The sequence below is a fragment of the Euphorbia lathyris genome, chromosome 7 (genome assembly GCF_963576675.1).
Source record: "Euphorbia lathyris chromosome 7, ddEupLath1.1, whole genome shotgun sequence".
Taxonomy (NCBI): domain Eukaryota; kingdom Viridiplantae; phylum Streptophyta; class Magnoliopsida; order Malpighiales; family Euphorbiaceae; genus Euphorbia; species Euphorbia lathyris.
The window spans coordinates 63,748,732-63,810,860 of record NC_088916.1 but is presented as its reverse complement, the minus strand read 5'-3'; the positions used below and the strand labels follow the sequence as shown (position 1 = coordinate 63,810,860).

The 62,129-nt window shown below is 34.3% G+C and overlaps 3 protein-coding genes and 1 non-coding gene across 19 annotated transcripts; 2 read left to right on the top strand and 2 right to left on the bottom strand.

Moving 5' to 3' along the window:
- Positions 1-3,001: 3,001 nt before the first annotated feature.
- LOC136235819 (uncharacterized) lies at positions 3,002-3,998 on the top strand. The gene is made up of 2 exons (XM_066025865.1): positions 3,002-3,136; positions 3,334-3,998. Exon 2 carries the CDS (start codon positions 3,358-3,360, stop codon positions 3,853-3,855), a length of 498 nt encoding a protein of 165 aa, XP_065881937.1. The 5' UTR covers positions 3,002-3,136; positions 3,334-3,357; the 3' UTR covers positions 3,856-3,998.
- A 1,268-nt stretch (positions 3,999-5,266) lies between these two features.
- Positions 5,267-19,695, bottom strand: LOC136235436 (transportin-1-like). 2 transcript variants are annotated; one of them, XM_066025107.1, is made up of 30 exons: positions 19,562-19,695; positions 19,180-19,480; positions 18,359-18,646; positions 18,089-18,178; positions 17,857-17,934; positions 17,686-17,766; positions 17,229-17,279; positions 16,658-16,743; positions 15,699-15,765; positions 15,560-15,616; positions 15,436-15,465; positions 15,261-15,320; positions 15,014-15,127; positions 14,526-14,639; positions 14,029-14,127; positions 13,787-13,912; positions 13,631-13,705; positions 13,373-13,444; positions 13,139-13,249; positions 12,726-12,809; positions 11,793-11,900; positions 11,179-11,280; positions 11,002-11,064; positions 10,839-10,913; positions 8,336-8,407; positions 8,125-8,249; positions 6,911-6,962; positions 6,763-6,831; positions 6,627-6,686; positions 5,267-5,942 (listed from the first exon to the last, which is right to left on the bottom strand). In XM_066025107.1, the coding sequence occupies exons 2-30, from the start codon at positions 19,354-19,356 to the stop codon at positions 5,859-5,861; spliced, it is 2,670 nt and encodes an 889-aa protein (XP_065881179.1). In that variant the 5' UTR covers positions 19,357-19,480; positions 19,562-19,695; the 3' UTR covers positions 5,267-5,858. The 2 variants fall into 2 exon arrangements, with proteins under 2 accessions (XP_065881179.1, XP_065881178.1); XM_066025106.1 differs by having other exon boundaries at positions 19,180-19,652.
- A 19,503-nt stretch (positions 19,696-39,198) lies between these two features.
- LOC136201200 (protein TIC110, chloroplastic-like) lies at positions 39,199-42,807 on the top strand. Of its 15 annotated transcripts, none has more exons than XR_010673727.1 (8): positions 39,199-39,516; positions 39,630-39,711; positions 39,846-39,903; positions 40,501-40,634; positions 40,780-40,848; positions 40,961-41,064; positions 42,372-42,442; positions 42,518-42,807. XR_010673727.1 is itself a non-coding variant. In XM_065991805.1 (8 exons), exons 4-7 carry the CDS (start codon positions 40,542-40,544, stop codon positions 42,399-42,401), a joined length of 282 nt encoding a protein of 93 aa, XP_065847877.1. In that variant the 5' UTR covers positions 39,203-39,516; positions 39,630-39,711; positions 39,846-39,903; positions 40,501-40,541; the 3' UTR covers positions 42,402-42,442; positions 42,518-42,807. The 15 variants fall into 15 exon arrangements, 7 of the variants coding, with proteins under 7 accessions (XP_065847877.1, XP_065847878.1, XP_065847874.1 ...); XM_065991805.1 differs by having other exon boundaries at positions 39,203-39,516; positions 40,975-41,064; XM_065991802.1 differs by having other exon boundaries at positions 39,204-39,516; positions 40,511-40,634; positions 40,975-41,064.
- Positions 42,808-56,012: 13,205 nt separating this feature from the next.
- On the bottom strand, positions 56,013-56,119 carry LOC136201729 (small nucleolar RNA R71). Its single transcript, XR_010674071.1, has one exon. It is a non-coding gene; the product is annotated as a small nucleolar RNA R71 (small nucleolar RNA).
- Positions 56,120-62,129: the final 6,010 nt, after the last annotated feature.

Below are 62,129 nucleotides of genomic sequence, written 5' to 3'. Positions count from 1 at the left end.
GAAAACTTAATTGATAATTTTTGTTTAGTTTAGAAACCTAATGGATGATTTTGATAATTTAAGATCCTAATTGATTTTAAGCGCTGTGGGAGGCAAATGCATGTTATGACTCTTGAAAACAACTGATGCAAATGCATGGATATATTATAATTTCCTTTTGTAAAGATGAAAACTCACAACTTTTATGCACATGCTTGGTCACTTTTTCATGATTGTATTTTTAATGGGAGGACAAGAGTTGTCCAATCAATAAGGATCAAGGTGCTAGATTTAGATAGTCATTGTTACTACTTCGTATAAAGAATCTATCCTCCATATTTGGTACTAGTAATTATTAAAACTAACTAATCAAAGGTTCAAAGATTACCTTCACGGTAAGTTTGGGTCAAATGTTCCAGAATTGTATGCCTGGAATCCGAATCGGAGTTGATCAATGGTGAATGTGAAATATAAAGTCCGAGTGAGTCAACGTGGGTGGATCCCTGCACGCTAACGAGATTCAAAAGGGGCTTATCGCAGTTCGGTGTCCCGCTTAGTTCCTTAGGCTTCCGGACAGATTCCTAAAGAGACTGTAATTTCGTTTTAGATCATTAATCCATTTAATTGGAGGTGAGGTCTCATCCTGATGTGAGTATAGATTTGCAATCGAAGTAACGTAAACGGTTTTATCTAATAAAGATAGAAGCCTGACTGAGTTTTGTGATGTAAAAATTCAAAGAAGGTTCTAAAAATCTCTAACTAGGGATCTTTAAAAACAGAGTGAAATATTGTATGCGGAGTGTTTTTCATAGTTATGTATCTGTTAGACAAGGGACACCCAGTTTCGGCATCGGAGGGGTAGGGCGGAACCACACTGGTGTAATGATCCTAGCATTTGCTCAAGTCCAACAGGGCAGTGTGGCTCCACGTCTAGCCGAAGTCCTCGGATTGCAGCAGGCCTTGCTGTGAATCCAGGAGATGGGGTGGGCAGGAGTGACTTTTGAAATGGATGTCAGTGAAATTGTTTCTGCTTGTAGTTTGGATGATAGTGATATCTTAGAGTTAGCAACGATTATTCAATCGTATCGCTCGATGATCACTAGCCTAGTAGATGTTTCAATTATAAGGTCAGCTAACAAAGTGGCTCACATGTTAGCAAGTGAGGCCTTGTCCTTGACCAGGTTTATGGTTTGGTAGTCAGAACCCGTTTTTCTAAGTTCTGTTTTGTCAACTGATGTATTATAATAGATGAAGTACCAAAATAGACTTTATAATTTTTGGTGAAGTACCAATCTAGGCTCCATGTACAAACACGTATAAGGTTTAGTGTTTAAAAAATGGTACCAATTTAGCTATTGATATTACTTATGTCAATTGTACGTGGAGAGAGAAATCAGAACTTAAGGTAATAATAGCAATGACGTGTCCAATCCGTTCTCGATGCCTAAATTGATTCTTTTTTTTTTTATTTATATTGATGTTATTTTATACGTAGAGTTAAAATTGATACTCTCCAAAACACTTAGACTATTTTGATATCAGTAGTAATTTCTCAATTAGTTTATGCTTAAAAAAAAAAAACGTAGTGTAGCAACATTTCGCACATTAGAGCATCTCTAATAGGGGGTGCCCAAAAGAGTGCCAGTATGTGGCATCAGGTTTGGCAACTTTTAAAGGGTGTCCACTATTGGAGTGATTGTGGGTGCCAAGGAAAGTTGCCAATTTTGGGCAACCTCTTAGCAACCTTGTTTATTATTTTTTAATATGAAATAGGTGGTCCTTCTCCTAGAAATAATAAAATCTGTAGCTTTTTATTTTAATATTTTTAATAAAATAACAATTTATAGGATTATAATGGCAACTTTTCAAGCAACCTCTATTGGAGCATTTTTTTAAATAAAGGTTATCAAAAGTGACGTGGATGAAAGAGATAATAAAATATTATATTTTGAAATTATGTGTCAAGTTTTGGCACTCTTGAACCTCCTAAAAAAACAAGTACAGAGTTAGGCCCTGTTCTTTATTACTTAATTTCATTAACAATCAGTTCAGTTCAGTTCAGTAGTAATCAGTTCAGTTCAGTTCAGTATTCAGTATTCAGTTTCAGTATTCAATAATTTATCATTATTTATTATAATTATTATATATTATTATTATTTATATATAATTTATTATTATTATCATTATTTATTTATAATTTCAGCAATTTATTATAATTATTATAATTTATTATATATTAATTTATCTATTTTCATTATAATTATATTTATATATAATTTATGCTTTGTCATTATATATATTATCATTATTTATTATAATTATAATTATTTGGTGTAACTTATTTGCAAATTTTACGAAAAGTAAATAAATATTATATTAATACGTTTACATTACAATGCTCTAAAAAATTAACTGGCTCAACTACCTTAATATCTCAAATAGTGCAATTTTATCCCTAATATTAGAAGCCAATAGCAATTTTACCCTTAACATTGATAAATTGAGTCAAGATTTTGTATTCATATGAAAATTCATATTTAGACGTTAGGAGTAAAATATTCATATTTAGACGTTAGGAGTAAAATAATCCCGGACCCAAAACGTTAAAGGTATTTTTGTACCTTAATACTTAATTGTAATAAAAAGTTAAGAGTGTGTATTCATATAAAAATTTATATTTAATTTCATAGGCTTTAAATTATATATAAATTTGTGTTTGTATGTAATTTATATTTTTAATTTAAATTAGACTCATTTTTTATTTAATGTCATAGGATTTTATCGAGCCTAGATTTTATTTGATATTTAATTTAGTTTAATCTTTAATAATATGTTTATTTATTATTGATATTATTTTTTTGGTAGAAATATTATTATTATTATTATTATTATTATAAGCTTATTAATGTCCAATATTATCATTAAATTATTTTAAAGTCTAATATCATCATTATTGTTACGTTGGTATCATTCAGTTAAATTCAGTAGCATTCAGTTAAATTCAGTTCAGTGTTCAGTATCATTCAGTTCTGTAGCATTCAGTTCAGTTCAGTTTTTTCCAGTAACAAAGAACAGAGCCTTACTCTCCTTTGCTTTTCGTAATCACGTCGGCGAACTAATTCCGATTGAGAGTTGCAGCTCCTATTCAAAATTGCAGGTAATTTCCCTTTTTCTAGGTTTTTTTTTCCTCGTTCCAACTGCTCTTCATTATTCAATTTCTCTGCAAATTCCCTTGATTTTTCAATTCCCATCGGCCACCAAATCTCTTCCTGCAGTTTTCCCCAATTTCCCTTGCATATTTCCTCAGCTTCTCCATTCTTCGTCTCATTTGGAAAATTTGTTACACGCTAGCAGGGGAAGTAAGAGAAGGTGGGGAGGATGCGCACCAATCTGCAGAAATGGCGAAATTTATCAAATTCTCTAAATCTTTTACCAGATTCCTCAAATCTTATCATCCGTAAGGAACTTGCTTGCAATCAGCGGCTGCTACACAATGGGCCAGACACCTTTGAGGAATTGCTGGACCGACACGTGGTGAAGAAGGTGAAATCGCTTGACGATGACGAGGAAGAATTACTGAATCGGCAGCGCTTGACCAGCACCCGTCGAGAGGCATTGCATCTGTACCGAGATATACTTCGGGCGACCCGATTCTTCATGTGGCCTGATTCACGGGGCATATTGTGGAGAGATGTGTTGAGGGAAAACGCGAGGAAGGAATTCGAGGAAGCACGGTTTGAGAAAGATCCGGAGATCGTTACTCGATTGCTAATTGGTGGGAGAGATGCTGTAGATTCTGCTCTTGAAAAACTAGTCGAGAAGCAGAGGCAGCAGATTGAGAAGGAACGTGGTGGCGGTGGAGGAGATCGCCGTTGAATCGGTTTTTCACATCTAACTTCGTGCCCTAATAATTAGGGATTTCAAAAAGATTACTAGCAGAATTTTCTTTATGTGAAGAAAAAAATACGAATTACAGTTAACAGGTTCCATTATAAATTTATATTTATCTGGGTGCCTAATTTTTGTGCATATCTTTAGCATTCATAATCATTTCTAAACATTTGTTGTTATCTTTTTGCTTTTTTTCTTAAGGTTAAATTGCATTAGGCTATCCTCAAATATTAAACTAGAGATAATTTTCGACTGTCCATTTGCATATGCTCTCAGAAGTAAGAAACTGGGAGATAACGAGGTTGAGGTATTTTTTGTACTGTGATTTTTGTGTAATCTTTACAAATTCATATTTTGTATTCTGTTAAGTTTCAGCTTCAAAAGAGAAATTGTAATAGGAAAGGGCTGGGGCAGACACAGAGGTGGCCCGGCCACGCTTTCCGCCGCTGAAACAATGGTTTCAGATCCCGGCCGTTGGAACTTTCCCCACTATCGATGATTTCCTTCTATTTCCGACAAATTAAAGTTCAAAATGGTTAATTAACTTCTTGAGTTTGCATTTAATCACGAAATCCAACATGATCAACATATGACAGACGATAAATTATCCTAAGTTTGTTCCAAACGACTCAATTTTACTTTTGTAGTTCAAATCTAACTTAATTTCGAGAAGTTTTATGGGGTATGTAAAAACTGGTTCTAGACCACTCAAACGTTAACATGTATACATGCTGGAAAAAAATTGCACAAGTTCGATGATTAGGCACGCATGAACCAATTCTATATTCGCCATTCACTTCCACTCGAAAAGCGATTGGTTTTGACTGGGATTTGTGGCTGTGATTTGCCAGTGTTTTGGTGTTCTGTACTTTTGTAAGTTTTGGATGCTGAGGTTCATTGCAGAAAGTGCTAAAAGTCATTGCAATTTTGCCCACAGCTTTTGATTTCACTTTTAACTCTACTAGCATAATAGCTTTCCCCTTGATTGAATCAAAATCACCAATGAAAGCCTCAAAAATAGAGAAGTCCAAAATTACAACCACATTTCTCATAAAATTACTATTTTCGAATTTCCAAATAACCATTTTAAAGTTTTTTCTCTTTAAATAATCATTTTCTCTCTTCGTAATAAAAAACAACTAAATGACCTTAAAACAAAAAAAGTTCAAAAATTAAATTCTCTGAAATATCATTTCCATTGGCTCTACAATGAAAGGTTATATACTGCTGAAATGGTCATTATTATCCAGAATAAAAAAGTTATTATGTTAGTAAAATGTAAATTTGAGACGGCCATAATGTCAAGTTTTAAAGTTCTTAAGGACGAAGTTGAGAAGCCATGGATGTAAATTTACCCAAATAACTATAAAAAGCAATGCAATCTTATGCTGCCGAACAAAGTACTGAAATTCATGGCAATTTTGTGCAGATTTTTTCCCTCAAAATGGGATAACTGCTGATGCTCAGCATTCAGCCATACAACGCAACCTAAGCTGTAAACTGTAAGCTTACCCCAGCCAGGGGTTATCTCTGCCTATGTATTTTTCTGTTGTTGTTTGTTAACATATCTCCTTAGATGGCTAAAAAGAATCACAAACGCCAATTCCCTACTTCGTTTTCCCAGAATTTGACAAATTAATAAAACAAAGAGTGAAATCTGTCTGGGAAAAAAAGAATGACCAAATCGGCAGTGATGAGACTCAAAACCTCCTCATCACCACCACAATAGCTTACAGATATTTAAAAAGAAAAAAATTGAAAAATTGCAACTTCCCCCAATTTGCATTCTGCTCCCAATGTGAAAGAGGAATGGTATCTCAAGCATCAATATGATCACTGATTTCTTCCTTGAACATTTTTCTGTAACAGTTAGTTCATTTGGGACTGAGAGAGTATGAACCAAAACTTAGCTCAGGACCCACACACCATGATGAAGATTCATCTGATAGCGTTGAGTTCAACGAACACCTCCATTCTGTTGTCCAATGTTAAACCAGGTATCTCAACAATTTATCCTTAACTTGAGGCTCCAATGATGATAGGCATTGTTCCCAACCTCCATCCCTCAACAACTGTCAAAATGGAAATGGTTAACATTGTTTAGAATCACATTTCCCATGGAACCACTGTTTTCGATTTCCCGAATCACCATTTTCAGAGTTTTTTTCTCATAACCAAACAACACCTAAATAACCTCAAAATTAAAGTTGCTTAGAATATGATATTTATCATCCCTACAATGGAGGATTACCTAGCTATTGGAGTGGTCATCTCGATCAATGGTAAAAATGGGTCATTATATTTGTAAAGTTCAGGTGCTTGAATGTTGGATTTTGAATTTCGGGAGCCATAAAGAAAGGAAGGGCAGGCAAAGCTGAGGGGTCATGGATGTAATTTACCCCTAGAAATAGGTATTTGACCATAATTTACGGTGATGTGGACAATGTAGCCAAAATTGTCCAAGTCATCCCTTCATTAATTTTTTAAATGGTTTCTCTATGATTTGAACTTTAATGTTACAAGAATATAAAGTTCTAAGGACTTCTATGTCAGGAAATGAAGTTTCAGGGGCATAATGTTAGTAGCATAGTTTAGGGGCCATGGATGTATTTTACCCCACAAAAACAAAATATTGTAGTGATGATGCTATTGTAGAAGCAAGTGAATTTATTTGATTTTTACTGCAAGCACAATTCAAGCTATAGGAAAAATATAGGAGGCTTCATTCAAGGAGAGAGAGAGAGAGATAAATCTACCTGTTTATATGCAAGTAACACCTGGCAAACTTCATTGCGTAGATCTTCATTCCTTATAACCTGATAAAAGAATGTGCGTCCATCATATGAAGTAAATAGTTTACTAAAATCAGCAATTAAATTCTTGTAATATTACATGCCAACTTGCAATAGCTCTGCACATGTAAACAATCGAATTCAATGCTCCAGATGGATTTAATCTCACCTGCATGCATATAAAAATCAGTAAGAAATTGCAATTACAAAAGATGATTTTACTAAGAGAAAGCATAGAATTTTCGTACAACTGCACATAGACCACGGAATGCATCTTCTTTCTCAATGTCATCACGGATCCTGCCAATTATTCATTTAAATATTGATTAAGTCAAAAAAATAAATTGTGCATAAAAAAACTGAGGTTCATATAATAGTCAATTCCAACAAGTAAAAGTTACATTTTATTAAATTTTTAAGATTTAAGTATTGATATTGACTTATGATTCATAATAAATTTTTTTTTAACAAATTGCTTCTCATCTTTATTCTAGCAGCAATACATGCCCCCCTAAAAGCAAATGCATTTTCTGTCTGGAATACCCTATAAACTTCTTGATAAACAACATTCTATTCCAGAAATGCTAACTGAACGGGGCTGGGCTGCTCACCCTATCACCCAAAAATCTAAACATTGTCAGTCATCAAAACTTCTAACAAATCTTGGATCTGCATCAAAATAACATGCATATTTTACCAAATGCTTATCTGTAACTTATCTCATATGTCTTGGGAGGAACTTTTTTCTCTTCTTATTTCTGATATTAACACATTGGCAGGTTTTCCAGAATTCACTTGAGCGAAATTGGTTGCAGATTTAAAAATTATAATCCAAATTTGTGTTCAGTTGTCATCAAAAGTCTCATACAGCATGCTTTTATAGTCCAACTCCCAATATCTACTAAATGCAATGCTGAAAATCGCATCCACTATTTCATGACTGTTAAATGGAATTCTAGTTTTCCAAATGTCCTTTTCAGTGAAAGTTGGATCTAGTTATTTATAGATGAACTCTATCTCTTTTAAGGGAAAGGAAAAGCATAAAACTTTATTCCTCCTAAATAATTTCATTCTTCTCCCACTTGTGATTCAAGCCAGAATCGGATTTTCTAGAAACTGCATTTGTAAAGATACAATGTACACATCACTAATGCACCCAAATGTGTGAAAAATCTAGTAAACTTTCTTCTGGAATAGATCCAGATTCAACTTCAAGCAATAAAGAATAGCTCCATTCAAGCAATCACATAGGAACCTAAGGAAGTTCTATAGTTAGTTTGTATAAAATAACTACTCAATTGTACATAATCACCATTAATTAGTTGATATAAAATCAATCCAATTGTGATAGAAAGAAAGTACATATAAAGTAAGATAAAAACAAAGAAAGAAATAGAAAGCACCAATCAAATGATATTGAAGTCAAAGGTGTACCAACAAAGAAAAAAAATACAGTGCTTACATGGATAAAGCTATACACCATGACTGCATAAAATGCTCAACATGTGGCGACACAATATCTGGACAGACCCAAGCGAGTCTCCCAAGGGTAATGGCACTATTTTCTACCAGTGATCTATTGATACCCTGCAAACATGAGTGGGTTGATTCAGTAGCAGCTTAAAGATGAAACAGTAGACAATGCTAATTTATCTAGAGAACTAAATCAGTACCTCAGCATGATGAAGGATTGGAACAAGGCTCGAGATAACAGGCAACACAACTGGTGATACTTCTCCTTGAACCTGTCAATTGAATAAACAAAATATGATCTCACTGTTAGCAATCTGACAGGTGAAATGTTCATTGATTTGCATGACTGCAGGTCTGAGTGGTATGATTAACAAATTTCCTGAAAGATTATTGCACATCTTCCCTAAAGAATACTCTATTGACACACCGATTTCCATGAAAATGCAGGTAGTACTAAGTTAAAATGTAGGAGAAAGAACGAAATTAAATAGAATTGAAAGAAAACATGCATGGTAGGTAAGTAACACAGCATTTAGCTAGCCCATTTGTCACAACAGCATTCCTACTTCATTCATTGTTACTATACTAGCATCTATCGAAAGATGCATATATAATAGAAATACGCATCCATCCATGAAAAAGAACAAAATCCCAGTCATCAATCAATAACTTTCAACTATCAAAAATTTAATATTAGTCACCTAACGAATAGGTGCACAGCATTATGTTCAGAACTCGAATCAACAATAGTAAAAATTCTTTAACCTAAATGAACACAGTTAAGCCTGAAATACTGAATTGCCAAAACAAGCATACAAGACACCATCACTGACCACTATCACTTGTTATCTGCTTTAAAGAGAATGCAACTGAAGATATATCAGCATCAAGAAATTTTGAAATTTCAAGCCATCATTTTTTAATAGAAAGTCTCAAGGATTTCAAAAGGATTAAGCTAAAACATATCAGATTCTATTCATCAAAAAACGACAATAATCCATCTTATTCAACATTTAATTGGATAAGGACAGATGATTCATTTCATATGACCGTTCTGTTACGGTTCATACTCAGAGATGGAGTTATAGGGTGATTTACAGGGAAATCTGTTGAAAATTTTGCAACTAGATTATGTTTAATAGTTTTCTGCCTCTTCTACCTATTTTGAAATTGTTACATATGTATGTAACTGGTATCTTAATCATAGGAATTAGGTTCCTTGATTACAGGGATAGATTAAAGATTTTATTTCTTCCCTAGTATAGCATACTCTCTCATGTTTATATATGTGTGTCCATTCCTAATACAAAAAATACAGAATTCTCTCATTTTGTGTTAAAGAAATTTGAGCTTAGGATAAAAAAATTAAGGGCTCACTGCGAGAGAACCGCGCTACTTCAGTGAAGAAATTTTAACAAAACGCAACTTGTCTTCCCCAATATCCTTTCCATTATACACAACAACGCCACAAGAAAGAAAATAGCTGAGCTAAAATGTTCACTACCTAAATGATTACCATGTTTTTAGGGACATAGAAATACATAACTAACTCAAACAATACCATAACAGCAACCAAAACCAACTTAACATGATGAAAAACTGCAACTAAAAGTAATAAAAAGATAATCCGAGAAAACAAAAAGATTTTAGACAGAATTTGAAACACTGCTTCCTGGGCCTGCCTTTTTTTTCTTTTTTGTCCATGCATTAACCTCTTATAAACACGATTGTTCCTTTCGTCCTTGAACATTCTCGAAAATGATTATCACATATTGTGTGTTTTTAAGTGACCAAGTGCTCAAACAAATGTCAGCATCAGGAACGTTTTTTCAAAAGAAGCAGGAGAAAGTATAAAGTTTGATCCATTGATCTTCTGTAATATGAAATAAGCACTTGATGACAGAGTTGCTAAAATTTAATCACAACTTTTGACCTGTCAACTTTGATCGCAGTACTTTTAAGATTTAGCCTTAGGCTTATTCAACCTTGCAATTGAATATATATATATAACTTATAAGAAGTCAACAGAATGAAAACATCAATCCCAGAAATCGCCATTGTATCTCAGTCCCATTAGTGAACCCACTTGCCCAGAGATCTGGAATTAGCCGACATTCAGTTCAAGTACATGGATACCTGAACCATAGACCTCCTGCAGTCAAGCATACTTCCTTTCCACAGATGAGTTTCCGCCAAATGCAGTATCTTTACAACTCCAACTCAAAACAAAACAACCTATAGTTCTCTCACAAGCCAGAATACCAACCACACTGCTCTATCAACATATAATAATTGTTTATCCATCCATATAAGCTGAGGCACACCCTCACAAAAGAACACGTGCCTATAAGCTATCTAATAGCCATCTCATTCACACACTACAGTCTTGCTTGCTGACATGCATTCCCATAAATCTTATGCATCCCACCATCCCAACCGTGCATATACTCACTTTCTTGCTCCCTCCAGTAACTCTATGATTTCACCTCATTTAGCAGATATTTAACTGAATGTCGGCTAATTCCAGATCCCATCATAAACAACAAAGATGCCTGTGGTCTCACCAGGACACTAGAAGTTCAACATGAATTCCCATCACAATAAGCAATTGCTCATCCCAAAATTTCCGGTCCATGTATCTAGCTGATGCAAGAAACATAAAAAAAGCATCCAGAAACAAGCATCAGAAGGATAAGAACCAACCTTAACTGCTAATTCACCAATTGCCCAGCATGCATTATTTGCTACTGCAATGGATTCCTTTAGCTCAGAAGTGTCCTGAAGATAAGATGTGAAACTTGAGGCGAGAAGAAATGTAAATTTGGGATAATAGATGGGGTTGAAGTCAATAATAAATTCCAATTACCAGTTGTTTGGCTGCAATATTAAGGAAGCTGGACAGAGAGGGGCGCAAATACACTGGATAAACCTGATCAAACCGGCAATAAACTCTAGTCACATATAATACAGCTGTAAAAATGACAGCAGCAAACTGAAACATTGATATAAAAGAAATACTAAACATTATAACACCCAAACTCACTCTTGCAAGATCACCTAATAGTGCAATAGCACTTTGCCGGACATCAGCTTCAGCATCCACACAGCACTGCAGAAGTAACTCCCTTAAATTGCTTTGTGAAACCTACAAGGGAGGTGGTATCAACGGACAAGAAAAGGCATGTGCATGCATAATTGTTAAAAACATATTGAATGGAATTTTGATGTCTTAGATTAGATTAGTAGGAATAACAGCTCCAAAAGACAAATGTCAACTTAAATCTACAGCTTTCGTATGGACAATTAATGACAATTTTTTTGTAATAGCATCAAATTCAAAAGCTCAGAATAAAAGTAAGGACAGGTGACCACAAAGGACACATTATGATGCAGACGACAACAGTTGTAGTTCTAAACTTATATTGGATTTCACATGACGCCCTAAAAGTTATTTATTTTCTTCATCCTGTTAATTCCAAGTACTTCTAAAATCAGTCACTCTTTATCCTGAAGTGGAATTTTAGTTGGTAAACACTCAATTCTGTTAGGCATTGTCACATATAACTTTTGGGACTTGACTGTCATGTTGTAGAAACCCATATACTTTTAGGCTTTATAATATTGCACATTTAAAGAAAGCTTCAAACAGGTAAATACCAAATTCTCGATCCCAACACCAAGACCCTCTGTAAGCCCCGAAAGTAAGTCCAAAGAGCAGACGATGAACTCTTTGTCATACTGGAAACCAGCAGATGCGGGATCAACCTGCAATTAGCAAATTGGGAGTTATGAATTCCTTCAGCAGTCATATTTTAAAGGTTGAAATTTTCTCAGGCAAGGCATTATCAACTTCTCATTAACAATCCCATCAATACTAGGAGCAAATTGTTGGTTATCACATTACTTTACTACTAAAACACATTTAAAACAAAGACAAAAATGAAAAATAAACTTGTAATATAGACATAAACCCTATGGCAGTGCAATATTATTCAGCCTGCAGTACTAAATAGATAGGCATCCTAAGCATGTACCTAGCTTTACTGTGCTTATCATTCAATGATACTTTGCCATTACGTCCTGGTACAAAAAGACCCTCAAAAGAACACTCTTGTATTATAGAATTCTGAACACTCAGAGCATCTCTGTACTTATTTTAGTTATCAAATTAGCGAAAAGAATGACAACACACTGACACAAATAAAATTCATAGATGTTAATAATATTTGTCCTCGGTCTAATATCAGCAGAAAAATATATACACAAACACAAAACTTGGATGAGTTAACATTCTCAGAAAAGATCTTGCTTGATGAAAAATCTAAAAAGCAGTCAAGCTAAATGCAGAAATAACTGCAAATGCTTTTACTTTTACTATTCAGTTAAAAGGGGGTTTGGAGGGGATCAGGTCTCAGAGTAATCGTAGGAGCCAACAACACCTAGAACACAGTAAGAACTAACTTTTTCGGTAGATGTACATATAGATAGGCTAAGTGGAACCTCTTAATTTAGGCAGAACTCACAAAAGGGAGTGCTATCTATGGTGGACAAAATAAATGGAGCCATGCAAGAAGAAAAAAAAATTCAGACCTTCGCCAATTGTTGTGACTGGATGATGTTCATGCACCTCTGAAATACTGTTACAGCAAATGGAGAGAATCCAGTTCCTAGTGCCTGAGACATGAAAGCATTAGAAAAGTAGAAGATGAAGAAAGATAATAATGTATTCATGCTATATGTGTGTGTGTGTGTATCATGCTTTACATATATCCTTCTGAATTTAAATAGCTCCACATGCAAACAAAAACTCAGTACTTGTTTGCTCCTTCAGAGACCAAAACCATCATATAATGAAGTTGGAAAGCTGTATGCATGCCATGATTGCAGATGTTGATGTTTGATAGACAGCACATTATACTGTTAGTTAACTCGAACTCATGATCCTTTTGAGATGCAACAACAGCATCATGCAAAGTTAAGCCTCCAGAATTTCAAGAACATACCTGCGCTATAGATGTAAAGCACTCTAGCAATGGGAAAAGATCTTTATCTGAATCAGAAAGTTGCTGCCACTTTGAAAATAATGGAGGCATCAGAATCTCAAGATGCTTGGGCTGCAAATCATCCAATAGAAAAAGCAATAATATGTTATAGGTATAAAAAAAATGTTCAGCATCCTAACTCAAACTCAATAGCCTCCTACCTCATAATAGGAAAAACAAAAAGATAAATTTTACCTGATTGAGTTCCTCCCTGACAGCATCTGCTAAAGTACTGATAGCGTCATAAACAATTCGAAGATTTCTTCTCTAAACCAACAAAAAAAATCAAAGAAATTAGAGGATGTAACTAGCATATAAATTTCTATCAATGCATTGGAACACTGATCCAAAGTGTCATATTGTCGAGTATGGAACTGGTCAACAAGTGGGTGATCAGTAAATGATATGTCATTGATCAAGTAATTGAAGGAAAAATATAAATAAATAAAAGACCTGATATCTTCCATAAGCCCACATAAGGTGCTGAAGAATTATTTCCAAATATGGTGCCAACTCTTTTGCAGCTTCCTGCAATTAATTGTAGACTAATATGTTTAACATTTATATCAAGCACACTTGCTTCATTGATATAGTGACAGCAAGAATAACCTCTTCTAGAGTAGCAAAAGCAGAACAAGCACCCTCTTGCACCCGCTTATTTGTGTCTATAATCCTCCTTAAAAGGCCCATAAGAACTTTGTTGAATTGCTCCTTACCCCTTTCATTACCAATACCCTGAAACCAAAATAATTTTGAAGTATCGTCCAACAAAGTAAAGCATTGAAAAATGCAGGGTACGTAGAAGATAAACAAGAGAACAGAAGGAAAATTATTTGGAAAATTCTCCATACCTCGACGATAAATTTGCTGAAGCGAGAAAGTGTCCAACAGGTTATACTCCTAAGTAGAGGAAATTTATCATCTAATATAGGGATGAGATATGCCACAATCTGCAAATACAGAGAGATAAAGATCACAATGATAAGACATATAACACCGTTGTATTAGTAGAAGTCACAAAAAGTAATAATGGAAATGTGGAATCACATCCAAAATTCCAAATTGTAGAGGACCAGAACGTGTGATTAATCAACCCTTTCCAACAACTTTTTCTAAAAATATGATATTACATATTGCATATATACTAGTTAGTCAGATTTATAGTTGAACAAATATGAAATTTTAGAATTTAAACGTGTGCTCAAAATCTAGAATCAAGGCTTAACTGTGGGTGAATGGTCTGAATTATCACTTCAAGTTGGTAAGCAGAACTTACAGTAACTTCGAGTTAATACACCATCAACAACCAGGTCAAAAGAAGTAAAAAAAAAAAAAAAAAGAATATTACTTGAGGCAAATGAGGATAAAGACCTCCTATGCATCCCTCAGCTATGGCGCCAACTGCCAATACTGCTGCTTCTCTTTCCTTCCAGGTATCATCATCAGAGGCAGATAACTTGGCCTGGCTCAAAAGTACAGTTCATAGATTTGTTGAAAATATTAAGTTTAAGTGCATGCTGAAGCAACTAAACTGATGAATTTGCTAATACACATTCCTTGCACATACTTGTACAGGATATTATGAGAAATAATTATTACTCTCTATTTCAGAATCTGGCAAGAAAACCATGGAAAAGGAAGAGGAAGAAAAATAATTGGAAACCACAGGAAATCCGTGTATGAAGCTAACGATTTGGCCCAGTCTTGTAAAGATTATGCAGAAAATATAGTTTCATCAATTGCTGTTTTCTGAAGCATACATAGTCCTCACTACTAAATGCAATGCAGAGGCACTGTTTTACAGTAACATCTTTTGTGCACAGTGTGAGGAATTACCTCAACTAAAGGCATCAATGTTGGGAGAATATCATCCCCGTAAATAGTTGAAATAACATCTAGCGCAGCTGCACTGCATTTCCTCAAGTTCCATACGATCAAACTGTCATCATCCTGTTAACAACTTCAAACAGTCAATAGAAATCCAACATATTTTGTGTTTTAGAATACTTGAAGAAGCACGAAAATGAAAATGAAAATAAAACATGGGAAATCTGTGAAGAATATGTTCATGTGCAAATCATACATCATCCTCAATATCATCAGATCCATGAAACCTTGATGAATGAAAGCGAGGCCTCATATCCTATAGAGAGAAAATTCATCAAAAGAAAAGTGAGACAGCATATATATTAAACTTCATGTAAATAGATGAATTAAATTTAGAAAACCAAGATAGAACGCAGAAAGTATGTGGCCACCTGATCTCTATCTGGGAGTGAGTCATCCTCCTGCAAACAAGGAAAATGAGGATCAAGATAATTAAACAAATACTAGGTATCAACAGATAGTTTAACAAACACCAAAACCACAGAGTAAGATTACCTCAGCATCAACAAGAGATTCATCATCATCGGCATAAGCCATATTTGACAGCAAAATCTAAGAATAAGAGACCTCTGCATTAGCATAGAGACTAGCAAACAATTGGCCAAGAATTCAACAGAAGGTTATTGAGGTATACTGGAATTAGATGCTGCAAGAACTCTCTTAGAAGTTCAGGGTTCAATTGAGCTTCACAGTATGCTGACCTGACAGTGGGAGCAAACATTTCCAAGGATGTAAATAGTCTTACTGAGAAAATGGCAGTAGGGTTTTGGAAAAAATCTTCTATTATGGAGCTGTTCACTTCAGGTATAACATGCAGAGCATCTCCACTCCCAACAATTCCGATATAAAGCATGATGGAGAAGAATTGTGACATGCCAAACAGAAATGCGGACGCAAATATAGACGCATATAAAAAGATATTACAGTCAATATGACAGAGAAAACATGTATGTTCCTCTAAACAAACCAATTTAAGCCTAACCTTTTATGAGATCAACTGATCAACATCTTTAGATTTATTACTAAACTTCCAATTGATGCCACAAGCTTATTACTAATAACTAAGACATCCTACAGTGGCTTGTTATATATTAATAAAATATCAAATTGCAAATAAGAAATAGGAAACCTTTTCAAGAGATTTCCGTAATATGATAATGTTAAATACTCATTTTATCCGTAGAATAGATAATATTTCCTCAACTTATTCTGAATCAAGAAACATTCCATTCCCACATAAGTATTTAAAGGAGAAGGCTTGTTTATTTTATTTTCTAACAAAAAAAAATCACATAAAGCCAACATATTACAAGAAATCCAATGCAAAATGTGGGTATTCTCATTCCATAGCAATCAAGATGACAGATTAAAATGAATTCTAAAAGCCAAAAACTACTAATAGGAAGAAAAATTAAAAGACTCCCTTCCTAAGAAGAAACATCATAGCTCTCGTGTTTAGAAAGATAACTAACTATTTCATTTATCATTCATAATCACAAACTGTATCTTCTTCAAATAAATACATTTATAGTGCTAAAGCTACACACAAAATCTAATAGATGAGAGTGTGATGTAATTCAGTGATTGGGATACCAAAATTCACAAGCTTCAAGAGCAACCTCATCATCAGCATCCTTGTTTGCTTGCAACATAAACTCGATGAGATTTCTCATATGTTGCTGTCATGAGATTAAAAAAAAAGGAGTTATAGTTATCAAGACGTGAAAATGCCAAATAGCATTGCAGAACAGAAGAGAAGAAATCATGTAAAAATGAACAAGCAAATTAAATATTTCATTTTAGGAAAGAAAGCAGATAGAGGGCGAGCCTTGGCGCAACGGTAAAACGTTGTTGTCGTGTGACCAAGAGGTCACGGGTTCGAGTCTTAGGAGCGGCCTCTTGCCAAATAAATTGGCAGGGGAAGGCTTGCCCCAGTACACCCTTGTGGTGGGACCCCTCCCCGGACCCTCGCTCAGCGGGAACGCGTAGTGCGACCGGGCCGCCCTTTTTTTAGGAAAGAAAGCAGATAAATCACTGTGAAGCATCCTTCAGAAATTGAAAACTAAATGTGCAAATAAAAATGTTTTCAACTCATAATAGCCGCAAATCAAAATAGAAACCAGAATAAATAGTGAACCAGTATGAAACAGAGTATGATGTTCACCTCCAAGAAAGAAGGATTAACTTCAATGAGTTGAACAAATGCCGAACAAACCTGTTCAGAACAATATATAGTATTAGTGACTAAATGCAGAACAAACCTAAGAATAATATTAGGGAATGCATATCTAAACAACCACAAAAATGATTATCCAATGTCTGAAGTGCAATTTTGATAACAATCCAGCAATAGTTTATTCTAACTCAAAATATATACAATTCTTGCAGTATGTTCATGACAAATAAGATAGAAAAACATAAAAGACAGATAAGCTGCAGCGAAACATCAAATTTTAACAAATTTGATACAACCTACGTAAATAAACTGAGGACCATCATGGTATGCATATAGATGGAAAGGCAACAAGTGGAAATAAAATGAAAAATACATCTATTTTGTTTTGTGAAATACTGATAAATGTATAAAACCTACTGAATAAGTGTCCAAGGATGATACTCACCAATTTTCTAACCTCTGCAGTAGGATCACGAGTAAGGAGAAACAAGCCATGAAGGAACTGATCCATGGAGAGATAAAGACCCTATGTATGCACAAGAAAACAAAGAAAGCATTCCACTGAGAACATGATATTGTGTTATTCAGAAGAAATGAGAGTACCATAGATTCTTACTGTGGGCATCAACATAATAAACTGGTTTATGGATCCTAGAGAAAGCTTCCTAAGAGAAGCATGCTGCGACTGGAAAAACTGATTTCAGAGGAAACATATTGAAAAAGTTAGGTGCATTGAATACATAAAGGACATCAAATCGTACAGGACGTTTTAAAATAAAATAGAATTCACAGCCAAACTGAAAAGAGAGAGAGGGAGAAACAAACAAATGATAAAATGCTTCAGTCACCTTGAATAATCTGGGTAGTAAAACATCAATAGGGCGTCCATCTAAGCCAGGTACATCAAAATCTAACTCTTGCGGAGCATCTTCACAGATCTGAGGTCCAAACATGTTGCATTGATATTAGGGCACAACATTACATCTTTTCTTTCTTTCTTTCCTCCTCTTTTTTTTTTTTTTTTTTTTTTTTTGAGAAACAGCATAGTAAAGATTTCTTAATCCTCATCATTTTTAGTTCATTCTGAATTAATGTAAAATGCAGGAACCAAATCACACCTTAGACAATGCATCCATGGCACCTTCCATATGGTTGATATCATTGCTGTCCAAGCACTGAATAAGAGCTTGTAACAGGTCCGGCCAACCAAGGATTCGCACCTGCTGAATCACAACACTGATAATTGTTCCAACAGTGCACCTAATGTGCTTATCTGTTGCTCCTAAACAAGGTAACAACTCTGATTTTATATAATGTTGATAGGCAGGATCCACGGATGCAAAAGTACTTCTTAGATTATTTTTCAACAGTAGACCAGCAGCCTGACGAATTTCAACTGCCGTTCCCTGTTCAGAAAGCAAGCCAAATAACCAATTGCCAAACTATCAACTAAGATATGACATTCCAAAGTACAGATACCATTCCCTACTTGTCTAAAAGTCACTCTTTCTACTTTCAAGTGAAGAAATTAGTTGAGTTTATAAAGTAGAAGTTCCAATTGCAGTATTTACAATTTCAGGCTTGGATTTTACAGCATAATGTTGGAATTTCACAACAAAAATTGCAGTCCCAATGTCACATGAGATAAGGTTACCGTAATCACTAGGTGTTAACCTAAAAGCTATTTAAACCGAAGAAGAAGAAGAAGAAGAGGTGAATTATACACCAAAAGTACAAATTTATGAGTAATAGGAGAATTAATACTAAAAGTACAAATTTATGACTAATTCATAGCAGCATCGTCAAGCATGGCCCATAAAATTTAGCAAGAATAGCAGTTTCCAATAAAAAGAACAGTTCCAATATTAAGCTACATAATTAACAAACCCCTAACTAAATTTCATTAAACAGAAAGAGACAAGGAGAAAGAAAAAAGAACCTGAGCACGGGCAAAAATAAATGCTAGATAGTTATTAAAATCAGGGAATTGTGCATAGTGCTGAAGCTGCTGCCAAATTCGAGACTTATCAGAAGTGGGAGAAATATGCTGTCCAAGCAGACCACATATCTCTCTAAGACCTTCTTCCTTGGGTTGCCATACAACCTGAGTCGCCATTTTTAACTGGACAACGAGGAGTGTGCGGAAGAAGACGATCAAATGCGAGTAGAAAACTTGTGAGTCAGAATTAGCGGAATTTCCCCTGATTTTGAAACTCAATCGGAGTAGGGTCGGTTAATTCCTGGATTCCACTAGAGATTCTGATTGATTGTAATTTTGAACATTTAGCAGAATATAATAATAGCTTTTTATTTAATTTTACCAGCAAAAAGATGTTTTGAAGTGGTTCTGTGTCTGTCCTGCTCGCTGGAAAAAGGAATTCAAAGCAAAGCTCCTTTTTAAATGATTTTGGGTATCACTCTAATGATTGTACTTTTAACTTTTATTCTATTTGCGATTATTATAGATGATGATTATTCATTCAATTCTTTGTTGATAACCAAACAATAAATGCTCAATAATATTCTTCAAAAAAGAAAATGCCCAATAATTCATAACATTTTTTTTATATAAAAATCATAACCTGATATACTTATATAGCCGTGCAATGCATAAAGTGTGTAATATTATTACTGCGCATTTATTTTCTGAGTTTAGAAAAATAAATTAGTTTTGGACGTGGTTTACAATTTTTTAGCATAACAAACTTTAAAATAAAAAAATGGGTATTTGTTATACTCAGAGCATTTCCAACACTAACTAGCTATTTGGCTCTCTAAAATAATATAAAAAATTAGTTTAATTAAATTTAGCTAACCAAAATTATATTTTACTCCAACCATGCTACATATATGACTCTCTATTTGATTATTTTATCACTAAAAATGATTAAATTTAAAGAAGAAAAAGAAAAAGTAGAAAAAAGATATAAAGAGGAAAGAGAAATAATGAATAAAAAATAGAAATAGCTAGCCAAATTTAACTAGTGAAAATGACTCTCTATTTGTTTTAGAGAGCCATGTTACCTTGTTGGAGTGATCACTCTCTAAATGGCTAGCTAAATTTGACAATTTAGAGAGCCATGTCATCCTATTGGAGATGCTCTCAGTCTAGGTTTCCATATTTAGGTTAGTGAAATGATGAAACTTCCCTTTATTGCTTTGGAGAAGCAAAATTGATTTTTTTTTCTCTCTACGAAACGCGGGCGTGTGGTTAATATGCCTCACCACGTGGTGAGACATATTAGCTACCACCACAGGTGGGGCATATGAATAATACCTTTCTACCTGTGGTGGGACATGATGTTCATACGCCCCACCTGTGATTGAGGTATATTGTTCATATGCCCCGACATTGAAAAATTAATTTTTTAAAAAAACATTCGATTTTACTATAAACAACTGTAAATAAAACGAAATTATGTACCATTAGTCCTTTCCCGCGGCCGTTCCTTCCCCGATCCATGTTTTTCTTTACCAAATTAGTCTGGATTAGATTTTAGAGAGTTTTGGGTTTTTGAGAATTTGAGAGGATTAGTGAATTTGTTGAAAGGGCAGTTTCGTCATTTCTCTAGGCTAAGTGTGGGAAACCTAGGCTAAGTATAGTAATTCACATAATTTATTAGTTTCCTACTTTTTACCTAACACACTGTTTAGTTCATCTATTTTGAAAAGCACATTATAAGGTCCATATCTTTTATCACTGTTAACCCTTTGGTACTTCTGTCTATTTTTTTAGACTTTTAACTGTTATATTTGGCATAAACAGATAGACGGAAAATAACAGAGTAACATGGTCATTTTATATTGTACTACAGATGTCTTGAAAACTAAGATAAGTTCGGTCAAAAATCTAAAAAAATAGACAAAAATGATCAAAGGGTTAATATTGACAAAAGTTAGGAACCTTATAATGTAATTTTTAAAATAGGAAACTAAACAGTGTGTTACGTGTAAAAAGATAGGGATTAATAAATTATTTACCCTAAATAATTTATTAATCCATCCAGGGACGGATCCAAGATTTCTATGTAGTGGGGGCAAACTATATATGCGTTGTAAAAAAAATTATACAAAAAAATTGCTAAATTGAATAAGATAAATTGGATTTGTTAAATGTTAAATTTCTTCAAACTTTTGTTAAATTACTTCAAGTGCTGAATTGCTGAATAGAAATACTAAATAGCTAAATTACAATATAATTTACATCAAACAAAACACATAAAATATTTGTCCACTGGAGCTTTTCATAAATGAGGTTAACATGCCCTTTTCTAATATCTAGTTAATAATAGAGTATTTGAAACCAAGCAAATATACAACTGCCAATACAAAATGAAAAAAAAAAAAAATCTTTCTTTATCTCACCATATAACTACTATCAATTAATTCAATATTCCCAATTCAACATTATGTCTAGCTATCCTTTCTTGTTAATAGGAGGAATTAATAAAGTATTAAGTGAGAGTGAAATTAATAAAAAGAATTAACACCAAAATATACAACATTAAACAAAAGTGCATAAAATGTATGAGGAACTAACACCAAAATATAAAAAGAACCACAGTTAAAACCATATACTTCATAATAAACAATTTAGAGCAACAAAGCAACCTTATATACTTCATAATATGTAATTAAGAATAAAGGAAAAAATTAACAGCAACCAGCAAAGCAACCTTCCTTTGTTTTTCATTCTGGTAAGTGAGAAAAAGAAGAAGCAGATTTGGTTTTGGGAGAGAATTCGAAATTGAGGGTTAGGGATAGGATAGAGAAGAAGCAGATGTGCAAAGCCCTGATTGATTGTTGCCAGATTGAGAAAGAAAAGAGAGGAGTTGGGGATAGGATGGTATTCTCAATCTTTTTTTTTATCTCTCTTGTTGTTGCGGTAAAAATAAAAGAGATAAGGATTTAGGGTATTACTATTTAAAAAAATTCTGATTATGATATACAAAACGACGTCGTTCCACTTTAAGTGGAACAACGTCGTTTTATGTATCACAGATCAGAAAAAAATCCTAATTGTATCCATTGCCTTCATCTTCTCTGTCGCACGATGAAGCCTTCATCCTGCAATAATGGAGTTTTCTATTATGGGGGCAAAGTACAAAAATCTCAAATCAATACTTAGGGTTTTATACATTCTTAAATCTCAGTGGGGGCAAGTGCCCCCACTATAGATCCGTCCCTGAATCCATCCATGAAATATAAATATCATATAAATTGATATTTGAATACAACATTTTCAACACAATTATGTTTTCCTTTAAAAAATTATTAATTCATTAATAAGAAGTTTTTGTTTTTAACTCTATAAAATGTACAATGCACTCATTTTTTTTACTAAATGTTATCAAATTTATTAGTTGTGAATTACATTGGAACAATCAATAATCTTGAATATTTTGTGATATGTTATAATCATCTAATATTTTGCAATATACTCATCATAATTAATCATCTAAAATATGTATGTAAATTGTAATATTTTTCCCCTGTTTGTACAAATAGAGTGGTTTTATTTTGATGGTTCTCTTTGCGGAGCCATATGTGTCAACTTTAATTCAACACAAAGGGAGGGCTCCCCAACAATATTCAAATCTCGAGAAAAACTCATAGACTTTCAGTATGGTTTTCAAGTTCAAAATTATAATGGAGGAAAAACTGAAGTTGAGGATCATATATTTAAGGGTTAATACACATATTTGCCCTTGTGTTTTCTCGGAAAAACAGATTTGCCTTTAAATCAAATAAACCCATAAAACTATCCCTGCATTTTCCATAAACCTGCAATTATACCCTAATCTGACGTAGCTGCTAAACGGCGATGACATCAAACCTTCTTATCTCCAGAAAAACTTTAGAAAAGAACAACCAATCACAAACAGAAAAAAATATGCACATTCAATTTCGATTAAAAGCAAGTTAGAAAAACAGATTGGTCAAAATTCATTTTCATAAAAGCTCAATCAACCTAATAAAATGGCGTCTAAACATCATAATTAATCCAAAAGCAATAGCAATAGAAAACAATAAGAAACCAAATGAATTTTTATTGTCGTCATCCAATTTTTTTGGAGACAAGAAGGTTTGATGTCATCGTCGTTTAGCAGCTCCGTCAGATTAGGGTATAATTGCAGGTTTATGGAAAATTCAGGGATAGTTTTGTGGGTTTATTTGATTTAAGGGTAAATCTGTTTTTCCGTGAAAACACAAGGGCAAATGTGTATTAACCCTATATTTAATATGTCCAATAAATAATACACATTGCGTTAATTTAAAATATATTTTCGTATTGTAATTGATATATGCCTATATATATCAGATTTGGAATAAGGATTATGAGTTGGTCTTCTTAGGAAATTGAAGAAATGATAAAATGATAAATTGAAGATAATAGATATGAGATTGAGAAAGATAAAATATGAAAATTTCAATTAATGGTTCTAGAGGTTGATTAATAATTGGAAGATTATAACAGGATTTTAATGTATTATAGAATCTTAAGTTGAATAAATGAGATCTGAAATTTAAATTATTGTTTTATTGGTGAATTTCATGAATATGAAAATAAATATTGTTTGAGGAAATAATTAGGATATGAATGTTGGGGATAAATTTTTTTGATCTTAAGCATAGTTGAGGATACATTTAAATTTTATATAGTACTTTTATTGTAGTCAAGTTATTTGTAGTTGAATTTTGGAGGATTATAGTGTAAGTTTATATAAAGATCAAATTGAGTGTTTATAGGTCAAATAAGAAAATCGAATGATATTATAGATTTATTAACTTTTATGTATTTGTAAAAACATTTATTATCGTAATTTAAGTACTCTATATTACTTTGTTATATGGTTTGGAGAAAATATTAAAATTTATTTAGATTGATAAATGGTATATATAGTGGTGATTATAAAAAAATGTAGCATATTAGTTCAATTGATTTTAAGAAATTAAATGGAGAGTTATAAGAGTGATATTTATATTAAGATTTTATGAAATGAGTCTTATTGATAGGAAATTGTATTATAATAATAATGCTTATATTTGATTGATGTTGATGATTGATGTTAATAATATGAATCATGATTGGAGTGAAAAATTATAGATACAAGTATTGTTATTATGATGAAATTAGATCATATATTGATACAAATCATTGATTCGTATTATTTGAAAAAAATATAATATTGTACATGTTAGTGGTTCAAAATAGATATTTTTTCCTTATAGAAATATATAGAACTTGGAGATGAGTGAAATTAGACCTGGCAATTTCCGTGTTCGTGTCATGTTCGTATTGTGTCAGGTTTCGGGTTCGTGTCAAAACCTGAAACACGAACACGACACGAAAACTTTTCGTGTCACAAAATCAGAACACGAACACGACCTGCTCTTGACACGGTAAACACGACACGACACAAATTTTTTACACAACCAATTAAATTGACACGCCATGACCTGCTAACACGACCCGACCTGCTAACACGACCTGACTTGCTATTCCAAATATTTTGAACTTTACTTCAACTTCATAATTTGAAAAATTAAAACCTAATAAGTTAAGATATTTATTACAAACAATCTGAAATATATGTTTCAAATCCATCAAAATAAATTTAAAACATCCATAAACACACAAACTAAAAATATTTAGGTTTAACATCCATCAAAATAGCATAATCAAATTACATATATCAATCAACTTGAATTGAACTTGAACCAGTAGCCATAGTTGTATTAATACTCTCAACCATATCATCCTTCTCCACAATATCTTCACCCAAATCATCTTTGGTCAATACTGAAAAATATTAACACAAATTAAAGATCCTTAAACATTGATTATCAAATTGAAATTCAACAAATACAATTATCAATTGTTAGTAAGTTATAAAATTTACCTTGCTCCCCAAATAACCAATCTCTTGTGCAAATCAATGCCTCAACTGTGTCATGTGTAAGTGAACTCCTAAATTGATCCAACACTTTTCCACCTACACTAAAAGCACTCTCTGATGCAAAGTTGACACCGGAATGGCTAAAACATCACGAGCCATGGCTGAAATTTCAGGATAGCGGTAGGAATTGGCCTTCCAATATGATAGGACATCCAAGTTATTAATTTCCAACCCTGGCTCATCCAAATATTGATCAAGTTGTGATCTTTATTGGGCAGCCTCCTTATTGTCAAAAAAGTTCTATAACAAAGCAAAAAACAAAATTTCAATAAGATAAGCTACAAAAAAATTAGATAAAGAATACAAGTTATGGAATAGAAGTTACCTTCAAAACATTTTTTTTGTTTGATGGAAAGTAGCTTATCTCGCACTTCTTGGGTATGACTTTTTTTCCGGTAGGAGTGATGTTTGTGAGCCGGACCTTGATGTCATATTTGCTTTTGAATAGCAATTAAAGAGAGAGTACAACTTATTTTTCAGACGCATAATCTCATAAGTCCCATCATTCTCATACACCTATTTATAACACCATTGAACAAAAGTAAGCTTGTAACATGGATCTAGGATGACTGCAATTGCCAATATGTCACTAAAACTTTTCCAATACTTGTTGAACTTTTCAAACATTCTACTTGCCATTTCTATTTTGTATCTATCGTCACCCCTCATTTCTTGTACCAAAGTCACATAAATGGTAAAGACTCCATGAAAGTATAAATTTGCAGTTGGATACTTAGTTCTTGAAAACACAAGGGTAAGATCATAGAAATGTGACAAGAACTCACTAATTTTCTCCAACTTATCCCAATCTTCTCTAGTAGGACAACTCTTATAACCCACATCACTAGCAGTCAAAAGCATGAAGGCACGTCGAAAATAAAGGGCATTATCAAGCATAATGAAAGTGGAGTTCCATCTAGTAGGCACATCTTGTCTCAAACCCTTCTTAGACTCAAGATTACAATTAGAAACACACTCAAGAAACTTTTGTTTTCTAGCTTGTGAACCTTTCACATACTTGACACTTTCCCTAACTTTCTGAATTGCATAATCAATTTCCTTTAAACCATCTTGTACTATCAAATTCAGAATATGAGCACAACAATGAATGTGAAAAAACTCCCCGTCACACAAAAGAGCATCCCTCAAAGTGAATTGAGTTCTTAACTTCTCAGCACAAACATCATTAGCACTAGCATTATCCAATGTAATCGAAAAAACCTTTCTATCTATCCCTTAATCAGACAAGAAATATTCAGTTTTTTCACACAAAGAAACACCATTATGAGGTGGTGGCATGAAACAAAAGTTCAAAATTCTTTTCTGCATGTTCCAATCTTTATCAATAAAGTGACAATTTAAAGAAATATAACCATCGGTGGTCAAAGAGCTCCAACAATCCGATGTCAAACTAATTCTACCAGGAGCATCGGCCAACATAGTTTTTATCCTAGTTTTCTCTCTGGTGTACAACTTAAGACAATCAGATTTGCAAGTGTTCCTAGAGACAAGCTTCACATCTCCACGACAATAAGAAAAAGCCTCCCTAATGCCATCATATTCAACAAATTGGAAAGGTAAATTATGCTTTATAATAGCACCAGTCAAGATCTCTCTAAACTTTTCATCATTAAACTGACCACCACTTAATGCCATTTTGTTTTGGGATATAAGTAACTGACCTACATGACGAGTGTCTCTCCTCCGACAAGTTTCTATATTCCGAAGTAGATTTCCAGTTCCATACTTGCTCTCCGAAATATAAATATTTCCGCACATCTCACATTTGCATTTTTCTTGCTCCTCATCTTCGCTAGATAAAATATCAAAGTACTGCCAAGCCGGAGACAAGAACTTTCTACATTTTGTTGGTTGTTTTGTTTGCTCTGTTGTTGACTTTTTTGGTGCCTTTTTTGGTGGCTTTTTGGATTTAGCATCATCTTTTAGCTCCATCAACCCATCGTCACCATTTTCACCAACTTCACCGGATTGATCAACATTAATAGCTCTTATTTCATGATCCATCTATATGACAATAAAATCAATTCTTTACACACAGCAAAAAGTCACATAACAGGCATACCATTTTTAATTTATAAATATCTCATTGTTACATAACAAAGCTAAATGGAAATTAAGAAACATAACATTTATGTGACAATAAAATTTAATCGGACAATCTTTAAAATCCTACGAGTTCAATTAAGCCCCTAAAGTCACATAACAGGCATAACATTCATTTAAGCCCCTAAATTAAAACTTCAAATTTAATCGGACAATCTTTAAAATCATACGAGTTCAATTAAGCCCCTAAAGTCACATAACAGAAAATAAATTAGCAGAGAGTACAAGTGACCAACGAAGCATTATCTTCTAGATTTGATTCATCATGGTGTTTTATCTGAGGTTATAGATATTGTTGCTGTCCAAAAGCATGCAATTAAAATAATAATGAATTTGATGTATTTGATGTCAAGATCAGGCAAAACCAAAATCATGCAATTAAAACCAAAAGCATACATGGTTATAGATGTTGCTGGTGTCTAAAATCATGCAATTAAAACCAAGAATTTTGCAGATCTTAACCATGTATTTGATGTCAAGATCAGCAAAACAGCAGCAATTAAAAGAATCCTTAATATCGGCTCTAACCATAAGATGTCAAGAGAGACATACCATATGGTGAACTTCTAATTTGTCTGCGGAAAACTAAATAAAGGATAAAGAGAGACATACCATAAGATGAACATCAGTCGATGAAGAAGATGATGAGCATTGAGAGGGAGAAGGAGAAGGAGAAGCAGTCGCCGCTGCTGCCGCTGGCTAGGGAGGGAGAAGGAGAAGCAGTCGCCGCCGCCGTTGGGTAGTGAGGGAGAGGCAGAAGGAGGCGCCACCGCTGGGTAGTGAGGGAAAGGGAGAAGCCGTCGCTGGTGAGGGAGAGGGAGAAGACGCGAGCAACGAGTGAGAGCAGGAAATAAAGATAGGTTTTTTTTATATTCTATATTTATACTCTCTGATAAATAAGAAAAGTATGTCTATTTTACTTTTAACCTAGTTTAAGTTTATTATAATTTTTAATTTTTTTAATTAAAATTCGGGTCAGTTTTGTGTTTTCGGGTTGACACGAAAACAACACGAAAATTAACGTGTCATTTCGTGTCGTGTCATAAAACCCTAAACACTAACACTAAAAAAGCATGTCGTGTTCGTGTCGTGTCATCGGGTCGTGTGTCGCTTTGCCGGGTCTAAGTGAAATATATTTGATATATATGAAATAGATGAAATCAATTGTGATTTAAATTTATTAAAGTGAGATTTGGTTTAATGCTAGAAGGATATAACATAAAGTGTATCATATTATATAAAATTGAACAAATGATATTTGAAGTTTTATTGTGGATTTATTGGTGATGGAATTAACTAGGTTGAAGTTTAGAGTTACTAAGAGTTATATTTAAATGATTATTACAAAGATGTCAATATTGATAAATGATGAAATTAATGGAAGAAAACATTAGATACTGTGGTCTCATGATGATTATGACGAATCTTGGTAATAACTTTGTGACCTTGAAAACGGTTTCGGAAGAAAATTAAGATAGATTGGAGAATATGAATTTCGAGGACGATTTAAGGTGGAGAGAATTGTCACATCTATTTCCTTAATTTTAATTATTATACCATAATATTAGGTTACATTATATTTATTTATTTATTAGAGAGTTAATTGGATATTATGGATATAGTTTATAGGCTAATTTCATGTTTTAAGTGTAAAATTAAAAGTTTAGGGTAAGTTTTAAAGGAGTTAAATTTTAGAAGGACTAAAAGGGATATTTTTCCCTTATTGGGAACATAAATCTCACATATTATGAAGGTAATTTCGTGGTTCAATGAGCAGAATAATTGATTCCCTAAAAAAAATACCATCTCCATCTCCTTTTTCTTCATTTATCCTAAATCTGCTCAACTCAATGATGTTATGATGTCCACAGGTTGAACTGTCCGACCGAGATGATGTTTTTACAGTAGATTTTAGACATCACAATGCATATTCTAGTCGATGTGATTTTGATTTGGAGCTCCCTAGATTAGGTTCGAGCTAGGAAGATTCTAAGCAAGAAAATGAGTTCTTAGTGTGTTGTTCTTATTCTTTGCAAAGATAAGTAACTATCAACTACCATTTCAAGTTTATGGAAAGGGCTCTTGTGAGAACCCTTTCCTAGGTGAGAACTCACCTTAGGTGAGAACCACCCCAAAACTACGTAGTTTTGGGGGTTTTTCATTAACCAAAACGTTGTGTTTTGGTATTATGTTTTCCCGCGTTTCTAAGGTTGAAGAGTTGAGTCTCTTCGTTCCTCTACTTCGTTCCTCGACTTCTTCCTCTTCTTCTTCGTCATTTCTATCTTCTGTCATTTTTTTTCTAATCTAGCGTCGATCAACTTTTGTTTTTATAGAAGATTTCCGCTTTGTATTTCATCGATTCTACCGTGGATTTGATCCTCTTAAATCTGGTTAGTTGCTCATATCTTTTTCGTTTTTTCTGTTCATTGTTTTTTTTTGTGAATTTGTTCGTCTGAATGATGTTTGTTGCTTTATGTGTTTCGTTTATTTTGTTGTTTTATATTCTTTGTTGATTTTGAGTTCAATTTTGTATATTTTTTTATTTTCTAGGGTTTCGTTTGTATGATCTTTATAAAGAAGTTCCTGTATGTTTTTCTTTGATTTTTGTATTCAAATCTATTCTGTTTGAGAATGTTTTTATGTTGTTCTAAAATTATGTTCGTATGTTCTATATTTGCATGTGTTTTGTTCTAAAATATTGAACTATTGTTCTGTTAAAACTATTTTTGTTTGTTTGGTGTTTTCGCTTGTTTGAACTTTAAAAGTTTGTTGTGGTATGTTTTTGTATGTTTTTTGTATTCAAATGTAGTTAGTTTTAGAACGTTTTTGAGTTTGTTCTGTTATTGTTTTCTGTTTTTGCATTTTTTGTTCTAAAATATTGATCAAACGTGCTGTTGTTGAGTTATTGATTTGTTAAATTAATTTATGTTTTGTTGATGAGTTATTCCATTTCTTTTATGTTTCGTTGTATATTTGCATTTGCTTGTTCTAAAATGTTGAGTATATGTTTTGTTTTTTAGAAAATGGGCAGGAATGATGGAGAAGAGATTTTTCCCAAAAATGTGGTTGATCAGAAATTGTTAGCTGATATTATTGAAGATTATTGTTCTGATGAAGATAAAAAAAATTAAGAAGAAAGGTGAACCTGTTGTTCCTGTTGAAGATAGAAGTGAAAAAAGACATACTTCTAAAAGATTTAAGAGGACTTCGAAAAGACCTTCAATGTCTAAAAGACCTTCAATGCCAGCCATTTCTGGTGATAATGATTTGCTGTCTAGTTATGTCGTTCCGTCCAATAGTTTGTTGAGGCGGCAAACCAGGAGTCAATCTATTAAAGGTGAGTTTATTCAGCAAACTAGTAGTGAATCTAGGAAAGGTATATTTAGGCGTCAAACAAGGAGTATATCTAGTAAAGGTGTTGATTCTTCTCAAGTTTCTGAAGCTTCGGTTGATGCGTTAAAGGAAGATGTTAATGCTAAGAAGGTAAAGGAAGATGTTGATGTTAAGAAGGTAAAGAAAGTGAAGTTTGCCAGGAACTTGTCTGTTGCTTCTAGTTTTTTAAAGAAGAGGAAGAATGTTTTGAGTGTAGGTGATGATGAAAATATTTCCAAACGGAATAAGGTTGCTCTTGGTCAAAGAATACCTCCTAAACAGTTTATGGGTATTCTTCATGATATTCCAGAGACTCATAAGGATGCAATTAAGAGTATTGGTTTTGGTGGTTTTTTGCATCTAAGTTTAGATGTTCATAATGCTACTTTTTGTGAAAAACTTGTGAATAGTTTTAATGTTGATAGGTGTAGCCTTATGCTAGATAATAGTGAAGAATTGAAGTTTGTTAAGGATGATTTTAAGGCTGTTTATGGCTTGCCTTGTGGAGGTGTAGAGATTGAGGAGCCACAAGATGTTGGGGAAGATGAGTCTTCGGATTTTTTTGCTCAATGGAGGTCATATTTTGGACTTGAGATTGGAAGGCCAATTAATAGTACTGTAATTGCTAAGCTGAATGATCTGAAGACGAAACCATTGTGTGATGAGTTTTTGTTGCATTTTGTATTTTGTGCTGTGAATTGTTGTATTCGTTCTACCAAGAACCAGGCTATGAACTATAAGTTTCTTTATAGTTGTAGGAATGTTAAGGAAATTGCAAATTTGGATTGGTGTTCTTTTGCATATAAGCATTCGTTGGATTCTGTCAGTGAATGGAAAAGGAGTCCTACTTTTTTTACAGGTCCCCTTCCTTTCTTGTTGGTAAGTGTAATTTTCTTTTTTTGATTATGTGTTTGATAAGATTTGTTTGTTGTTTATTTTTTAATTTGTTTATAACTTGTTCATTTTTGTTATTTTTTTGTAGATAAGTTATTTTGATAGGCTTCAACGAGCTAATGTTGTTAATCCAAGAGATTTTCCACTGATAGCTGTTTGGAATAAAGAACGAATACAAAAGAGGATGATTTTGGAAAAGATGAGGGGATTTGGAAGTGGGATTGTGTTAGAGAGAATAGTGGTGGGAGAAAATTTGGTAAGAGAAAGTATGGATATGGATGAAGGAAATGTTCCAAGAGAAGATAATGAAGATGTTGAAGGAGGGAATAGGAAGGAATGTGGAGAAGCTTCTTCTAGTGGACCTGGTCAAATTTTTGTACGTTATTACATCTTTATCTATGTTTTTAAATTTTAGAACGTGCTTATTTCATTTTAGAACATGTTTATTAAAATTTAGAACATGCTTAATATTGTTTATAACATGTCCTGATTTTTATTATGGATTTGTATATGCAGGAATTTCTTGCGAAGTTCCAATCATTAGCTAAAGAATTGGGTTCTAAAGTTAATGAAATGTACTCTATGTTGAAAGAAGCTAATGTTGTTTTTGGTGAAGATGGTACAAGTGTTGAGATGTCTAATCTGATCAACAACTTGTGGAATAAATATTCTCGAGGCAATGAATATCCGGTTTCTCAAAGTGAAGGAGGGAAAGAAGAAGTAGTTAATGAGAACAAACCGGAAAGTAAAAAAGATTCAGGAATGACTGGAGATGTTGATTGTGATTTGTCTAGTCAAGATACTCATCCTTATTTTAATTCTGATTTTTTTGATGAGATAGATGCGTTGGTTGAAAGAATTAAAAGAGAGAAGAAAGACCAGAGAGAGAGTAAAAGTCCAATGAAGAATTCTGAACGAAAAAATTCTTCTCCGAATTTTAATTTGTTGAGCCAAGAGTTGCCTGATTTTGTTGGAACTGAAGGTGGATCTACAGAAGCAAAAACTTTTGTTGAGAAATTGGATGGTGCAGATATGAAGAATAAGTCTGATCCTCAAGTAATGTATGTGAAAATAGTTTTTTTTGTATTTTGTTTATGTTTTTTAATGTTTGTTATATTTTAGAACATATGCTTTATTGTTCAGAACATACGTATTATGCTTCTGATATGTCATTCCTATTTCATTTTTTAAGTTTGTTTGTTTTGTCAACAGGTTTGTTGTTGATGATGAAGTTGATAACGTGGTGATAGAAGATGCGTTGGATGTAGATTTGCAAGCTTTGCCTAGAAATATTCCAGATAAGTTACGGATGTTATGCAAATGGGCAAACGCAGAGTTGGTGAAAGGGAATTTTGTTAGCTATGTTGTTTGTGAAGAGTTGTTTGGACATTCTGCTAAAGCATTATTGTTGAGGCAGGATATATATTCTATGGTTCATATGGAAGAGATAACTTGCAACGTTATAATTTTCTATATGAGGTATTTTGTTTTTGAAATGTTATAGTTTTATTTATATTAGTTGTAGTTGATTCTTACTACGTTCTTTTTTGTTTTTATGTAGCTACTTGTTTAATTTGTTGAAGAAAAGAGAAATGGAGAAATTGTTTTATTTCGTTGATCCTCATTACACTTATTCCATTGGAAGTTCTAAAACAGTAAGCCAGCGCTCTAATGATTTGATGAACCGATTGAAGATGTCCACAATGGATAAGTCTATCTTTTTGTGTCCATATAATACAGGGTATGATTGTTTTAGTTATTTTATTTAATATTTTTTTAAGTAATTTTATGTATTTTGAAATAATAATAGTATTATTTTTAGTGGACATTGGACGTTGTCAATTATTGATTTGAAGAATTTTAGAGCTTATTGGTTGGATCCGTTGAGAAGGCGTTTGCCAAAGGGAGATGTATGGATTGATGTTGTGAATGAGTATGTTTTTTTGTTTGTATTTTGTTTATAGTTTATTTTGATATATAACTATGTTTGAATATTAAGATCATGTTACTGATTTTAATGATTTTTATTTTAACAGGGCTGTTCAATTATACTCTGAGAATAATGAAGTTAAAGTCAAATGGACTGCACTTTTGGTAATTATTAACTTGTATATTTGTTTTGTACATGTGTGAATTTTTTTAGAACATTAAGGTTAGATTGATGTACATTATTCTAATGTTGTGGTTGTTGTGTTGTAGGGTGTGCCAGAGCAAAAAGATCACAAAACTTGTGGTTTTTTTTGTAATGCGGTTCATGAGAGATATTGTGATGGACAAGGATTTGAAGTTTGCTGAAAAGGTATAGTCGATTTATAATAAATGTGTTTTGTTGCATTATTTTGAAATTATAATTTGTTTTATGGTTTTAATTTTTTTTATATTTTATAGTGGAAAAGTAGGTGTGGTATGAAATATAGTCAATTTGATTTGGATGAAGTTCGGAAAGAGTTTGTTGAAGAAGTGTTTAGAGTAGGAGTTGCTGGGATTGATGAATGTTTTGCTGATAATGTTTTTGATAGTAATGCAAGGTAAGTGATATTTAAAAAGTTTTTTAATTTAGATCATGTGTATGTGTGTTTGGAACATATGGTTTATATTTTAGAACATGAGAATAGAATTTAAGTTTATGTGGTATCTGTTTTTGAACTTGGTTAATTTTGTTACCTTTTGTTATTTTCTTTGTGTTGTTAATAGGAGAGTAGGCAAAGATGTAGTTGAGGAAGTGCAAGAAGTTGGTGTTGGAAATCGTTCAAAAAGGATTTCAAAGTTGCCTGGATATTTACAATCTCCATTTTGGCTTGAGTCTGAGCATTTACTAAACAATATGCTTAGTTCGCGGAGAATGTTGGTTGAATATGCTTTTTCTAATGAAGACCCACAGTAAGATCTTAATTGAATGTTGTTTGTGTTAATTTGAATTTTCTTTAAGTTATACTGATTGTTTTTATTTTATTCTATTTTTCTTTTTGAAGTGAGTTGTTGTATAGTGATTGTTTGTCCACAATCAATAGAGAGGAGATTATGAGCTTGTCAGGAAGCAATCATGTGGTTAGTAATGTGGTTGATGCGTGGTCTCGAATATTGAATTCTGAAGAGAAGTGCAAGGGCTCAACTTCTGTACATAGATTCTTCTTCTCTAGTCTACCATTTGTATGTGTTTTTACATTTTGATATATTTTTTGTTAAAAAGAAATTGGATTATATTAATATGAATGTTGTATTTTTGTATAGGTTTTACTGTGTACTGATTAAGGAGTTCCTGGAAGTACCAAGTACAGTGACAGACACAATGCTTTTTTTGAGAGAATTAGTTATGAACTTCGTGAAGCTAAAATAAACAGTTTAGAGAGTTATCACTTGGTAATTATATTAAAAGTAAAACACGATTTACTTTAATTGTTGTTTTTAATTATTATGATTGCTAATGTTTTTTTTTTGTAGGTATTCTTTCCAGTTGTTTATGCTGCCCATTTCTATGTTTTTGTTATTAATCATTTTACTGGAAAGATAGACGTCATTGATAACAAGGCTCTTGATAAAGGCGTATCAGTCCATAGTAAATATAAGGGTTTGCAAAGGCTTTGGTAATATTACTTATCTGTTTTTTAGTTTTGTTATTGTGTTCTACATATTTACTGTCATGTTCAGAAAATCTAAGTGTATGTTCTGAGTAGTTGATGATTTGTTTTAATATTTATAAGATGGTGTTCTATGTTTTATAGGTGAAAGCATATTATCTTTATATAAAAAGAGAGAGCCCTAATTGCTTGAATGATATCAGTGCATATGGTTCAAAACATTTGAAGTTGAAGTGGAAAGAGTCAAGCAATAATGATGATTGTGGTGTTTTCGTTTTGAAACATATGAAATCCTATTTTGGACAAGAGGAGTCTGAATGGGATATTGGAGTTCGAAATAACAATGTGAGTTTTGATGATGTTAGTAATAATGAATGGGATATTGTAGGTTGATCAGTTGAAGAATTTCAGAATTGAATACTGTTGGAAGATTCTGTCAAATTCTGGAAACAAAGAAGTTGCTATTGTAAACGAGAAGGCCTTAAAATGGAAGAATGAACAATTAAAATAATTGTATATTCTGCAATTGTTGTAATTATATATGTTAGAACGTAAGACATATTATTTTGGAACATGAAATATGTAGGATTTGTTATTTTATTCAACTGAATGTGTAGGATTTGTGAATTTCTTGAGTAGATTGTATATATGAGAAGGCCTTGAATTGTTATTTTATTCAACTGAATGTGTAGGATTTGTGAATTTCTTGAGTAGATTGTATATATCTGTTTAAAGTGGAAGGTTGTATAGGTTAGTGGCTTGTTTAACAAAATATGTGTAATTATATATAAATTAATCAGAATAGCATTAGAATGTTGAAGTTAAATTTTAGTGCTATACATGTTTAGATGCAATATAAACATGTTAGATGCAGTTTGTCATCAAAATATTGTACCATTTAAGAAAAAATTTATGTTTCAGCTTCTTACATTGGAAAAAAATTATTGTATGTTCCAAAAAAAGATCGTATGTTCTAAAACATGTATCATATGTTCTAAATCTTATATCATATGTTCTAAACCTTATATGATATGTTCTAATCAATATATCAGATCAGTTCTCTTTTTCTGGACAGTTTCTGCTATCGTGGTTAGCAAGCTGTTTACAGACTCTGCATAACCTCTTTTTTTTTCTGGTTTTCCTCAACAGCTTTCTCTCTTTCACCCTTCAATCTTTTATCACCGTTTCCTTTTGGAATATGTACACCTGTACCTTTGTTCTTTGATATTTTCGGTGCTTTGACATTAATTTCTGTTGGTACACTAGTTCCAATCAATATCTCAATGTCTTGATTTTTTGAAAGAGTTTTGTTTTTCTCAGTGTCTTTTTGAGTGTTTTTAGCTTCTAAATCCATTCTGATTGCTTGAAACTTCTTCACAAGATCCTTTATATTTTCTTCACTGCCTTGAGCTAAATAGACACAAACGTTAATCTCTGACCATAGTTGATTCAGCCATGTTTTCTTATCAATTGTAGCAGCACATTCTTCCATAAGATTTCCTTGCAGATTTATATTTTTTTGACTTGTTGCTAATGTAGTCCATCTGTTAAGCACATACCTTTTTGGAATTGATTCAAGCATTTTTGCCTTCCAAACCCACACCATGTGTCTGCATGGTAAGCCCTGTCTCTCAACCTTCTTGCACGAACATTTTGTTTCGTCTTCAATGTTGCTGTACGTAACCTGAAAGGTTGTTTATAGAATTCTTCTATTCCACAAAAAAAAGATCCATTATAAACCTCGTCCTGAAACTCATAAAAGACAGTGGTTGTATAAACATCAGCTCCATATTTTTCAATACCCATTGGTGTTTTGCATACAGGTCTTTTATGTTTGGCATCATTGTCATTGTGAGCTTGGTTATGCCTTTGTGCATCCATTGCACTATCAAATCTCAAATAAAATTCTACAAGACTTAAATGAGAATTTGTAAAAGCAGTGAAAAAGTTGTTCTCGCTCTCTGACCTTGATGTAGTTCTCATAATTCCTCCTAGGAATAAGTCCCTGAAGTACGCTGGAATCCACATGTTTCTGATTTCAAATATTTGACCTAGCCATTCATGTTTTTCCAAATTAAACTCTGAAATGACTGCTTTCCATTTTTCATCAAATTCTTCAGGTTCAATCTCAACACTCCAGACAATTGGTTGAATCCTTTTTAAGAAATTGGTTTCTTGCATAATTGCACGACCTATTAAAAAAACCAGTAATTATCTTCATTATATTCAAAAAAAAAAATTAACATGCCAATAATATATTGGAACATACAGTTTAATACGTGATCAAAACATATAGTAGAACAATCAAGTAGTAAAATTTTTAATTATAAACAATGCTTTGGAAGGCTTACCTATTTTATCATTCATCTTTTTCATAATGTGCCACATGCAGAATCTATGTTCTGTTTTTTGGAAAACATTTTTTATTGCAATCTTCATTGCTGGATCTTGATCTGTTATTAAGCATGTAGGTTCATTGCTTCCCATTGCGTTAAGAAACGTTTTGAAAACCCACTCAAATGATGCAATATCTTCTTTAGCAATGAAACAAGCAGCGAACGTAACACATTTTTTGTGGTGGTCTACTCCAGTAAAGGGGCCAAAGATCATGTTATATCTGTGGAAATAATACACAAATTTTTGTAAATAAGAAAACTTTTTAAGAATATAAGAATAAGATTTTAGAACATGCCAATAAGATTTTAGAACATGCCAATTAATATTTAGAACATTGCAATAAGAAATTTGTACATGTAATATTATCACTAGTACAGAAATGCTCACTTGTGTCACACCTCTTGTGTCGCGCTTAAAGATAAAGCGACACAATAGATTAACTAGTGTCGCACGTTCTGTAAACGCGACACAACTAAGTATTCTGTGTCATCACTTGTGTCATGCTTTAAGAGCGTGCGTCACAAACGAGTTACTTCTTGTATCGCTTGTTTTACAGTGTGACACAAAAACAAGCTTGTGACGCACCTTTACCAAAGCGACACAAGAAGTGTGTTATCTTTGTGACACGCTTTTATAAAAGCGACACAAGGAGTGTGTTATCTTTGTGTCGCTCCTTTTTAAAAGTGCGACACAACTAATACGAACTACTATTTTAATATAATTATTTTTTCTTCATATTTCTTAAAATACAAAAGAATTAAAAAAAAGGATGAAAATCAAATAGCATGTACACATATAAACTTAAAAACTTATCCCATATAAATTAATTAAAAATAAAAAATAATTTAATTAATTATAATAATATATTAAAAAATAATGCTATAACTATTATTAATTAATAGGGTTAAGGTGCAAAAATGCCCCTAACGTTTTGGGTTAGGAGCTATTTTACCCCTAATGTCTAAAATGGTGCAAATTTACCCCTAACGTTTTTAGACAAGAGCAATTTTACCCATAATATTGATAATTTGGGTTAATTTCAGAAATAATTCATCAAATTGTGTGCTCGGCCATGAATCTTCCCGTCTACACTTCACACGTACGTCATTTTAACACTAATAAATCACAAATATATGTTGGAATGTGAAAAAAATAAAAAAATAATATACTGTCTTTTGTACGAATTACACAACAAAATTCAAAAAATTCACTGAATTTATAAATATTAATCTTCAATTGTATTATTAAATTACAAAAACATGAAATCATTTTGTTTAGAACAATTTGATATGAAATTTGTGCAAAATAAGGAACACAAATATCTGTGTTTTATAATAGTGTCTGAAATTGACCCAAATTATCAACGTTAGGGATAAAATTATACCATTTTAGACGTAAGGGGTAAAATTGCTCCTCACCCAAAACGTTAGGGATATTTTTACACATTAACCCTAATTATATAAAACTATTTTTTTTAATCAAGTATAAAACTATTAATTAATAATTGATATAATATTAATATTAATCATAATTTTTTAAATATAAAAAAATAAATTTTAAAAAAAGATATTGATAAATTAACTAATTATTATAGATTTCTATCATTTAAATTAAAAAAAATGTAAACCTATGAAAGAAGAAAGATAAATAATTGGGGATTTATCCAATAGATTTTCATCCTCCTTTACCCAACTTGAACCCTAAAAATCACGATTTCTCTGTTTCTTCTTCTTCCCCATCGTCTGCCGCCAACTCCTTTCTTCCCTATACGACTGGCCGCCTGAAATTTCTTCCGCCGTGGCAAGGCTTGTGCCACCTCAAAGCCTCCGATCGGACAACTTCAACGCCTCCTACTGGTTCTGCTTCTGCTTCCTCCTCAATCCTAAAATTGTCACTGACGTCTTCCTTCGCCACTGTGTTTTTCTACCAAAATAAAAATTGCATTCTCAGGTAAGGTATTTTTCATTTCTTTTCTTTTGAATCTCTCTATCGTGTTCTGTTCTCTGTTCTGAGGAAATTAGGAAATTAGAAGTAATTAGGACTTTTTGAGTTCGCCACCTCAGTTACAATCTCGGAATTGTTGATTGGATGACGTTCTAATGGGAAAACTGGCAAGGAATGGAAGAAATTGCTTCCATATCTCAGGTCTCATAAGTGGCCATATGCACAACTTCATTTCGTTTTTCAATTTCTGTTTCATTTCTCTATTACTTCATTAGGGTTTAGGGCTTAAACACTTAAAACTGATTCATTAGGATTTCTTTGATAAATTTTTGCAGGCCAGAGGCATCTTCCGTGGTTCAGAAGCTTTATGAGCGAGGAGTGTTTGATCATCTGGTGGGTTCATTTTGTCATTCATATGAATGATCAATTAACTTTCAATTATATGCATATGCCTTCAATACTTTGTATCATATTAGCTTCAATTCTAAGGATTAATTGTTGTTGAAAGAAAGATACAATGTAAAAGTTGGATTGTTCACTATATGCATTTATAGGTCCACCTTTGCTATTATATTGTTGATCAATTGGAAAATATTTTCAGTTGTGAATACAAAACTCATGTTGATGCCTTTTCTTTTGGATGCAAGCTTGGAATAGTGATAAAGACTTATTCTAGCACAACCCTTGTAGCTTGGTAACCATGTCCTTAGCTAAAGCTGATGAGATATGTAGGAATCAGTTTTGCTCTTCCTTATCCCACATCTTTGGGTTTTATGAGATGGTAAAATATGGTTTCAGGTTTATAAAGTTTACAATTTAGTCAGGGTAAATAAGGGAAAGTCTCCTTGTTCAATGTTCAAAGTCAAGAAAATTGAAGCCAATATTTGTAGCAATTCTAGATATCTAATACCATGTCATGATGCATGTGATAGATGCGTGTTTACTGAACTGGCTTTGCCTTTAAAGGTAATAAAACTGACTATAACATAGTTTTATGCAGTATGTCCCTCTTTGGTGTGACTACTTGAATTATGTACAAGAATCTGATCCGTCAGTGCGTGAATGTTCTGTTGATGGTGTTTCAAAAGCAAGAAGTATTTTTGAGCATGCTGTCATTGCTGCTGGTTTGCATCTTGTCGAGGATAAATGAAATATATGAAAGCCTGTTCATTGGTGGTTAATATATTGACAACAGCAGTAATAACTGGCTACTGGCATTAATTATTATGGGTACAATTTTCTTTAAGCTGCTACTTCTCATGATTGTAGATTGGTAGACGGATTTTCAGGCAAAGGCTTGAAACTGGAGATCATGATGGTGATGTAGAGCAGCGTCGGGTAGGTCAATTGCTATTTGACTTGTGCATGTATTATTTCTTAATCTATACAAGTTTTCGTACTAGCATTTCAATGGAAATTTGGAACTTGACCATTAGTACTAATTCTCCAGTGCATGCATTTCAGAAGTTAATCTATGTCTCAACTTTGGTTTTTGGAGATGCATCATCATTTCTTTTACCTTGGAAGCGTGTTTTCAAATTTACTGATTCTCAGGTACTTATTCATAATACTTACCAAAATAGGCCTAAGGTTTTTGGGGAAGTACTAATTTAGGTTCAACGTTCAAAATAGCACCAATATAGGCTTAACGTTTACAACATTATATCAATTTAGGCTTAACGTTTACAATATAGCATCAATTTAGGACTCACGTACAAAATAGCACCAATATAGGCTTAAAAGGGCGGCCCGGTCGCACTACGCGTCCCCGCTGAGCGAGGGTCCGGGGAGGGGTCCCACCACAAGGGTGTATTGGGGGCAAGCCTTCCCCTGCCAATTTATTTGGCAAGAGGCCGCTCCGAAGACTCGAACCCGTGACCTCTTGGTCACACGACAACAACGTTTACCGTTGCGCCAAGGCTCGCCCTCCAATATAGGCTTAACGTTTACAAAATAATACGAATTTAAGCTTAAATTATGACGTTAAGCTTAAATTCGTATTCTTTTGTAAACGTTAAGCCTATATTGGTGCTATTTTGTACGTGAGTACTAAATTGATGCTATATTGTAAACGTTAAGCCTAAATTGATATAATGTTGTAAACGTTAAGCCTATATTGGTGCTATTTTGAACGTTGAGCCTAAATTGGTACTTCCACAAAAACCTTAGACCTATTTTAGTACTTTATCCCTAAATATTATCTATGTCTAGGCTTTTTTGATGTGATTTCAAGTGGGTATACTGATCATGTATGGAAAATGACAAGTGTTGGATTTTCTTAAGCATGTTAGTGTTCCTATGTATGGGTTTGGTTGTGATTCGTTACACTTCTCAAGAATTTTGTTCACCTTTTTTTTGTGACAAATTATTTATTTTCAATATTCTTATCCTGACAAGTTGATGTTGCTATCAGAGGCTATATGCTTCAAAGCTTAAGTCAGTTAGCAGAGGTAAGATACATGTCCATAATCATGTAACCTGTTGTGGTGGGTGCTAGATACTCAACTATTTATGTGAAGGGCATTGTAATAGAAGCATGCTATTTAACAACATTTGTGATTTTATCCTGAAATCCTCAATTACCTTTAATTGGTTCTGCACATGATTCTTTTCTCCATGAGTCAAACAAAATAATTTGCATTTTCTAATATATGAAAAGAGGCTGTCGACTCCTGAAGCAAATTGCCTTTTATTTTTGGAGATGGACTAGTGTTGACTCATTAACAAAATTCATTTATTTATTGGTTTTTATTTCAACCTGGGCTGCAAATTTTATCTTCAAGAATTTGCTTGCTACTAGTGAAACAAGAGTGTGTTCCATTTTATATGTTGATAAATTCTGTATTTTTATTTTTATATAGATGTGGATGTGGATGTGGAGGAGCTTGTAAGGCTTAGGCAAGCACAGCTTCAGTTTCGGCTTTCTAACGAGGTACCTTCTTTGTAGTGATAATTCATTTTTCAGTTTGTAGTTGTTTCTTTATATGGTCTATTCTGTTTCATGCAGCTTGGAGAGGACTTGTTTGATATCATTGAGCGGGAGAGCTCACAACCTGTTGAGACAAATTCAAAAAAGAGGAAGAGAGCACGAGGTCGTTCAAAAGGTATAAAACCGGGTGTTGTGAAGGCACTAGAGTGGGATGACTACCGCTGCCCAATTGGAAATTTGAAAAAACAAAGTGTAGAATCTAGTAGTTTTGATTATGTAGCACTTGTAGTTTTATGTGTATGTTTTGTAATATCATGTAGAATTAATTAAAATTTTGATTATAAAATTTTATGCTGGATGCTGGAAAATTTTGTAATTTTTTTTTTTGAAATATCAATATTTTGCGTCGCGCGTGAGGAATGAGCGATACAAAGTGTATCAGATTAATAGGGGAGCTTGTGTCGCGCACTCTTAGAGCGCGTCACAAGAATTATCATATGTTGTGTCGCGCGCTCTAGAAGCGCGTCACAAGAGTTATCGCTCTATTGTATCGCGCGCATGAGAAGTGCGACACAACAGATGAGTAGCGTGTGTCGCTCTCAAGAGCGATGCAAAGTTCTTGTGTCGCACCCCTGTTGTGTCGCACAAAGGTGCGACACAACAACTTGAAAAAGTGCGACACAAGTAAGCATTTCTGTACTAGTGTATACCTGTTTGTTTGGTATGTTGTGTCAAAAGATACCATATCACCAAATAGAGCATAATTCTTTCTACAAATGGGGTCTACCCATAAAGCTCTGCAGAAATGATCATCTTCATCCATATCAAAGTCGAAAAAAAAAAGCAGACCATAGAAGTTTTTTCTTGCTGAAAATGTCAATAAACATTTGGGCATCTGACTCATAAATGTAAGCCTTTAAATCTCTGTGGAAGTTTTTGAAATCTTGCTTAGATGCTCCTACATTGTTGTATCCTCCTACATTTTCTTTTATTTGCATGTATGTTCTTACAGGTCCAACATTCATCTACACAAAACACATGAACAGATTTTATAAAGAAAGTAAATACAATTTGAAAAAATTGTAGATGTTGTTAGGAAAGTAAATTTAGAATATGACTCACCTTAGAATTATCAACAATCAACTTCTTGTGTAGTATTGTCAGTTTTCTTCCCTGTTTTTGAAATTTCATACAACGTGGACTGTAAAGTGGGTGTGTATGTTCCTCTTTTAAACGATATACAATATATTTTCCATCATTGCAGTACTTTAAAACAATTTGTGCTTGACATCTAACACGTGTGATTAATCTTCTTCTCGGTTTATGTCCTTCAGTATCTTCAACATTTTTTTTCTGCTTATGGCCTGCTTTATTGCACAAACAGTATTGAAAAATCACAACATTTGTTTTCTTTTTTTTTTTCACTGTAGATTTTCTAACATTAAATCCTGCTTCAGTGGCATATGCTTTGTAAAATTCAATACCTTCATCAATAGTATTAAATTTTGTTCCTACAATAGGTATTTTTTCCGGAGAGCAACATGGCTTCCATTCTTTTGTTCCTCCAGGAGTCTGGACAATTTCTACTTGTGGAGTGTAGGATATAATTGCACTGGAAGAATGATTTGGCTGCTCTTCATGTGACACTGCATTTAAGTGCAATTGTGGAACATATGTGATAATATATAGGACATATGAAAAATTGTTTAGAACATGAGGTACAGTTTGAAGAACGTAGTGAACTCTATATTTCAATATACTCAATTTTATTTTTTCAACAAATTTTACAACTAATTATAAATAAAAAACGAATAATATGTACTAATATCTATAGAACACATGAACAATTATCTAGAACAAGATTTTTTAGATTATGAAGAACATAGAAATTATGAAGAACACATGTACCTCTTTCAATAGTTGAAGACAGAAATTTCATGGTTATCATCATTCTCCTGTAGATCATTGTCTATTATTTCATGCAATTCCATTGTTTCGGAATAGAATCTGAATGATTTCCAATCTGTTTCAGATTTAAGCAATATCTGAATAATTGTAAACATAAAAAACAGAACACAATTTAATATTCATTTATAGTTGTTGGAGATAAAATTACCTGATTGATGCTATTTCTTTGACTGTAGATCGTTTTTTCTTAATCTGATTTGCGATTTCAGATTATTTTTGGAGTGTTTAATGACGGAACGTTGATGAAGGAGGTCGATCTAATTGACGATGATGAAGAACGATGATGGAGGAAATGATGGAGAACGATGATGAAGAAGATGATTGAGATCGCTAATGAAGAACGATGATGAAGAACGGTGATGGAGAAGATCTGAGAGATTTGATCGTTTTTTGATCGTGATTTTGCTGTGAGTGATTTGCGTGATATTTCATTGGATTAGAAGGTGTTTTGTAGAATGACCAAAACGGCGTAGTTTTATTTGGTTCTCACCTATCAAAGTGTCCTCATCTAAGGGAGGGTTCTCACTTGATCCCTCCCCTATATATATATATATATATATATATATATATATATATATATCACTCTATATTTTCCAGAAATTGATTTTTTGGGGAGTTTTTACCATGTATTTGATTAAATGAGGTTTTATGATTTAGTTTTAAAATGAGTTTAAACTATGTTCAAAAAAATATATGTGTGTCTTTGCATGTAAATTTCAGCCTATAATATACATATATGTATACATATTTTGGGTTTTGTTGTGATCAACTTAGTATATTTTATTAATAGTTGTGTAAGATTTGATATTTTGAAGAGTAGAATTTAAAGAAAAGTGTATTGAGAAACTTTATTGATAATTGATTTATGAACAAATGTATATATATATATATATATATTAGGTGATTTTCTATAAATTTATTTCTCAATGTAAATTTTAGTTTTAATTAAAGATTGTTAAACTAGTAATTTTGATAAATTTATGATTTATTGAAATAAAGTTTATATATGATGATTTATGTGTTTATTTTTAAGAAATTGAAGTTGGTATTGATAAGTATATTTTTAAATTATTTATTGGTGATTTTAGTTCAATAATGATTTATGATTTATACTAAGAATTGATATTTTGGATGATGGAATTGAAGAAATGTACTTGGAAAACTTTATGATGTTGATTTATGATAACATTGTAGAAAAGCTGTTTAGAATGATGTGAACCACGATTAACTACCAAGTAGTGCACTTATTCTAAATTTGAGGCATGCTGGCCCCAACAAATTACACGATTAAGTTTTTAAACTAAATACATGACGCAAACTTTCAAAATCAAGCCCCTAAACTATAAACCCCTAAACACAATACTCGAAACCCAAAACATGAAACACGAAACTCAAAACCCGAAATATAAAACTCAAAAATTGAAATCCGAAACTAGAACCCAAGACTCAAAACTTGAAACCCAAAACCCTAAATTTGAAATCCGGAATCTTAAACCCAAAACAAGATGCACATAAATTTAACGAATTCATTTTAGTCTAATTCAAAATTTATGTATCCATTTGGTATTAACATTGACAATATTTGATAATTTAACCATAATACAATCAGTTTTAATACCTATAATTTCGACTAATTTTGACTAATTTTGACTAATTTATCAAATATTATCAACTTCAAAATTGATAGCTAAACTGATATCACCTATCAATCCTACGAATTTCAAAGGTCATATTATCCTTTCATTCATTTTTAATCAAAATAAAACTTTAATTGAATCAAAAGTTTATAAAAAAATCAAAGTCAATCAATTTAATTATATCAAAATATCTTTTAACTTTTATTTTACTTTGCCTTTTAAAAAGTGAAATTTAAAGCTTAACTAAAGTAATTTTGGTAAAAGTTTTTTCCCTTCTGAAATTTCACTTTTCCCTCCAAACTTAAAAAGACCTTACAAATTCTTTCCCTATTGAAATTTCAATTCTCACTCCAAAATGAGTTTAAAAAATGGGTTCTTACCCATCGAGAGTGCGATGCTCTGCTCCCAGACTTTCTCCTCATTTCTTTCCCGCCGTTCTTCCTGATGTCCGATGGCCAAATCAAAAACCTTCCTTGTTTCTCATTCTTTCAGCGGATGTTATCGTCGATCTGACCTAACAGTTTATACGGCTCGAAAATCAAGTATCGTCCTCACCGGCCAGTATAGGGAAGTTCTTCGTTACCCTAAGTCAAACCTAAAGTCCGAATCATGGGCTCTGGTTTGGGCTATGATCTGTCTACTGACTGACTGCAAGGCTCTTTTTATGGTAAGTGTTGAAAGAAAACCTCAATTAGATCAAAATGTTATAGCTGAGGAATTAATTGGATCAAAATGTTCATCTACTTATATCTACTCTGCTTTGAAACTGATTCTTGTTGAAGGACTGAGAATTCTTCGAAAGTTTTTTATGGTCTAAAATGCATCTTTTTGTATTCAATATATTTTTTATATTGAAATAGGTGAGCAACCATCTTTTTGTATTCAATATATTTCTTATGTTTCTTCGAAACCTAATTATGTTGGGAGTCACTTAAATGTACTGCATTATGTCCTTTTGTAGAAATGATTCACAGATTAAGGGTTACTTTACCTTAATTAAACCCTCTTTTGCCTAAAGACATTTGTATCTTGAATTAAGGAATAGATTGCCCTTGAATTAATGTCATCCATAGGCTGAAATCTAGATGGAAATGAAGCTATTTCGTACCATCTTTCTATGTATCTCTTTATATCCATTCCCTTCTTTGCTTCCATTTTTAGTTTCGATTTTGATTTCTAAAACTACTTAGGATGTGGTTATATATATATGCAATATTTGGATCATTTTCAGTTTGTCTGTCGACTGATAGTGTATTGAACACTATTATGGATTCCTCTATTTTCTATCTCAGATTTTCATATCGTTCATCTGTCTCATATTTTTCCTTTTATTTCTAAAGCAAAACTGAACTTTAACATTGGTCAATTTGGGAGGTAAGAGTCCTCACAATTAACTTCATCTTCCCTATATGCATATATTACTTATTACTTAGCATGTCTTGTAGAAATCGGAGAAGAGATAGAAAGATAATAGTCTATATTATTGCTTAGAATGATCAAAGTTTACAGACAACTGAAGTTTAGTTGGTATTATATGTAGCATCAATAAAACCATTCACATCTTGTTGATAAATATAAATTAATTGTTGATAAGAAATCTCCTTTGACAAATATCTGTTAACCTACAACTGAATTAAGCAATGAATTGACATGGAGAGAGGTAGCCAAAACAGATAAGTTGGATTGTTTAGTTGATGTATGTCCGCAAGTTTGGTTGACCATTCAAAATATGAAATGAGTTCAATTTCTTTGATTGTTTGATATTATATTATTTGCTTTGTGTTGCTTTTCAATTGAAGTAAAAATCAGTTTAGATGTTAGGTTCATCTAAGGTAATGGCTTGGATTTTGGAAAATTGGAGAAATAAATATACATATATGTATACATATTTTGGGTTTTGTTGTGATCAACTTAGTATATTTTATTAATAGTTGTGTAAGATTTGATATTTTGAAGAGTAGAATTTAAAGAAAAGTGTATTGAGAAACTTTATTGATAATTGATTTATGAACAAATGTATATATATATATTAGGTGATTTTCTATAAATTTATTTCTCAATGTAAATTTTAGTTTTAATTAAAGATTGTTAAACTAGTAATTTTGATGAATTTATGATTTATTGAAATAAAGTTTATATATGATGATTTATGTGTTTATTTTTAAGAAATTGAAGTTAGTATTGATAAGTATATTTTTAAATTATTTATTGGTGATTTTAGTTCAATAATGATTTATGATTTATACTAAGAATTGATATTTTGGATGATGGAATTGAAGAAAGGTACTTGGAAAACTTTATGATGTTGATTTATGATAACATGGTAGAAAAGCTGTTTAGAATGATGTGAACCACGATTAACTACCAAGTAGTGCACTTATTCTAAATTTGAGGCATGCTTACCTCAACAAATTACACGATTAAGTTTTTGAACTAAAGACATGACGCAAACTTTCAAAATCAAGCCCCTAAACTATAAACCCCTAAACACAATACTCGAAACCCAAAACATGAAACACGAAACTCAAAACCCGAAATATAAAACTCAAAAATTGAAATCCGAAACTAGAACCCAAAACTCAAAACTTGAAACCCAAAACCCTAAATTTGAAATCCGGAATCTTAAACCCAAAACAAGATGCACACAAATTTAACGAATTCATTTTAGTCTAATTCAAAATTTATGTATCCATTTGGTATTAACATTGACAATATTTGATAATTTAACCATAACACAATCAGTTTCAATACCTAAAATTTCGACTAATTTTGACTAATTTTGACTAATTTATCAAATATTATCAACTTCAAAATTGATAGCTAAACTGATATCACCTATCAATCCTACGAATTTTAAAGGTCATATTATCCTTTCATTCATTTTTAATCAAAATAAAACTTTAATTGAATCAAAAGTTTATAAAAAATTCAAAGTCAATCAATTTAATTATATCAAAATATCTTTTAACTTTTATTTTACTTTGCCTTTTAAAAAGTGAAATTTAAAGCTTAACTAAAGTAATTTTGGTAAAAGTTTTTTCCCTTCTGAAATTTCACTTTTCCCTCCAAAATTAAAAAGACCATACAAATTCTTTCCCTGTTGAAATTTCAATTCTCACTCCAAAATGAGTTTAAAAAATGGGTTCTTACCCATCGAGAGTGCGATGCTCTGCTCCTAGACTTTCTCCTCATTTCTTTCCCGCCGTTCTTCCTGATGTCCGATGGCCAAATCAAAAACCTTCCTTGTTTCTCATTCTTTCAGCGGATGTTATCGTCGATCTGACCTAACAGTTTATCTTCATCAAAGAGCGGCTGCTTCCATTTTCTAAGGTATGGAAACTTTGTCTCTTACTCATATTCTCTGTTTCTCTTTTTATTTTTTGGTACTTCAAGCCCTAACTACTGTGAACAAATGGATTCCCTAAATTTGGGATTCTGATTATGGGATTTGCTTTTGGGAATTCTTTCGGTGTCTGTCTTGTTTGAGTTTAATGATTTTAATCGATTTATCACACACACTTAGTTTTCCTATTAGATGTTATTTATTCATAAGAGGAAGCTTTACAGTCTATTTTAAATCACTTTTTCTTGCTAATGGTCTCTGTTATCAACTGGTCCAGTCGTGCTTCCCTAGAGTAGAATCAATTTGACTAATGAATTTCATGTTTGTGATGTGAATATTGATTTTGAAGAGGACATTATTGTTGAAACACATTTCCACAAGATTTTGATTTGACAAAATCATCCATGATTAAGAGACAATTAAATTTATGTGATTTATTTTAATTATACTAATCCGTTTGTTCAATGTTGAGTATAAATATAAATAAAAGATAAATATAAGAAGTAAGACAGGAAGAGGTCAGCATAGAAGCCTAAAATATCAAGCTGAGTGGAATCAAACTTAGCATAAAAAAAAACAAAGACATACACGCCCACAACAACTGTCTCATGAAGCTGAGCTGACTAAACTTATACTCAGATTGGAAATTGTAAATGACAAGGTTTTATGAAGTAGAAGCTGAGTGACTCTTCAGGACAGCATGAAAAAGTCGTTAGCTAAAAGACAATGATTACCGCCCCTCTGCACAAATAATTGAATCCTTGAAAATACGCAGAAGACACATTCCGAGATGTATGGGTCACTGGAGTATTGGTAAAGGACAACTGGCGCAAAAAGACAAGCCATACGCAAGAAGACAAGTTTGACGTCTGAAGAAATGCAGAGGAAGGGAATGGCCGGAACAATCTGAAGCTGACCAGAATCTGTCCCCTAAAAGAGCCGTTTTAACATTAACGGCTAGATCATTTCAAAATGATCCAACATAGATCTTTCCTATAAAAGGACAATCAAACCTCTTGGATCATTGCCGAATCTCAAGAAGAAAAATACAAGAGAGAAAAGATAAAAAAAAGCACTTAGATACAAAAAGAGATCTTACACCCATCTTCTATTTCTTGTGTAAATGCTAGAGTGATTACTTGTAATCTTCTAAAGTGTTCTTTGCTTGAAAAGGAACAAGTGTTTATCAATTGTAAAATTGAGAGTGCTGTGCTGAGTGTCTGGTTGTAAACATTCAGTGGTAGAGAAATCTAGGTGCTGGGTTGTAGCACTTAGTAGGAGTTGAGTAGAAGAATAGAGGAAGGTACTCTTGCATATTCAACTGCCTTGTAATTGGTTTGTGCTCTACCTTTAAAGAGCTCAGTATTGGATTCTAAAAGCCCGGAGGACTCTGGGGACTGGACGTAGGCGGAGAGGCCGAACCAGGATAAGTGATACTGAGTAATCTTTAAACTCTCTCTCTCAATATATATATGTGCATGTATTGTATGTGAAATTTACTCAGCATATAAAATTGTTTAAAGTTGACTCTGAGTAATTTCAAGTGCTAAGTTAGAAGCTGACCTCCAAGAGTGCCAATATCTAACTTATAAATAAAACAACTTTAGTCAATATCTGTCCAACACTGTCTTATAGCATATCTGGCCAAGCTGTCCAAAAGCTGAGCTGACCAACTTGCAAAATAACTAAGTCAGCATACGATTAAACAAAAAAAAGTTATATTAGTTCCTAACCCCCCCCCTTGGAACTAATCACACGGGACCAACAAGTGGTATCAGAGCCTAAGCTCACTACTCAAAGATATAACTATCTTGAGCGGATCCCATAAATGGGTGAGAACAGCACTCGTTTCCTTCCAGGGAACCAAACAACATAGATACTCCCTGAGGGATTATCAATCACTAGACCTCCCCTATTCTTTGGATCTAATTATACATTCTGGAAGAATAGGATGAAAAACTTTATTCAAGCCACAAACATGAGTGCATGGCTTGCAATTGTTCAAGGTCCACATGTGCCATATAAAACTGTTAACGATGAGAAAATTGTTAAGAGTGAAGCTGAGTGGACAGAGGATGACCTCAGAAAATTACAAAACAATGCCTCGGCTATAAATATGCTTCACTGTGCTTTAGATGCTGCAGAATACAATAAGATTTCAGGTTGTGAGTCAGCACAGGAGATTTGGAAAAAGCTTGAAGTGACCTATGAAGGCACCAGTAAGGTTAAGGAGTCCAAAGTCAATCAACATATGAGACTCTACGAGCTGTTTAAGATAAACGAAAATGAAGACATCTCAGAAATGAACTCAAGATTCACCAACATCATAAATGAGCTCAAAAGACTTGGAAAGAACTTCACTGAAGAGGAACAGGTGAAGAAAATCCTGAGAAGTCTACCTAAGAGTTGGCAAGCAAAGAAAACAGCTGTAGAAGAAGCTCAGGACTTGACTACCTACAAATATGATGAGCTAATCGGATCCTTGCTGACCCATGAGATCTCTATGAAAAATTTTGAGGCAAAAGAAAAATCTGAAGATAAGAAACAAAAATCTCTAGTGATGAAAGCTGACTCCACAGAAGCTGAGTCAACTGATGATGAGGAAATAGCCATGTTCACTAGAAAGATGAAGAAGTTGTTCAGAAGAAATGACAGGAACAGCAAAAGGCCATACAAAAGAGGTGACAGATACAAAGCTGAGTCCAGTGACAAATATAAGAAGGACAGCTCCAAGTCCGTCACATGTTTTGAGTGCCACCAAACTAGGCACATCAAGTCAAGCTGCCCAAACCTAAAAAGAGATAAAAAGGGAAACAAGAAGGCAATGGTAGCAACATAGAGTGACAGTGACGAGTCAACATCATCCGAAGCTGATGCAAATGAAACGGCAAACATATGCTTCATGGCCGATGATGCTGATCACTCTCAATCTGAGAAAGCTGGCCTCTCTGATGAAACTGACCAGGAGGAACACAACAATGAGGTAACATCCCTACCCTTGCTTAGAAACGAAATGGTAAATTCTTTGAGTGATTTATACACATTAACTAAAAAGTGTAACAAGAAAATCAAATCACTCAGTAGGCGGTGTGACGAGATTGAAGAGGTCAAGCTGAGTGACCTCAGATATCTCCTCCAAGACAATGCAGATTTACATAACAATATTCAAATAATGCATAAGTTTGTCACGGAGGTCCAATCTGAGTCAAAGAAACTTAGAAAGGATGTTACAACCTTACAGAGTCAAATAAAAGGCTCGAATAGAAATAAACCCCATGCTGAGTACACAAGTCCTAGCCAGCATAAGCAGTTCACTCAATGTGAATGCTGTGGAAAAAGGGGGCACACAAAAGAAGTGTGTTGGCATAACAAGCGAGTTGTCCAATGTGACTTCTACGGAAGAAAAGGACATTCCACAAAGATATGCTGGCATGCTCAGCACAACAATGCTGACCGCACTCAGTATAACCCTCAAAGGGTATAATTTTGTGACTTTTGTGGTAAGCCAGGTCACACTATAAAAGTATGTCGTCACAAATTAAAATATGATTTTGCACCTGTTTACACTAACAAGAAAGGACCCAAAAAGAATTGGGTACCTAAAAATGAATAGTTTCAAATGCAGGGTAGCTTGACATGCGTAGAGAAGTCAAAGTTGTGGTATATAGACAGCGCATGCTCAAGGCACATGACAGGTGATGAAACACAATTCATCACACTAGAGCTTAAACGAGGAGGAAGTGTAAGCTTCGGAGACAATAAGAAGGGTAAGATAGTCGACTCAGGTACTATCGGAGGTAACCCAACTATTGAGTCAGTCTCCTTAGTTAAAGGTCTCAAATACAATCTGCTAAGCGTAGCTCAGCTTTGCATGAGCGGCAGAAAGGTTGTATTCGATGATACTAAGTGTCAAATACTCGAGGGGAACACAAATGAATTGATTTTAATCGCCCCTCCCGTAGATAATGTATACATGCTAAATTTAGTGTCTAAAGAGGATAACTCCTGGCTATGGCATAGAAGACTTGGGCATGTCAGCATGGACCTTCTTGCCAAACTAGCTAAAAAGCAATTAGTTGAGGGATTACCCAAATTGAAATTTGAGAAAGACCAATTATGTAAAGCTTGTCAGCAAGGGAAACAAACCAAAAAGTCATTTCAAAGTAAAAATATTGTCTCAACCAAGAGACCATTGGAATTACTACACTTGGATCTTTTCGGACCTATCCAGCCACTCAGCTTGGGAGGTAAGAAATTTTCCTTGGTCATTGTAGATGATTTCTCTCGGTACACTTGGATCATCTTGCTGAGTAGCAAGGATGAAACTTTTGAGATGTTCACTGCACTTATTAGAAAGCTTGAAATTGACAAAGACCTAAAAGTAGCTCATATTAGAAGCGACAATGGTGGAGAATTCAAAAACCAACAGTTTGATAAATTCTGTGAAACCAGTGGTATTGACCACAATTTCTCTGCTCCTAGAACACTGATAGCTCCCATTTATATAGGGTTTTTAGGATTGTTTTAGTTCGTTTTTGCTTTATTTCCATTCAATTTCAGTATCATTTTGCTATTTATTAGTTAAAAGGAATCATTTCCGTTATTTATGGCATTTTCTGTATTCTCAGGTGTTTTTAGGACGTTTTGAGCATTTCCGGACAGTTCAAGGACCACCAGAACAAATGCTGGAAGCAGGGACCGAAACAGATGCGTCCAGGAGGGGTTTGCGGACTTCTCAACACCTGTCTCGTTGAGACAGTGTCTGTCTCGTCGAGACAGGCCCTCGTCTCGCTGAGACACAACCTGTCTCGCCGAGACGAGGCGGCCCGATGGTTCCCAAAGGGAACCATCACGTGGTGTCTCGACGAGACACCCATTGTCTCGCCGAGACACCCTTTCGTCTCGTCGAGACACCTCTTGTCTCGACGAGACGAGATGCTGAGAAGCAATTTCCCAGCGTTTTCTCACCTTCAGGGCGCGAATTCTGGCCAAAATAAATGTCCAAAATACCCCTGACACACCTAGCACTATAAATAGAACAATGTGCCTCCTTTGTGAGGGTTACCTTTTTCTTTTTCTGCTTTATTGATCTTTTCCTCCTCCTTCCTTCTTCTTTTTAGTAGATTTTAGGGTTTTCTACCATTGTAATTGCTGTTTTATTGAAGATTGGTCAGGGGAGTTCTCTCCATTGTGTAATCAGAATCAGACGAAATCGGGTTTTACATTCCTAATTCCTTACTCTGTCTCTTGCTTTTTGCTTATTTGAATTAATGATGATTCAGGCTTATAATGCGTGTTATAGTTGCTTGTTTAATTTAACTATGAACTAATCCCCATCCAATCTGGGATGGGGATAAATTGATTGCGTAACCATGTATGATTAGGGATTTAGTTTACTGAATTATTTCCAATTGATTAGATTATGTGAGCTTAATGTCTAGATTTGTCAGAGATAGGATGATTGCTAGAATGAGATTCGATGATGATCAACTAGCCTGACATAGCAGAACCTAATGCCTTGAGTCTGACAAATTTAGGATTGCAGATAGGTAGATACCTGACCAAGGAATTACCTAATCTGAATTAGCATAATCTGACCTCGCTAGAGACCACTAGGAGTGCGGGCTAGTGGCTGGGCTACGGCTTTAGCCTTAATCACCACAGACCCTAATGCTTTGCATGCCCTAGGTTATATGCCTAATCAAGCCGTCAACCAAATGCATGTGAATAGACTACAGGAGACTGACAATCTCCACATGGTTAATTAGGTGGTTACCGTCAATTATCATTATGATATGAAACTAAATCCCAGTAAATCATACATGGGATCCAATTAAGGGAATCCCCATCTTAGATTGTCTCATCAATTAATTCGAATTCTTCCCTGTCAAACGTTTTTATCTTTCATTTTAGAAATTAGCCTCTTTAATCACTCTACTCCATATTTACCCTTCCGAACAATTGTGTTCCCACTTTGGGCCGACTAGTTGTGATAAATAGTCCTTGTGGTTCGATCCTGTGCTTAGCACTGTATTACTTACTGCGATAGGATACACTTGTCCTGTCAACTACTATATATTTTACGAGCATCAAGTTTTTGGCGCCGTTGCCGGGGACTATTTTACTTTTGGTGATAGGTTTATATAATTGTTTGGAATTCGAAGAACCGAGGTTCTGGGAATTACTCATCATTGCATTTTGATTCTTAAGCTGATATTGTTCTTGCAGGACGAAAAAGGGTGACACAATGGCCGAAGATCCGTTGGTCATGGAGCTGTTGAGGGCAAAGCGGCCTATAAGCACCTCTGGCATCCTCGATCCGATAATAACAGCAATGTCATTTGAAATCAGACCAACAATGATTCAGATGATCCAGAACTCGGGACAGTTCGGTGGGGATTACTACGAAGATCCTAACTCACATCTTGACAAATTCATGGAATACTGCAGCACTTTCAAGTGTGAAGACGTTGCATCTGAACAGATCTTCCAGAAGCTGTTTAGATTTTCTTTGAAAGAAGAAGCTGCAGAATGGCTACAATCCATTGAGCCAGGGTCTCTCACTGACTGGGACACTACAGTATCAGCGTTTCTAGCAAAGTACTTCCCTCCGTCAAAGACTGCACAATTCAGAAGCGACATCACCTCGTTTAGGCAGTCCGATAGTGAGAACTTGCATCTAGCCTGGGAGAGGTTCCAGAAGTTGTTAAGACGGTGCCCCCACCATGGTTACCAGCGGTACCAGCTTGTTGACATGTTCTACTCAGGAATATCTCCTGTCAGCCGTGCCTTTCTGGATGCAGCAGCGGGAGGAAATCTATTCAACAAGACTGCAGTTCAAGCATACAATCAGATGAAAGAATTAGCTGAACGGAGCGCATGTTGGCAAGTTGAGAAGCCGGCTCCAAGAAGAGGCACAACAGCTAAAGAGTTCCCTGGAATATTTTCAGAATCAAATCATCAGATAGCAGCGCTTACAGAAAAAGTAGATCTACTGGAAACTCACCTGAAATCATCAGAACTAGTAGCAAGCTGTGAGGTGTGTAGCGGAGGGCATAAGAACGTGGAGTGCCCGATTGTACTTGAACAGATCCATTATCTAAAACAGTATGGGTCAAATGGCACGCATTGGCAGCAGGACAGACATCGAGGATCAGGTTCTGAGACTGAATGGGAGAGAAGTATAGATGTCCTGAGAGAGAGCCTGAGTGCCATAGAAGGAAGATTGGCACACAATGAAGCTTTCTGCCAAAGGCTTCAAACACAGGTCAGTAAATTGGTAGAAGAGGAAGCACGAGCAATCACGCTTAGGAGCGGAACACAGGTAAGCGCACCAGTCTTTGTGCCTCAGCAAGACAAGGCTTCAGACCCGATTCCTGGTAATATCTCTACCCCGTCTGCTCCACAGGTAAGTGTTTCTGATCCAACTCCGATTACTGAAACTGATGTACCACCAACACAGGTTACCTTGCCTTATCCTACTTCTGGGAGAGCTAAGTTAGACAAGGATTATTCCAAAATGTTGAATGTGTTTAAGAAAATCGAGATTAACCTCCCGTTTCTTGAACTTCTTGAGAATATGCCTGTGTATGGAAAATTTTTAAAAGAGCTGATCTCTAAAAAGAGAAAATTAGGAGATCATGAGACTGTAATGCTAAGCCAGGAATGTTTTGCCATGCTAACAAATCCGTTACCTAAAAAATCTAAAGATCCTGGTAGTTTTAGCATTCCCTGTACAATAGGCAAGGTTCATTTTAAACGTGCTTTATGTGATCTTGGTGCAAGCATAAATCTTATGCCGTTGTCTGTTTACAGGAAATTAGGAATGGGAGACCCAAAGCCTACGTCAGTCACAATTCAGTTGGCTGACAGGTCTATAAGGCATCCGGTTGGAGTGGTGGAAGACCTTTTGGTCAAGGTAGATCAGTTCATCTTCCCAGCTGACTTCGTGATCATGGACATTGAAGAAGATGATCAAGTCCCGATCTTGTTAGGGAGGCCTTTTCTCGCCACTGGACGAACACTGATTGATGTTGAGGGAGGCAAACTGATTCTCAGGCTTCAAAACGAGGAAGTTGAATTCAACATTCTAAAATCTATGAAATTTCCTTTTGATGATGAATGTTGTAATTTTCTGAGCGTAACTGACTCTTTGGTTGAGAATGTTCTCCAGGAAACTGAAGAACGGAACCTGAGTATTGAACTAGATGAGGAGCCATTGGATTTGGAGACCGAGGGAGAAGGTAAAGAGGGTTGTCATTGGGCCCAGCACGATGAACTCCTGGACAGAGGAACCAAGACAAGGCCTAAGACCTCGATTGAAGAACCACCAACCCTCGATCTCAAACCCTTACCTGCCCATTTAAAGTATGTGTTCTTGGCACCTCCTTTACACTTACCTGTGATTATTTCGGCTGAACTTACAGGTCCTGAGGAAGATCGCTTAGTGGAGGTGCTGAGGAAGCATAAGGGAGCGTTTGGATGGCAAATGTCTGACATCAAGGGAATCAGCCCGTCTCTCTTTGAACACCGGCTCTATATGGAGGATAAGGTGAAGCCGACTGCTCAACCACAGAGAAGACTCAACCCAAAAATGAAGGAAGTAGTGAAGGCTGAGGTAATTAAGTTGCTTGATGCAGGGATGATCTATCCAATCTCTGACAGCCAGTGGGTGAGTCCCGTGCATATGGTGCCGAAGAAGGGGGGCACAACAGTGACATTGAATGAGAAGAATGAACTAATCCCGGTGCGAAAAACCACCGGGTGGCGAATATGCGTGGACTACAGGAAATTGAACGACGCCACCAGGAAGGATCATTTCCCTCTTCCGTTCATTGATCAAATGCTTGAACGCATGGCAGGTAAGTTTTTCTTCTGTTGTGTGGATGGGTATTCGGGCTACATGCAAATATCAGTGGATCCTGACGATCAGGAAAAGACCACTTTCACTTGCCCTTTTGGGACATTTGCATATAGACGGATGCCCTTCGGGTTATGCAATGCACCTGCTACGTTTCAGAGGTGTATGACAGCTATATTTTCTGATATGATAGAAAAATTCATGGAGGTCTTTATGGATGATTTTTCTGTTTTTGGTACCACCCTTGATAGCTGTTTGCATAATTTGGGATTAATGCTGCAAAGATGTGAGGAAACTGACCTAGTCCTAAACTGGGAAAAGTGTCAGTTTATGGTCACTGAGTGTATAGTTTTAGGGCATAAGGTATCACGAAAAGGGATTGAGGTAGACCCGGCTAAAGTTGAGGTCATTGAAAAACTACCTCCCCCTTCCAATGTCAAAGCAGTTAGGAGTTTTTTAGGCCACGCTGGTTTTTATAGGCGCTTTATTAAGGATTTTTCTAGAATTGCCAGGCCTATGACCCAATTGTTGCTGAAGGATGCCAATTTTGTTTTCACACCTGAATATCTTGAATCTTTTAACACTTTAAAAGACAGATTGATTAAAGCTCCCATAATGGTTAGTCCCAACTGGGATTTACCATTCGAGCTAATGTGTGATGCCAGTGACACAGCTGTAGGTGCATGCTTAGGTCAGAAAGTGGATAAAATTTGCCGACCAATTTCATATGCTAGTAGAACTCTGAATGACGCTCAATTAAATTATACCACCACAGAAAAAGAGTTATTAGCTGTGATTTTTGCACTTGACAAGTTTCGTTCATATTTGGTGCTTTCAAAGGTTATTGTTTACACTGACCATGCTGCATTGAGGTATTTGTTTTCAAAACAGGATGCCAAACCTAGACTCCTTAGGTGGATTCTATTACTGCAGGAGTTTGATCTGGAGATACGAGATAAGAAGGGAGTTGAAAATGTGGTTGCTGATCATCTTTCTAGATTGGAACAAGAGGAGGTGGATACAGACACCGATGCAGACATCCAAGAGACATTTCCCGGCGAGCACTTACTGTCAATTAGACATGTCCCTTGGTTTGCCGATTTTGCTAATTTCCTTGTAGGAAAGCTGATCCCTCCAGACCTCTCTTACCAGTAGAGGAGGAAGTTCCTGCACGACGCAAAGCAGTACCTCTGGGATGATCCCTACCTATTCAAGGTTTGTGGCGACAACATCATCCGTCGGTGCATTCCTGAGGAGGAGGTAGCTTTCGTCCTTGCATTCTGTCATTCTAAAGAGGTAGGTGGCCACCATAGCGCGGACAGAACTGCAGCTAAGGTACTCCAGAGTGGGTTCTATTGGCCCACAATCTTCCATGACGCTTTTAATTTTGTTAAAAACTGTGATAAGTGTCAACGAACTGGTAACATTTCACAGAGACATGCCATGCATATGAAACCAATTTTAGTCTGTGAAATCTTTGATGTTTGGGGGATAGACTTTATGGGACCTTTCCCGAAGTCGTTCAATAACGAGTACATCCTTGTAGCCGTGGACTACGTTTCTAAATGGGTGGAGGCTGTAGCCCTGCCTAGTAATGATGCGCGGGCTGTCATCCGATTCTTGCAAAAGAATATCTTCACACGGTTTGGCACCCCCCGCACCATTATTAGCGATGGCGGGTGTAGACACCGAGTCGGAGGACCTGTGACGACAACCTGAAACAAGACGGTCGAAGCGATTGATTCCGGAAGTTTTGAAAAATATATAGAGAATAATAAGCTGAGGAAAATTAACGGCACGGCGCGGGCACACAACGGCATCCGCACGCGGACGACGATGGTCGAACGCCCGCTTGACGGCTCGAGACGTGCGCGCAGCATCCGTCGGACGCACCGCGAGTGGCACACTCTCGACGCCCGAGCAATGCCTGGGACCGCTGGCGGTGTGCGCCCTCGTGGGCCGTTGAGCACACGTGCCTGGCAGCGCGGAGCGCGCGTTCGACGGCCGCGACGTGCGAGCGTCTAGCTGCGCAGAACGCGCGCTCGGCGGCCACGGTGTGCACGCGTCCGACGGCGCGGGGCACGCCCCGAGGGTCGCCGGGCGGGCACCCAACCGCGTCGGGCGAACGCCCAACGCATCGGGCGGACGCCCGACGAGGGTCGGGCGCGGGCGCCCAACCTCGCGTTGGGCGCTCGCCCAACGAAAGTTGGGCGATCGCCCAACTCATGTTGGGCGGCCGCCCAACAAGGTTGGGCGGTAGCCCAACACTAGGTTGGGCGACCGCCCAACCACAATGGGCGACGCTCAAATTTTTTTGGGCGTCGCCCATTGTTTCGGGATCCGTTTCCCTATATAAGGGCACGGATCCCAAGGCAAAAAAGAAGAAGGAGAAAAAGAGGAGGAAAAGGAGGCTTTTTGGGGGAAACTTTCTCACTCTAAACATTTTTAGAGAGAGAGAGATGATTTTTTTGAGAAAAATATTTTTTTTTTCTCAAAAATTCCAAATTTCCTAAGTTCAATTTTTACTAAATTTTTATTAAAATCGGGAGCTCGCGGTTCGTGGAATCAATCGGCTTCGACTGTCAGATACCGAATCAAAGGTATTATCCGAGGACTAGACTCTTTATTTTATTTAATTTATTTCTCTCCTTCTATTTATTTTTTATGCTATAGTTTTTATTCCTTTAGTCATTTATTTATTTTGTCACGTTTTATTTAGTTAGCATATTTATTTAATTTTCGTTTCGTGTTAAATAAAATTCGGTTTTGTTTTAAAATAAAAACCTCGTTTTGACATCCCAATACGAACCGTGATCCGATAAAAAGGTAGTTCGGGTGTCGAAAACGTTGTAATTATAAGTTTTTTTAATTTAAAAGAAATTTCCAAATAATGTTTTAAAATAAAAACATCGTTTTAGGAACTTCCGTTTTCGACTATGATCCATTTTCGGTAGTTCGGAAGTCCAAAACGATTGAATTAGATTTAATTTAAGGCTTTTGAACAAATCTGGAAAATATTGGAGTGCTGCTGTAATTTTCCAATTCTGTCACTAAAGGCTGTTTACCGACGGATTTTCCGTCGGTAAATCTGCCAAAATGTAAAAAATGTCATTTCGGTCCCTTTTTCTTAACTTTTAGACTTTCAATCCTTAGTATATATATATATAATTATGTAATATATTCTTTTCAAATTATTTTAGAATTTTAGCATCTATAATTATTTTAGGATATGTGTATATTATTATTTATCCCATTTCACTATATAAATATAAGTATATATATGTATTCTTGTTATTAATTTGGATTATGTTTTAAATATTAGTTATTTAGTATTTTGGGGGAAATAATTAATATGTATTAGCATATGGTATTTGTGGTATTTAAAACTATATTAGTTATGTATATGTATAGTTTTGAAACATTTGGGTTATTTTGGTGATTATTGAATAAAACTATTGTTGGTTAAGAATTATTTCATTAATTATAGGATTTGTTTCCTATTTTCCTATTTTTAAAGTATATATATATATTGTACTCGTTATTTTTATATACATATAGTTCATTTTGTATTAGCTTTTATTCTCATATTCTATTTTTGATTTTAAATGTATATATGTATGCATAAATTACTTTCTTTATTCTTTTGGGCCTAATCTTATGTCCATATTTCAAGTGGGCTTTGTTTGAATATGGGTGGTGGTTTAAATGGGTTGTTAATATAATTATAATAGTTAGAGAGTCCATTAAATAAGTGGGGAAAATAAATCACAAAAAGAGAGTTTTCAATTAAATTATTTAAGCTAATGAGCTTTCTTAGATTTCTAATGTAGATAAATAGAGTCATTTTTGTTGATATTTCAAATCGTCTTCAAAACACCACGT

Bases quoted from the DNA above. Each gene is read 5' to 3' on its own strand.
- LOC136201200 (XM_065991805.1), top strand. From the start codon at position 40,542: ATGTACAAGAATCTGATCCGTCAGTGCGTGAATGTTCTGTTGATGGTG. The intron at 40,635-40,779 runs GTTTGCATCTTG...TCATGATTGTAG, and splicing joins GCATGCTGTCATTGCTGCTG to ATTGGTAGACGGATTTTCAG. The intron at 40,849-40,974 runs GTAGGTCAATTG...CATGCATTTCAG, and splicing joins GTGATGTAGAGCAGCGTCGG to AAGTTAATCTATGTCTCAAC.
- LOC136235819 (XM_066025865.1), top strand. From the start codon at position 3,358: ATGCGCACCAATCTGCAGAAATGGCGAAATTTATCAAATTCTCTAAAT.
- LOC136235436 (XM_066025107.1), bottom strand. From the start codon at position 19,356: ATGGCGACTCAGGTTGTATGGCAACCCAAGGAAGAAGGTCTTAGAGAG. The intron at 15,321-15,435 runs GTGGCCACATAC...TTCTCTCTATAG, and splicing joins CACTCCCAGATAGAGATCAG to GATATGAGGCCTCGCTTTCA. The intron at 8,408-10,838 runs GTTGGTTCTTAT...TTCAATTGACAG, and splicing joins TTGGTGAATTAGCAGTTAAG to GTTCAAGGAGAAGTATCACC.